Genomic DNA, 64,194 nt, shown 5'->3' with positions numbered 1-64,194 from the left:
CGACATCGTAAACGTTGAAAGAAAATGTTTTGACTGTTTGGACCTTGGTTTGCTATGTGTGTCAGGTTGGCACGCTGTAGCGTTACGTGCTTTGTGAAACTTCAGAATAGGAAAAAGAAGGCATGCACTACTGATACAATACATAGATAGTTGTGCTTATATTGGCTTGACAATCAAATTTTATTGAGGGCTTCATTATGCATTGCTCGTTTATGTGCTCATTGAAATGCGCGTTTTAGGACTTTGAGAACACGAACTTACTTGTGGTAGGAAAGGTTGCTGCTTCCTGCCACGCCGTAACGCTTCGGAAGCGGTACGTCAACATAAAATAAAATGAAGCATACTCGTAGGAGGCCTCAATCGTCCCTGCTAGCAGTGCAGCAGATGTACCTAAAAGTACTTGAAGACGTTCATTAATCGTGACAGCCGACGCAGCCTTTCGAAAGAGCGAGACAGTTAACAATTAGGTGCCTGTCGTTTGCGAGAAAAGCCTCGCGTTCGCAGCGAGCAGGCGTCATGATAGCAGACGACACCTGCAGCATGCCGCTCAAGGGCGCAACACTTTCTCACAATACGTTTTTATTTCCATAAATAGTTGATGGGTATTTTTATATAAGTACATGCACGGTTGTTATTGCTGTTGCAAAAATAAATAATAATTATTCTCTGGCGTTAAATCGGGAACAGAATCGCACAAGAATGCATACCCTGGTGTGTCCTGGCGATAAACCATAGTAAACCGTGCTTCCATATCAAAGTCATACAAAGCTTATGTAGCGTGTTCTACATTATATAACATACTGCGGAAAGAAAATGAGATTTTACGCGATAATATTTGAGTATAGCTTCGTTTATTGCGCCGCAAGCAAACGCCACTAGTCTAAAGATCGAAGTCAATCCGAAGCCTGTACTTCCCATCATTCCCATGTATGAGGCAACGCTCATGAGAGTCCCTGGAGGCACTAGCACCACATTTCCCTCTAGGGTATTTATTTAGAAACTCCATATAGAAACTCTATGAGATACTCTATGCAGAAAACCATAGAGTTTATCACTATAACACCTAGAGGGAGATCTGGCGCCACCGTCTATGGGAGTTTCTTAAGGGGGCACCGTGCCGTCATGGGAATGACGGTATATGTGTCTGGGAGGCTCGTGCTGGCTGGTGTTGTAAGAGGCTTCGTCTAAAACGTGGATATGGCTACACAAATAACTCGTTCTCAAAGTAAAATCTTCATAAAATGTTTTCATTCACGCATATTACATCTTTACTCACCTACAATGCATGACCAAGCGAAGAAAAGCAAGAACAGAAGACAAACTGTTTCAAAGCGAGTGCAAACCTTGCTGTCTGTCCTCCATTTTAGCGACCCGCTGATACTTTCTACGTAACATATAATCGTACACGCAATAACAAGTTCTCGTAGTTAAACAAAACATGTTTTTGCGTAATAATAAAACCAACACAGCTTTTCACGTGCTGCTTTACCAGAAAATGAATCATTGTGACAGACGGAATGGTGCTTGCCATAGAGTTTCTCATTACGTTACCTAGAGGGAAATCTGGCGCTGCTGCGCTGTGGTATGCATGGGAATGCCAGTATAATGTGACTTCGGATTGGCATCATTCTCGGAGAGACAGGACACCTTGAAGACGCGCTTGGCAAGCACCGTTCCGTCTGTCACAATGATTCATTTTCTACTAAAACAGCACGTGAAAAGCTGTTCTGGTTTTATTATTACGCAAAAACATGTTTTGTTTAACTATGAGAACTTTTTATAGCGTGTACGATTATATGTAACGTAAAAAGTATCAGCGGGCCGCTAAAGTTGGAAGACAGACAACAAAGTTCGCGCTCGCTTTGAAACAGTGTGTTGTCTGTTCTTGCTTTCCTTCGCTTGGACATGCACCGTAGGTGAGTAAAGATGTAATATGCGTGAATGGAAACATTTTATGAAGATTTTACTTTGAGAACGCGTTATTTGTGTAGCCATATCCACGTTTTAGACGAATCCTCTTACAACACCAGCCAACACAAGCCTCGCAGACACATATACCGTCATTCCCATGACGGCACGGTGCCCCCTTAAGAAACTCCCATAGACGGTGGCGCCAGATTTTCCTCTAGGTGTTATAGTGAGAAACTCTATGGTGCTCTATGCTCTAAACTCTATGGACCGGAAGTCTGGTTGCTGCGAAGGGCTTACTCTGTGCAGTCTGGTGAGCCTTGTATGTGCGGCCTTCCACTCGGCTAACCAGAGTGCACGTGCCAGAAGATGAAGCTGTCTCGCAGCGTCTTTCTTTGAGGCAGGAGTGGGGACACTGCGGTATCCTTGGTCTTACGTCCGAGCGGCCTTATTTGCGTCACCACTTCAAGTAATACCGAAATGACCTGGGGGCTGTTCTGCAAGTGTCCATCTAGCGGACGAATCTATTTCGTCTGCTGCTAAGGTGCTGATTGGCTGGGGGCGCCTGCCTGCTTATGACACGTAACCCAGCCCAGCGAATCAGAACACCAGCAGCTGACGAAATGGACATGTCCACTAAGTGGACACTTGCAGAATACCCCTCCCCCTGGTATCGACTGAAAAGAAATATGGCCCTTCTTTCTCAAGTGATGGATACATACCACGATTTCTCACGTCAGTTGATCATCGGTTCCATATCGGAGGAACGACTGCATACATTGTAATGCCGGCTTTGAATCGAAATGACTGCCCATTTTCCAGCACCATCTGCATGAATCGCATAAAACGCACCGCGGAGAGCCGCGAGATCTGCATGCAGTAAACGTAGTCATATGGGGAGTCTTGAACCGTTGGGTTATTCCCCTTGTTTGTATACCTACGGCGCCACCGGAATTGTTTGAAGTATACAGTTGAGCAATCAGTATAGACACGTGTGTGTAGTCGCTGTATTTCTCACCTAAAAGGACTAAATGAAGTTGCTTGGGTGAGGATGACGGTAAGTCCGATTTACGGAAGGCAATGTTGCACGAAAACATGGTCAGATAGCACCGCAACTTCAACAAGCACCGGTTCGCGCATGCAAATGTTCTTTTTCTGGTATCCACTAACATGAAGCGCTTTACTACGAGACTCACGTTTACGCATTAGGAATTATTGAAATAATTAGCTAGTATGCAGACTAGTGAGTGGTTTTCATGCTACGTAACAATGTTCGAACCTGAACATTTCGTCCCCAGCTACAACCTAAAGGAGCGAAGAACTCGATTACATCCCTTTTGTATCCTGCTACGAAACTTTAAAAGATGAACCTGCGAAGCTCGGCGTGCGATATAAACAAATTAAAGGCAAATGGCACATTCACAAGCGATTAGGTAGAAAATAAGTAGTGTAATGCGTTCGCACAAAAAAAGAAAGAAAATATGAAAAAAGAAGAAAATTAACAAGACAAATTTTGGGTTTGAAGTCATTGGCAATAAAGAAAAACGATGAGCAAATGACAGTAACTACATTTTATTAAAGCGGCTGAATGTGTGTACTACTGTCATGGAAAACATTTCCTAGCCCTGCTTTTTGTACGCGCATCACTGGACAGGATATAAGGAGCTCGGAAGGATACATATGTGAGATCTACATGTCCTCTAAAGCATTAGCGAAAGGTTCGTGTCGTTCACCCACTCACTGTTGACGACAGCCTCTGAAACAACGGCTTTCTGCGCCGAGGCAATGGAAGCTGGCTGAGGCAAGCAGTAAACGCCTCACCACGTGATCAAAATGGCGGCGCCCACGGGAGCGCGGTGAAAAGAATCTGTATAACAATGATTTCCACACTGCATGGGAAATGCCTTTTTTTTGCATTTGCAGGAACTAAGTAAATACAAACAGTTTCTGAGTATGTAAACATTTTTATTCTTTTACGAGTATAGATTAAGTACAAATCTCAATAATCTCATCGCGACTCTTTTTCACAGTCATGCCATCTCCCACAGCGTGTTATCACACGGAATATAGATGCCACACACGGTCTCATATGTCAGTTTTATGTACACGTTCGGGCGCCCGCCGCACCACCGCGCATGCGCGATATGTCGGCGTGGGGTCCCCTGTTTCAGGACGTCGAAATACGAGACAGCGCGCAGCAACAGCAGCAGCACACATCGAGGAGACATCGACCGACAAGCGTGGTGGCATGGTACGTATTCTCTGTTCTTTCTTTCTTTTGTGGCTCTGTTTCCCGCTTTCCAGGGGCACAGTAGTTTGCGCCAGAAGTAGAGACGCCTCGTGAACACACACGCACAAACAAGCAACCGCGCACGCATCCACTGTCACGCGCGCACACACACACACACACACACACGCACACGTCAACAAGAACTGGATCCAATGGCGCGCCCTTCTCGTCGATCGAGAGACCGCGGCTTTTGGCACCTCTAAGCGACAACATGTTCCACAACCGGGATGCTGATTTCTGCCGCAGCTACGTGCCTTCTCCCCAAGGAGCGTTTGCCTTTCCCTATACGAATAATCACGCTCGAGCTTCCGGAGTAAAGGCGCCCAGAGATTGTTCTCACGACTGTCAGCCGCACTGCAGTGCCGATACGTACACACACATATATATATGGTCTGTCAAACGATGATCACTTTGCTCTCTTAAGACAGTGACCTGGGCCGAGGAGGCTACGCCGCTGAATGCTCCTGCACCGAAAGTCATTTCTCCTTCTCAGCAGTGATGAACTGTCCTCAGTGATTTGCATGTTCCAACAGCCTTGCGAAATTGTTTTTCTTTTATAGATCGAGAGGAGAGCACTTCTGTCGAATGTTTTATTTTTTGTCAGACTGGCACCAATCGTTGGACATTTAGAGCCTGCAGTGAGCTACGGAGAGAAAACTAGGGGAGTAAAGCGCTTTCCATCGCTTGTGGAGACACTGACTGACTGGAAAGAGTGGATCACCGAGTGGACTGTTCATACAAGGCTTCGAGCTCGAACCACGTCGACGTACATAAAGCTCTGTCAACACTTAGAGGCGGATTCGGAGCGATACTACATCGAGACGGTAACAGAGGGCACGCATACGTCGGTAAACACGAACCAGAACTAGGAGCCGGAAAGACAGCTTAGGATACGGAGACCTCCAGGTAAGGGGTGGTGGGGCACAAATTTGGGGAGAATAGGTACAGTGTACAGAGGACAAATCAAGGGACGCTCTCATATAAGGCACTTCATGTCACAAACCAACAAAAAAGCAGCATATTTAGGTACGCACATCGCTCGCTGCACAGTCACACCGCCGCTTGCCGGCTTTGCGGAGCCAGCAGAGGAGCCGCCGGAAGGAAACCCAACCAACACAGGCACACAGAAAACGAGTGAACCCACCGAGATCCCGAAAAGCACCGTCAGAAGTGTCATTCACGCCCGTCCGAAACACTTAACCACTCGAGAAAGGTGGAGAGCTCACGTAGTTTGACATCGACAAAACCACGTAGGAAGGAAATGTACAGCGTGTCCTTGTCTCGTGTTGTCCAGAGGACACACCAAGTCTAGGGCACGGAATACCCTGAAAATGGACCGAGAGTTTGTTTTGCGATTCGCAACAGCGAATCGCAGCGTTCTGACACAGAAAACGAAACGACACCTTGTTCTTTTATGGACTGGGTCGAGGACATATGGCCTTTTTTTTTTCTCTCGTATGTACAAAAAGTCTGATGTGGCTCATTTTTACAAAAAAATGCCCATCGCGTTAAAACGTCGCCACCTTTTTGTTTCTTTGTGAAGCTCGGCAAAATAAAACTGCAATTGAGCATGGAAACAGGTCGAAGAAGGATGGCAGTTGAATGCTATGAGCCTGCTGTGGGATGAAAGTAATAACGTATGTATACATACATGTATAATATATTACAAAGAAAAATTGCACATCGTTGGAAACAAGTGAGAGCTCGTCATGTGGGCTCACATGCGGGCTCTTTACATTTGTTATAGTAAGAGTGCATCATGACAGCTGAGTACGAACACTTCATGAGCGCTTCGACCAAAGTGAATGCACAAAAGCGAACAAAGGGTTAAAAAAAAGAAAAAAACACGCCGAGAAAAATCGGTGGACTAGTAGTGACAACGCCAGATGCTGCCTGCGCACCTGTTCTTTTTTTTTTCGGAACACAAGAAACAATAACAAAATAGTATTTCCTTCAGTCACACTCTCGCGAGTGGTTCACGCAGAAGAGCGGCAAAACTCTTGAACAACATTTCCTTTTCCCGTCTTCCGTCTCTCTCGTGGCGTGCACAAGCTGGCGCTGATTTCGACGGCTTCGCTCACTGCGCACCGGCCGAGAAGAGAATTGAAAATAGAGACCTATGCCTTCGCTAAAGAATAGGAATACGGTTGGCGGCGACCCTAGGCGTCCGCCTTAAGCCGGGCTCGGCGCGTCTTGCCCCTGCGTTTCCTTGAGTTCTCCTTGCGGAAGGCCACGTTGCTCGGGTCGTCGGCCAGTTCGGGGTACTTCTCGATGTCGTGCACGTCCGTGCCGAAGTACCGCGCCACCATTCCCGTGGCCATGAGCTCCTCGCGCTCGCCTTTGGTCCAGTCGTTGGAGCCCTTGTGGCCGTTCCTGACGAGCTCCAACTCCTGGGTCCAGGCGTCGTCCACGGCGCGTCGGCGGGCGTGCCGCATCAGCCGGTGGCGCTCCTCCTGCAGGGACGTGCCGTAGCGGATGTTGAGCACGACGCTGGTGCTGTGCATGCGGATGTCGACCTGGCCTCGGGGGCCTCCGACGCCCTCGCTCTCGACGACGTGCTTCGTGATGTTGAACATGGTCCCCAGGCGGCCCAGCTGGACCCAGTCCTCATCGGCCTTGGACAACTGAGGCTGGACGAAGAAGAATGAGTCTTGGCCGTGCAGCGAGAAGTGGATGTCCACCACCAGGGTGTCGTTGAAGATGGCGACCATGACGTCGCGTAGGATGGGGCTCGATTCGCTCACCACGTGCACGGCGGCGCGGTGCGCGTCGCCTCGCGAGAGCAGGATGCCGTCGCCCAGCACGGAGGGCAGGTTGGATACGCGCGAGTTGATGTGCCGCTGGAAGCTGCTGCTGTCCAGCTTCACTGCCGTCTTGGGAACGGTAGAGAAGCGGTAGAACTCGGCCTGCACGATGTCGGCCATGCAGCTGAGGCCGGAGATGACCGGCACGGCCTCGGGAACGGGCGCTCCGACACGCGTGTCCGGCGGGCACCGGGTCTGCGGCGCTACCAGCACTCGTCGCATGTCGTAGCCCAGGGCCGCCATCCAGGCTGGCAGGTCTGGCAAGGTAATGAAAACGAGGTTACTCACCAGGCACAGTGGATGAGCCAAATTAGTTTCGATAAAAGCGCAGTGCTACAAGGGAAACAAGAAGTAAAGAAACGATGCAATGCCTCGCAAACAAAACTTTGCAGCTCAGGAGGAATTCATCTTTGTCCTGCGGATCAAGCGGGGGTCGCCATCAGACAGCGGTGATGTTCTACCAACTGTGCTAACCGCGAACCGCACCTGGCAGTGCTAAGCAGAATTAATGCAAACACGTGAAACGCTACAAGTGTGAATTAGCGTTCTGACCCATGTGCTTCCTGCATGAAGCTCCCTTTACGATGCGCGTTTGCACACAGTGCATTGGTTGTTGAAATTCTAGTGATTTTAGTAGCCCGTTAATTCAACCTCACGCTACAGTTTGTTAGGCTCCAGATGAGATCAGTATGTATGTATATAGTGTAGCTGTATTCCGGCATGGTAATTTTCCCGGAGTATCTTGCCCAACTAGAAACAGCGTTGATCAATGGTCTTTGCTTCAAGAGTAACCGTTTCAGTTAGCTCTATACCACTATGCAACGAGCAGACACAAGAAAAGCTTTTTGATTTCGTGGAAAGAAATAATTGCTGTTACCGAAACGATGGTAGAATGACAACAAGGTTCAGAATAGCTCGTGGATCACTGCATGCTGACATTGTATGGATCACTGAAGGTAAGAATAACGTTGGGTGGGAATTGATGGAATAGGGTATTTAGTCATGTAACGCCCGTAATTTTTCTTTAGAATTTTTACCGCGTGCGGGCCTTACGCAAAAGAGACTTATGGCTACTCACTGAAACATCGAACTGTGCTCAGACTACTATGCAAATAAATGCAACCACTGGTGGTCGACTGCGAACACATTTTCAGTCGGCGGTCGATTTCGCGGAGACGCACTATAGTGCAATTTTGTAGCGGCTTGCGGGAATTAGTCCGTACACGAGTATGCGCGTGACGCTTAGCGAAGCCTTTTTTCTCAAATTTTTGCGCTACAATAAGGGGGTGCGGGCGTTACACGAGGGCACGAGGGCCTGCCTTACAGGAGTAAATACGGTATTTATACGGCCATGTTTGGAACTTGCAACCGCATTTTTAAGACTATTTCCTTTATGTGCGGCCTAATTTCTTTCAACTTTTGTGATAGATTATTTTCACCGCACTTCAAGGAAGTTACAAGCCACGAAAACCAACACTTGAGCACAATGTACATAGCCGACATCACGCTACGCGACAAACAAGTTCATGACGACAGCGTACAGTCATGGCTCAAAAACTTACCATTCAGATGTCCACCGTCAGCCTGCGCAGTATTGATGGGATCGTTGCCGTGGAATCTATACAGATGGATGTCATATGGCTTTTGAAGAAGGGTCGGCATGCTTTCCCAGTTTGGTGTCAACCACTGCACACCAAGGGCGTCGTAAACCCTTCCACCGAAGTGGATGAGCTGAGTCACAGGGTCTCGCAAACCACCCTGGAAATCGACGGGCAGGAAGAACTCCGGATTGGAGTCGTATGTCACTTTGCCGAACGGATTTCGCTGGATCTCCTTGATGATGGTTCCTTCAGAGCTGAAGACGGCGACGGGAGATCCGAGGTGGTCGCAAGCTACGTAGAATTTGTTGTTGCCTTGCTGCATGTAAATGAGGTGACCCAGTGTGTCGTAAATAAGCACGAACGTGAGCGAGTCTTTCGGGTAATGCATGTGCGTGATTGCGTTCGGACGCTGAAGGTCAGCGTAGATGAACTGGGTGATGTTTCCCCTGTGGTCCTTTCGCGCTGTGAGTCTGTTCTGCGCGTCGTACACGTACTGAACCTCGTACTGGTGCAACTCAAAAGCGTGTATGAGTTGACCCATCGCGTTGAACTTGAATTTCTCCTCTCCTCGCTGAACGATGAACCCGCGAACGTCCACAAGGTAGAGCTCGACGTCTCCGTATCCGATGAGTCTGTCCCCGTCATCGTGTCGCAGAGAAATCTGTCGCGGTCCTTCCCAGAGGCTTTTCATGTTCCCATTGATGTCGTAGATAAATCTCCAAGACTGCGCCCCGGACACTTCTTCTAAGAAGCCATCGACAGTGTAGGTGTAATTGGTGGTGTGGCTGGCATGGTCTTTACCTATTTTGGTGTGGGCGTGTTTGATCCTACTCCTGTTGTCATACTGCAGGCTGAGTGAAAAGATCTCCTTGTTCCAGAGCGTTATGGCGAGCACCACCAACCGTCCGTACGTGTCCGTGCCGATAGTCTTCGAATACTGCCTTGCCTCGTCTTGAATGAATATGCTGTTCAGCTTGGGCCTGTGCACGAGAAACTGCTGAACTTGTTCGAGGGTTCCGGACTCGCTGTTGTACCGGTACTTTGTCGTGATGGTGCTCTTTCCATTGATCTCTACCTCGACTGATGAGAGCCGAGGATCGTACTGGTACCGGAACTTGGCTCCGTCCAATCCACTACGGCTGTTGTAACGGTGACGTTCCTCCTTGAGAAGTGACCCGTGGTGGCGGTAGTCAACCCTGAAGTCCAGCCCTGGGACGTTCTTTGTGATGCTCTTGATGAGAGCCGTGCTGTTGTGGTAGTAGAAATCCGTTCTCTCAGGGCCACACAGGATGCTTTCCAGCCTTCCCTCCTCTGTGTAAGTGTAGACGACGCGGCCTTTGTTCTTGGGAAAGAACTTAGCCAACACCTGCCCGCGGTCATTGTAGTGAAGAACGTACGGATGCCCCACGCCCGGCGCCAGGTACAGGAGCTTGTAAAATCCTATCGATGTCTGCGTGGCTATCTCGTGTTTGTGTCCGTTTGGAGTAATCACAGCTTGGAGACTTCCGGATACATCGTACTGGAGTATGTACCGACTGCCACTGGGAAGGATGATTTCCGTCGGCTGAAAACAAATAGGGAAAGAAACAGAAGCGGTGTAAGCATTACATCATAGTATAGTCGCAAGTACAGTATAAAGATAGTGTTTCGAACAGTGCAATGCTCACAGTAGCTGTGGTCTTCTTGATTTTCACATGCGAGCAGCATTTCCTAGCCTAAGTTACACTACTTGGACACGTTTTCGTTTCAGCACAGCAGATGATTTCAAATACCATCAGCTTAAACAGTTTCTTTTTAATGCGAAGCTCCGTATACAGTGATTTTCTCAGTGAATTCGGCTGCTATTCTAAACAAACTGGTACAAGTACTTCTCGGCCTGATACCGAAAATAACTGTTGCTCTGAACAACATTTTAATAGCTACTTCCGCCGGCACATATAACTAATGAGCTTGCTGCCACTTGTCTTTACTCAAGCTCAGAGTCACCCCCAACATTTGCAAAGTCATCTGGCTGTTCCAAAGAGCGAACTTTCGCTCTTGAATGATTCTATATATGCGGTGGTATTATTCTGCCATATGGACAGTAACAACCACGGTCGCCGACCCTTTCTTTAATATGGTGGTTAGCCTGGCTTATTTCTACGAAGACATACTACTGCAAATTGTGCGACAACATGACTAAGATTGAGGAAATACACGACACAGCACCCGTGTTGTATGCTCCTTAATATTGGTCCCGTTCTCGCGCTGCTTGCAATAGTACGCTCTTTCTGTTTCCGACTGTGCGATTCTTGGTAGCTAGCGAACACTGCGACAGCGGCTTCGGAGTTTACGCCATTGCGTCGACGCTCTGAAGACACTTGCTGCTGGTGTATACTGATATGTTTGTGCAAAGCGTTTCGGCTGGCAGTCAGGCGGCGCCACTCACCACGCTGATGGGTCCATCGTCGTACTTGTACATGATGCCGCTTCCGTCCGCGTATCGGACGTCGGCCAGGCGACCGCGAATGTCGAACGAGTACTTCTCGCTGAGCTGCCCGCGCTCCCAGCGGATCAAGCGGCCGAATCGGTCGTACTCCAGGGTCACCGAGGTCACGTTCTGCGTCGGCTGCCAACTGAGCGGGTGCCCCAGGGAGTCGTAGCGAACCGTGAGCAGAGCCAGCTGATTGCGGTCGTACAGCGTCTCGCTGTACTGCTGCCTGTCGAACTCGATCGCCAACAAGTTGTCGCCGTTCACCTGCGCAGGAAAAGAAGCCGCCGGGCTCTGAGTCGCGAACTCGGACCTCTCGCGCGCGCGGTGAAAAATTTTGACAGCCGGGTGTGGAAATTGTCGTTACTTCCAGAGCGTACGGTATTAACGAGAATTTAAGCATTCCCCATCTTTTTACAATACCAGCCACCCCCCTCCTTAACATTTTAAAGAAACAAAGTTTCGAATTTAGCATGCGACGCCATGACAAAAAGACAAATTTATTGATTTTAAATAGCTTTGGTGAGCCCACAGTTAGGAAGAGTGAGAAGAGAACAAGATATTCTTAGCAGTTACTGAGAAAATTGGCTGCACTTTCACGGAAATGGCGCCGGTATAGTAAAACTCCAGCCTCGCTCATAACCATTGCTTAAAGTCAGGAAATGTAATAGCGTTTGGCTAGTAAGCAACTTTTTATGGTTGCGGAGTACGCGGCATAAGTAGGACCAGTTTAATAGCAAAACCAATGAGTTCTTATAATTCGTAGCATGCATTCGGTGCCTTCCAAGAGCGCCGGAGTAGGGTGTGAACGACGCGAATGGAGAGCCGGCCCAGGAGCAGCTGAGCGAACACGAACCTTCAACTTGCGGCCGACTTGCATGATCTGCTTCTGACGCGCCTTGCCCTCGCGGCGCAGGTAGTAGCGCCACTCGAAGCGTTGGATCACATCGTCGCTCAGGCTGATGCGCAGCTTGGCTGGCACGGGGAACGTCTCTCCCAACACAGGGCTCAGGTCGGTGATGACGGGGTTGGCAACAGTTTCGATGTCCCGTGAGCTCGCGTCCTCGGATAACAGCAGGAGGCTGCCATCGGAGGTCTGAGTGATCCGTTCTTCTGACAGGCCTGGAAAGATTGGATCAGCATTTTAAGTAAGGGCCGACAAGATAGATATAATACAGGGGCTTATCCTTTCTCTGCCGCCCTACGGTCCCCGTTTTCTTCATATTGTGCTTTGCGCTGAACACCACTCACGAATTTATCTTGTGTCAATTTGTACGTTTCTTTCCAAATGTATACGTGTATACTGTAAATGTTTGATTTAATCTCGTCGGCAAGATTGGATACTTGATCAAAAAACATGACAGAAAGAATGACAAGAATAAGGAATACTCTGGTGTGGTTGAGCACTTTAATGTGCGGCAGCTTAACTCCTTTCACCATTCTATGAACTTTTAGGAACGTAACTAACGTATTGGCAACAAAGACGCGCGTTTTCTCCCGTAAATCTATATCTTTCGCAAACAAGCACCTCATGTGGTGAAGCAACATAGAAAAAGAAAACAAGTGCAGTTATACTAATTCAGTAACAATTATCAGACTATAATAACGTCTTCTTCAGAACTATTTGTGATTGCGGTAGCAACACACTCCAGGCGAAATTCGCCGTCGGCGTTTGTCGTCATCATCACTGTGATGTTTCGTATAAAAACCAAGTGCGATAACATCTTATCGCACCCTGCGCGCCGTATGTTTCGGGTGCGAGGGAAACCGCCGGAGGGTGAGGGGAGAAGGATGGTAGCTTGATTCGCCCCATGTTCCCACGCGGCTAGTTTTTGAGGCCACGTAACCAAGCGCGCGCGCGCTAGGGGTGTGGGGGATCAGGTCAACGCGCGGTAACGTGATCAAGTGCGCGCTAGTGTGGGCAGGTGAGCGCACGTCGCCTCATCCAGCCCAGCCATGGCTGCGCATAGCTATCAGCGCGGCTAAGCGCATACGCGACCCACCCGCATATCTTGAAGACAATCTGTTGCGGGTGCAAACGTTCAGGCCGAGCCGATATGGTTGGTGACATCATACGCGTGCACCTAGTGTTGGACGTCGAGTAATCTCAAGTTTCTGAGACGTGGTGAAGGGAGCGGCAGCACAAAGCGTTCGCACCTCGCGGCCGGCAAACTTGTTTGTTTGTGTCACGCGACGCCGTGCTTGTTAATTAGGGAGCAAATGTTTTCTGCATTTTATACACCGGTGATAAAGCTACGAACCATACTTCGCGTAGTTGCCCGATACATGTATACCGCTATCAATGCTTCGCATTTCGGGCGAAGCTGCGACCTGTTGTAGAAATTCGTAAAGGCACACCGTGAAATACATTTTGACTTTGCCTAACATGGTGATCAATGTTCACATGAATATCGTCTAACGCTCAACGCGTTCAGAATCTCCTGACTAGACAGCACGAATTCCCGTCATTTGCAAAAGGTGAACTAATAATATTCAAATAAATAATCGACAAAATCGTATTTTAACTCATGAAATACTTCAGTAAGCGATTACACAAGTTACCACTACATAACCTTAAGATGGTAGATTAGCCTATTTGAAATACCTGAGTGTTTCTCGGTCAAAAAGGTGGCTTACGGGTGAGATAACTCCAAACTGTACTAGGCCAAATTGCAGCTGCGAATTTGCCTGTCATCTGAGATTTTAGGTTATTTTCTTGGATCAAGGTATTGTATCAGAAAGAAAAGCCTACAGAGGTTGCTAAGCTGAATTGTTCTATGAACGTCTACACCTGCCTAACCTGAAACCATCATCATGTTTTTTGTATGAATGTGCACGGTGTCAACCTTGCCTTTCATTGTGTGATTGTCGTGTACTCTTAAGCATAATTGTTTTTTTCCCATGAACAGCTCATTCCGATTGACAACTTGTTTCCACAGTCGGACATTACAGAAAAGTTCTTCCGAATTTTGCGCATTTGCAGGGAAGTGCGCGTCACCAATAGGTCTTTCTCCTTTACACAGTTTTATGGCACACGAACCTCCGATGTCGGTAAATGTTAGCTTTCTCGTAATTCTATAACTATACGAATCATCTGGCTTCAATCAACATGTTCATTCAGTGTCACTTTAAATCACCCGGCGATGAATAGATTTGCGGCCTTACCGATCCGAGTGGTGACGTCAGAGCCCTTGATGAGCAGTGACACCGGGTCCTTGCTGTCGCGTGTGACGGTGACCGAGGCGCCCTTGGTGCTAAGGTTGTACGACAGCCGGATGGTCTGGCCGCTGGGTGTGATGGCCTCCGTGAGGCGGCCGTACTCGTCGTAGGCGTACACCACGGAGCGCCCCGAGCTGTCGATTTTGCTGCGAACCAGGCCCGTGCTTCCGTGGTAGTCGAACACGGTCTTGAAGTTGTCCGGCGTTACGAAGCTCTGGAGCAACTTCATGCGCGACATCTCCACCTGGCATTTGGCCCCCTGCGTGTTCTCGATGGTCTTCACGTGGTTGCTGTAGTCGCGAAGGATGTAGATCTTGTTCCCCTCGGCGTCCGTCACGGTGTTCAGCTTTCCGAAGGAGGTGTTCACGTTGTACGTGAACGTGTAGATCACCTTGCCCGTGAGGATGTTGCGCGTCGAGGTGTGCTGGCCGTGCCGGTTGAACGTGTACACCTGCTGGGTCTCCGGAGAGTATATTTCGTAGAGGTGCTGGTCGTTGGGCTTCGGCAGCGACGCGGTGACCGACCGCACGCGGAGGTTGCCCTGGTCGCATACATGAAGGATTCCGTCCGGGGTCACGGTTATCGATGAAATAGTGCTCAGCTTGGACGTGGATGCAAGGAAGTGGTCTTCGTCGAAGCACTTGCAGTTGAGCTCGAGGCACGAGCACTTGAGTTCGGCGCCAGCGAAGCGGCTGATGCGGCCATCGCTTCCGAGCACGCGCACACGATTGACGAGCTGCGAGTCGGACTCGGCGATGTAGAGGTCCCCGTTGGGTCCGAAGGCGAGGCTCTGAGGGGCTTCGAGGAACACGTCCGTCGCGAAGTCGCTCCTTTCTCGCCCTGCCGTTGATGGACAGTGCAGCGGCCGACCGGCGACGATTTTGATGCGCTTGTCTGGCGTAACTCTCAAGACCATGTGGTCGTCAAGAATGTGAAGGGAGTTGTCAAGTGGGTTGATGCTGAGCTCAGTCGGCCAGCGAAGGTTGACCTGCAAAGAGTAGGAAAAGGACTAAGTCCTACCAAAGAGCAAGTGGATGCAAATAAAGAAGGAGCTAAGAAGTCTACTGCAATGAAGAGGCAAAGGAACTGGAAGTTACACATAGTATATGTAAAACATATCAGACGAAAGGGTTATTCGTACAGAAAATACTTAGAGCCTTTAAAGCGTAACGGCGATGCCATTAAAAAAATTATGTCACATGGATAAGGCAGAAGACTTATTAGAGATTTCCGACAAAATGTACACATGAATTAAAAATCCAATGGTTGGCTCTACGTGAGTGGAACCCATTGGATGCTGCATAAAGATGTCTCTCGACAATAAGCCCCTTCTTTAGACCATGAGAACAATTAATGTATCCGTTGCACGGCATGTCTAAAACTTACTTGTGTGAGGGAGAATGTTCCTGTGCATGGAATTGGTTTCCAGTGGTTCTTGTGATAGTGGTCTCCGATGAGGGTATGAATAATTCCATGCTTATCCACCATGCGAATGTTCGTGCCATCGGCGATGAAAATTTCATTGTGCATTGAGATGGCAATGCCTGTGAAATAAGCAATCATCATGAGAAAATAATGTTGGCTATCATCAAAACAGTGTAAGAACTAAGCGCTTGAATAAAAAAAAACAGGACAGCGATGGAGAAGTGTACTGCTGATTTTAACCTTTTGGATAAGCGAGCTTTGCATCCCTCGCCGGTCTACCATCGCCGCACAGCATCTTGTCCCCGGGCAAGCACTTTGCACCGTTTCCAACAACAACCATCACGTTGTTTTTCACATCTGGAATGTCCTTGTAGGTGACAATTTGGAGAATCTGGTACCGCTCGGGGTCCGAGAGGTACAACCTGCCATCAGCCGGGCCGACAGCCAGGTGATATCGGTAGGCTACTTGCGCGGCACTAAAAAGACAACAGAACAGAGGTAGACTTAATATAAGTTTTTCTTGAACGTGTGAGCTCAATGAAACACCCGCGGGTATTCATCTTTTGTCAAGCAGCGAGCACCTTAGCAGCTATTTCAATATGAACCATTTCTCACCTGAGTTCTACAATGGTGCGAATTTTGCCATCAGTGGTAATTTGTCGAATGAGGTTGAAGTCACCAACGTAAATTGAGCCGTCTGGCGAAGACGCCAACGCAACCGGTGCCAGCAATCTTTGTTCTTTGGCAATCCCGTTGCACTGCGGGCAGTGAAGCGGCCTTTGCTGGCCATCGCCCACTGCAGTAAGCATCACTTTGGGCTTGTTCTTTAAGTAAATGTTTGTTCCATCTCCTTTCTGTAGAATGCCTAATAAGAACGAACAAGAACAGCGCCAAAGTGTTATGTGAAACCGAAAGCATCAATGTCTACTTAGTACCGTGTTCCTCTCTGTAACTCACTCACCTTCGTGAAAATTGTATCTGTGATGTATGTCCAGATTCCACCCTCCTATCTCCGATATGCTCATGTCGTGTCCACTCACTTGTGTGGCTTGCACTTCCCATATTACCGATGGACAGTTGCTGTATTCATAACCGACGTACACTGAAAAATACAGGGAACAGACAATGAATTCGTCATTAATTTAAGAAAGTCTCATAGGGTATAGACTAAGAAAATCGTTAGCCCATTCTAACTTTCTACTCTCTACGCAAATGCTAAAATCAAATAGGGTTGACATTATGCTTAGATTGAGATTTTAAGACAGAAAATAACTTAAAGTTCTATTTCTCCCCCTTTTTTTTGTTGCGCTTGAACATTTACAAAGGAGGACATAGGAATAGGGATATAGAACCCCTGAAAACAGAAAAGTCAGGAATTTCGACTTGGTGCAGATGCAAGTGTTCATGTAGGTGCAGCACTGCATGTAGCAGTGCTGCTCAGCAAAAATGATATTGATCTGTTGTCTGCTAAGGCTAAGTTAACATACCTTGTCGAAGAAAAAAAAAAGCCCCACAAGCACGACGTAAATGTAGCACTTCGTTATCTATAGTAATTGCACTGTACGTGCGAGTAAACACATGCATGCTTACCTGTTGCCACAGCAACTCCGTAAACTTTTTGCCTATAGACGTTCCTGCGGTTCCAGGCGTAAGTAAATTTGATTCCTGGGTCAGCTTCAAACTTCTTCTCAAAAAGGATGCCCTCTATCGATATCTTGAGGTGGATCAGCCTCAGAGTCAACGGAATGGTTTCGGGAGTCAGCTGGAGTTGTATGGTGGATAGATAGCCTCCGGCCCTGCTGCTGTGGTAGACGAGGTGCAGGGCAGTCCCAGGTATGGCAATACTTTCTTGCACGACCTGGGAGAATCAGAGCGGAAAAACGTGCAACAACATTGTCAAAGGGCGATCAACCGCTTTGAGAAAGATGCTACGGAAAAATGGTGCATCAAGTTATACCGGCAATTTGTACATACTTCTTATGTTAAAAAAAAAAGCGGATAATTTTTTTCTTCTTTTGTTTTAACCGAGAGCTGAGGTTTAACTGGTACGCTGGGAACTGGCATAATAGGTAAATTGCCCTGCTGCCCCTCCAGTATTAGTGCCTGTGTATCTCAACGATCTCATTGTCTATGCTCCGTTCCATACATAGCAGTCAACGCTGTGGAGGCTAGAAAGCTTTCTTGCAGTGGCTTCGTTCGCACATGGATATAGTTTGATGTTTTTTTACCACAATTGTGCTAAACTGTTCTTTATATATAGCTCAGTAGTACCGAATGAAACAATTTTTAATGCTTAGAAACAAACTGTAGTATACAGCTGCTAATGCGTTGTTTTAGAACATTTTTAGTTTTCTTGTTCTTTTCGGATTTTTTTTTTTGCAACCCGTCGCGAGGAGCCTCACATGCATGTTGGCGCGCAGCGAGGCATGGGCGAATGCCCAGAAAGCACAGGCGGAACGCGCGGAGTGATAACTTTTCTTGACCGAACTTCTTGCCTAGCGTTCATAGCATTGACTGCTATATATGGAACGGAGTATACATTACGTCACAGCAACAGCCCACCAGTTTCGTGAAGTGGCTGTCCAATGAACGTTTGCGAATTCTTGCGCCAAAGGAGAATTTTGAGCGTACCTGCGATTCGGCTAGGACGGCACTTCTCTCCGGACATCCACCTTGGAAACCATGCTTCCAGGTGGCCAGTACGACGGGCCTCATGGTGTCGTAGTCATGGTCGGTACAGGCGAGGCCTCTGTTCTCAAGCGCCTTGTTCTGGCTGAGGCTCATGATCACCTTGTTCATGACAACTATTTCATTCCAAGGCACCATTACAGTTCGCTCGTGAAGATCGAACGGGTCCCGTCGAAACTGCAACGTCACTGCTCCACCACCATTGACCATCAAATCAAACCTGAAATTAGGAAAGAAGCAATGCCATTAAACACGGGCAGTCGGCAGAGGCCTTCTTCTGGAAGTAATGAAATCTCGCAGTTGCCTCACTGGTAAAGAGCGCAGGTAGACAGATCATAACCTAAATGTCTGTGCCACGTCACTTCTAGAGTTATTCAAGTTATTCTAGACATCAGTGTGCAGGAGTGCAATAAATACCGCTGTTTACGAGGAATTCAAATAAAACAGTCAGATAAATAATCTAACGCATTTTATTGCCCTGCAGAAAGACTTCCACGCGTTCTTGATAACACCGGTGAATTTGATCACACCGGCGAATTCGATTACATCGGTTAATTTGGTCACCCCGGTGAATGACAAATTGCAACAAAGAAACACATACCACCCGGAGTCTCTTGTAACTGTGAAGCCAATTAGGCCATCTCCAGCAGTCCCAACTCTGATTCCTTTGAGTGGACTTCCTGAGGAACTCACAACTTGACCTCTGACAACTGAGGCCCGGCTGAAATTAAAAATGCAACCAATTCAATGACAAGCACGAACAGCTCAAAACTCCAGAACAAATTATTGCGGGTATTACAGTGTCCACAAATGCAAGACGACACAGAATGTATACTAGCATGAAGCAACAAGCACACAAGTTCAGAAATGAATATTTACAGAACAGACTTGCAAGGTAGGTTTACGACAGAAGGATAACAGCAGGTGCATGCAAGAAATTGGACACATAAGCACTCAAGCATATTTAGAGATTATGTACTATCGGCCGTGAAAGTTCAGACACTAGAAGTGCCTTCAAAAAGTTTCATCTTCTCTGGAGGCTTTCTGGTTCAGTTGAAAATTGACTTGAACATCGGAACAGTTGTAATACTATCTAAACTGCCCTTCAATTTGAGTGCATTACTCGAGAATAGGAGCTGCATTTTCCCCCGCGGTACCGGTCTAAAGACTTTTATGGCTGGTAGTACACGTGCAACAAAAGCACTTTGAAGACATGACTTTGCAAATAGATAGAGAAACAGGCAAACATGTTGCGTTCATAAATAGCAGAAGAAAATTATCTATATAAGTTTCGTTAAAGCGGACACGACTGACAACCATTAGTCACAAAGGCACATTTAGCATGCATAGAGCGAAAGAGTGAGAACACGAACCTACCTTGCATTGAAATGATTCCGTATCAGACTGAAGCAGCAGGTAAAGAAAGGAAGTCTTTGGTTAATTGATGCAGAGGAAAAAGGCAAGCATGCACGCTGGCGCACAAGTTAGCGAGAGCAGGCTTGCGAATGTTTGCATGCACTGCGCTTGAATGTAAACCAACACGAGGGCAAAAAGGCATTTGCATAGCGCTGAGGCGTGGCAACATCGCACAGGTTATAAATAGCATTTGCTCACGGTTCTTACAAAAAGCTGGCAGCGAGCTGTTAGCTGGGTAAAGCTGTTGCAGCTAAAAGAAAGCATGCGAGCTGGAGACACACACGTACAAACCTTGCTTACAAAAGACTAGAATTGTGAAAACATGGAACTCGAGACCGGCGCGTGAGGCGAACGTGGTTAGTATACCTGTCATTGAAAGCGTCCTTCTTGGCGTAACTCTGCACCGAGTCTTCTTCAATGAGGAACTGCATCCTTTGAAAGAAAGAAGCCGTCACTGCCGGCGGCTGTTTTCGCAGCAAGATGTCCAGCGGGTCGGACGACGCGAAGCAGAGGGGGTTCTTCGTGCACGCCTTGTGCGAGCAGCACTCGCTGTCGGCGCAGTCGGTAAGCCCGTCTGTGGACAAAGAAGAATCGGAACAGCTTGCAGGCGGTTTGTTCGGGACCTTGACACGAGATAACGAAAGGAAAAGAAAGTTACCCCTTGAAACTTAGCGTGAACTTTACATTGGCACCTTAATCACGGTCGTAAGAACGTATCGATAACTAAATTAGTTTCTACTTGCAAAACATCAGAAACATGAAAGGAAACACGCGAGGGCGTGTCATCCTGCACAGGTAGCCTGCCGGAGCCGTCTGTCTGACTCTTTGTACTATCCGTCACTAATTCTGGTTTTCTCTGCCGACGGCACTTTGACGAACGTAATTGCCGAGGAAATAAACGCAAAAAAGTAATAACATAAATAAATAAATAAAAATGAAACAAGCCGCGTCTACGAAGTTCCGCTATAGGTAAGGCAAATAGGACAGAACTACTGACCATTGTCATTGTCAATGCGGTCGTCGCATGTTTTCTCCATGGGAACATTGCAGTCGGGACCATCCCAACCACTGTGGCACTTGCATCGCCAGTCTCCGTCAGACATGATGCAGTCTCCATGACTGTTGCAGCTATGAGGACAGCCCTCTGCAAGCAGCAGAATAATAATAATAAAAAAAACGCGCAATAGGCGAGCGTCATTGAATTGAGCGTAAAATTTCGTCAGAAAAAAAAAATTTCCCAATATAGTCTGTAGTGGCAGACACGTTCGCAAGAAATGACGTTACATTTTGCGTTTCCGTATATTTACATTTTTATATGTCAAAGATACCAACAGAACATGAACCGCAGGCATGAAGGCTAGGGAACAGACGCGTGGATAACGAACATTGTAGCATTTCAGAATTCAAGAATAAAGAAAAATGCAGCAGATCCACCGAGTTGGAATTTATAAACAGCTAAGCTTTGTGTGAGCACACAAATAGTAGAAACACGGGTACACGTGCGCCCTAATACACACAAACACACGCGCGCGCGCACAATTTATACCGAGCCTTTTGTTAATTGAACGGAGTTACTGACTACTAGCGAGTATGACGAACGCCTTGAACGTATCATGGTTTTAGAGGCCGCATGCGCATAAGACGTAGCGCAATTCGAATTCATCCTATCTACAAGAAGAGTTTACTTCCTAATTACCGTTTAGCCGTGGATACGCGAAAACTAGCTTTCTGGCTCTCCTTTTTTTCATTCCCCCGCATGGCCGGCGCCGCCGCTGACGCGGATGAACACAGGCGAACGCCACTGGTGGTGGTGCAAGGAACCCAGCGCACGCGTACTCTGCAGTGATTGGTTGGCCTATTCGGCAAGAGAACAGCCAGACCGCAGCTTCCACGGTCACGAAACCCGGCGAGGTTCGCATCCACTTTTAAAACGGAACTTCAAACGAAGTGGCATCTCGGCTGTGAGGGACGCCATAATGAGGGGTTCAGACTGAATTCGGATATCTGGAGTTTTTTTACCGTGCGCTTAAAATTGTCCACATGAACGTTCTTGTATTTCACACACATCAGAACCTGGTAACCGTGGCCAAAAGTCATTTCCTACGGTTTGCTACGGTATAAGCCGACCTTATAGCGTCTAAAGGGTGGCCGAGAAGGCAGTTTCAGCTAAGCCAGAAATGCAGTGCCTAATGTTCGATGTTCAGAGAGAGAGCAACTGATGAAACAGATGAGAGTAGGGCATTTATGCAATACCGTGATGCGTTATACCGAACTGCCCGATTGGCAACAAAAACTGCCATGTAATTTCTGCTGACATTATCACAACAGATTATTTATGCAATTTGAAGTAAATCTATAGACTCTTTCTTTACTTTTTTTAAAGCTATAAGTCGTTTTCAGAAGCTTATGAACTTTTGGAGTCACACTTTATCTACTGACGCGTACATATGTGTCATAGAAGCCCTGCTGGACGACGATGACGCACCTTTGAACCAAAAGAAGCAGACCTGCTAACAATTTTTGTTTATGGGCAGTCTACCAACCAACCTCATTGTGTCAAAAGGACAAGCCCATAAAGAGGTGAAAAAGTTTAGAAGCCTATAGACGGCCTACTGACTGTTCAAATTAACTTCTATGAAGGCATTATTTGCCCGTAGATTCTCGCGTTCCAGCCTTGTGGTAGTCATACTTCTGGCGCTGTTCGCAGTTCGCACGTCGTCTGCTCCCTCAGGTAACTGAATAACGAAGAATTCAATAACGAAGAAAACGGTGCTCACCGAGCGTGCAGTGCCGACCGTTCCAGCCTTGTATGCAGAGGCAGGTGCCGTTCTTGCACTGGCCGTGTTCCACGCAGCGGATATCGCAGAGCTTCTCGTTGCACTTCAGTCCGGTCCAGCCGTCGATGCAGATGCACTCGCCCCCCTGGCATCTCCCGTGGGGGCCGCAGTCGAGGTCGCATTTCTCTGAAAGATGGCGCACAGACAGCTCCCATTACAGGTCCTTAACTGGCGCACCCAGTGTCACGAGGTGACACCCTCCCCTCCCCCCCTCACACACACACACGCACACTTCCCGGCACATTCCTTTAAAGCAACTCTGAATACATGTCATGTCACATTGCCGCCCCTTATCTACGATGACTGAGCCACTTCGAGGTATGGTCCACACTGTAATACAAGCCGCCTCTCATGATTCGATTCCCCGGGAAGCTAGTTTTGAATCCTGTGCATATATTAGACAACACGAGTCAGCGGGCTCACCACTAATTTCCCTTTTTCCTTCCCTCCTCTCTCCCTGTTATTTTATGCGAAGCATATTACGAGAGCACAACCCAGCTCCTCAGGCGCGGCGGTGTCGCCTTCAATACCACGTGACACCGTGACGTCACGACAGCGGAGAAACGGGGCTCCAACTCGCGCCGTCGCTCGCGGCGTCGCGGCGGTATATAGGCAGCTGCGCTTGCCTCTGCTAGACACTCACGAGGTGAGATGCCTCCTGGAGACAGAGCTGCTCGTTGGAATGAGAAGCGAAGGTTGCGGCGTGCTACAGAGACTGTTTCTAAGTGGCTTTGCTACGGCGCAGCGACTACGCGCCCCGCATCGGACGCGGTGAGCGTCGAGCAACGCAGCGCTCGGCGCGACAACGAAATGTGCGCCTGAGCAAGCGCCGCACGCCTGAGCCGACGCCGACGACACCGGCTTTTCTGCGACACGAGCTCCTTAACGCTGTCGCGTTAAAATAAAGGCTAGTATGCTTCGCATCCTGGGCTTAACCTTAGCTAAGCCACAGCCAGTTTTTTTGTTTTCCTCTTTCCTATTCCCCCGGTGTAGGGTAGCCAACCGGACGTTGTTCTGTTTAACTTCCCTGCCTTCTGCTTTTCTCTTTCCTTCCTTCCTGTGCACACAGTGGACTATCGCGACCTTGACCTCAGTGTTCGTTGCGGCTTCAGGACGCAGCCTATAGCTCTGCCCCGCCGTCGCAGATACCCCAAGGCAACGGCAGGACTCTGAAAACGACATTCAACTGACCTTGGGAGCAATCTGGCCCAGTCCATTGGTCGTCGCAGGCGCAACGCTGAAGGTCCAAGTCGAACTGGCCGTGCCCTGAGCAGTCGGGCAAGCAGCGCAGGGCGTCGCTGTCTGGCTCGCTGCAGTCATTGCTCTTCCAGCCCTTGCGGCACAGGCACATGCCACTCACGCATACGCCGTGGCCAGAGCACTCGGGGTCCAGGCAGTCAACTGCGGGGGCCACATGGCATGCTGAGCGACGTGCCTCGCCTCGCAAGGGACTAAGATGCAAAGTTTCTGTCTACGCCACGGCTGGGGCCAGCGGAGTGTTGTACACTTCAGCCTTCTAAAGTCGCGATATATGACAAGTAAAGGTGCTGCTGCTGCACGCAACAATTTCTACTGAGCGCACTACAAGTCCGAAGTTTGAGCTGTGCTGAAGTGGGTAACACTGTTAAGCGCAGACAAACCCGCCACAAGCGCTTCTACAGGCTGCTTTGTTGTATCGACAGACGAAGTTCGTCGACGACTCGTCTCCGAAGTGGTGCCCGCGGACACCTCCAGGTGTTTCTCGAGGAGGACCGCCGAGTGTTCGCGGACTACCGTGGGAGAACCGTTAGTCTAGAAAACAGGTTTAGTATGCGCTCCAGTCGTTTGTCGTCGCGTGACCGTTATGCTGGACACTCCTGTCGCATTGCGCATGCAGGGGGTGGCGGGAAAAGCAGTAAAAAAAAAGTGCACCTACCTTCCTCGCAGTGGGCACCCTTGTAGCCGGGAAAGCATCGGCACACGCCGTCCAGGCAGTCCCCGTGACCCGAGCAGTCAGCCACCTCACACTCATCTTCGCGCAGCTGGCACTCCCGGCCTTTCCATCCCGGCTGGCAGACACACTCGCCGTTTGTGTATTGACCTCTCCCGCTGCAGAGCACCGGACACACGCCTGCAGGAGACAATGAAGGTTTCGCTTAAAACGTGGTGGATAGCGCAGGTCTTCATTACGCGTAGCAAACGATATTAGGAAACCTAAAGCTTGATGTCGCTTTGATGGACTACTCATTAAATCGACCATTCTTCCAACGTCTAGTGGTTCTTGGGAAACGGAAACTGATTTTATGTGCCCACCGAAGATTTTTTTCATTAGAGCGCTCTTTTTACATCGCCAAAAAATGTATATACACTTTGCTGCTATCATACTCAACATAACGGCATTGTCACGGTTTTTGTCAGTGTACTTTAAGTTCATGAAAACTGAGAGCTGGGCGAGTTGATGTGTTTCCACCCTTTTTGTTGTTTCTATCTTTCTCGTCTACGTCTTTGTCACGCACTTTTTCGTTAAGATGGTACTTTAAGTTCACTGGAAGATAAAGGCGCCACTCATTTAACATAAACTTGAAAGTGCCCGTCTCCTCCACCAACCCAACCCACCCCACGCCTGCAAGTTTTCTAACCTCACCACTTTCATCTAATCACATTCTTTGCTACTGAACTTTACGATATACGCATGTTTCACCCATAACAGCTGGCGCATAACAGCAAATGCTACTAGAATCCACTTTATGAATAAGAAAGAGAAACTTAAAATTCAGTTTTCGGTCCTTCGCAAAACTTTCACTCAAATCAAAATTCTAGATAAGCCCCTACCAAAGAACGTGTTGGTCTACAGGCAGGGTCGGCAATGTTGTGCATGTGTAGCTCAACAGAGGGCGCTTCCAGACAGCAAGCACTTACGGTAGGCGCAAGATTCGCCTGCATAGTCCTGGTCACAGTCGCATTTCCCCATGTTGCAGGTTCCGTGTCCATGACAGTCGTAAGGGCAAGGGAGGCTCGACACATCTGGAAGGCAGGGCAAACAAACGACAGTCGATGTAGACTTCAGCCAGAAATGCGCGCTGAGGCCGACTATAAAGCGGGGATGAATTCGCTTATTAGTACTTCACACGCAGCTTCAGAAGTGACAGTTCCTCAGTTCCGACCTTTTGTAATGGCCTCCTGTTTTTCTAACATTGCTTTCTTATTCCACATGATCCTTTTATGCAAATTAGCAGACAGCAAAGCGCCTGAGGTTTCACGTTTCAATGTTTAACAGTAAAACGCAAGAGGGCAGATTGCCTCAGGTGTATTGGCCGTGCTACCCGCTTTTGAATAGGCTTAATGATGACTCCTATGAAACGGAAGAAATTAGACAGTTTGAGCAATAATTCACTAAAGTATTGTTTGACAGGTAACATCGGCTCTCGTTTCTTCGAATAACATAATTCGATCCGCCGCTTTTCGTTACACATGATTTACTATTGGGACCACGGAAATATCAAAACGGTAAAGTGAGCGAATCCGTCGCAAGGTTATATAGCCCGAAACTCGCGGGCGTCTTACCAGTGGCCACGCTGACGAACGAAATTTCTTGCTGCTGGTCTCCATCATTGTATACCGAAATGTACCAGCGACCATGATCCAGGAAGTGTATGAATTCCATGCTGAAGCTCTCCTGCTGTTGAGACGGGGGAAGGAAACAAAATAGAAAGAAAGCGTCAAAACGAGTGGATATGGTGCGTTCGTACAAACCACGGCAGCAGATATTAGTTGAGTAGGAGTACACTTTTCGAGGTTACATGACCAATTCCTCGCACACTATTGAGCACAAAAGTGCACGTTTTTTCAATTTCTCTTGCCTAGAGCCATCATTTAGATATATTGTTCACTCTTTGTCAACTTCGCAGTATATCGCCATTAGAGTTCCCTATGCCACAAGATAATTCAAAAACTGCTGGAGTGTATCTGACACGTGTGTTCTGTAAAGCTGCCTGCAAGCAACAAATAAAGCGGAAGCGATCCTTCAATCATACCGAATATCTGAAGCCATTTTCTGAATACGCTGCGCCTATGTCATTCCGTGAGCCATACCATGGGGAACAAGACCACTTTTCAGGAGAAAACATCAATTTAAAATGGCACATGGTCGAAAATGGCCCGTCTGGTTACACATGTGCCACGTAGGAGAAATAAAACCACATTGAACAACATACAGGGCTCGCTCGTAATTTATTCTTGCTTTCGGCGTACTAGTAGATACATCGACACACAGAGAGGACACCGAAAGGTTAGTGTGTGTCAACATTTTTTCGTGTCCCGTGGCACTTATTGGTGTGCCAAAGCAGTACTATATAATCTAGTCACACCTCCCACAAAGCCGCCACACGGCCTGCATTTTGTCAACATTGCGCGTTTCGTGACAAGATTCGCTATGAGACAGACCCGTTAGGTTAGGTTACATTAGGTTATAGCAGCCAGGTTATAGCAGCCAGGTTATAGCAGCCAGGTTCCGTCAAGCTGTCCTCGACAACCTCTTCCCTAGTCTTCCGCAGCACTGCTGGCATTGGAGTCGCTTCGAATAAATTCCGATCTCAATGCAGGCGCCCAGGTTGGAAGGGTACGCACCTTGGCCGCCTTGCGGTGTCGCCTGTCCCGCGCCGAGAGTATCTCCGCGAAGTCGTACCGGGTGTGCGTGGGCACGCTGTTGCGGCGGCCGTAGATGCCCACGCTGGCACCCGTGGGCAGCGTGTAGTTGAACTTGACTAGTCCGGGCTCCTGTTGATGGAACTGCACGTTCCAGTGGCCGTACGAGGCGACCACCTTGCTGTGGCGTCGGCCCACAGACATGTCGGCGAACGACTCGCCGCTGCTCGGCGGCAACGTCTTGGGAGGCAGGACAGACGGGCCTGTCGGGCGAGCGCGAAACCAAGTCAGCAGGCGCCGCATGCGTCGCTTCAAACGCGCATTCGTGCACCTTTTCCTTCTCGGGGCACGATATAACCATCGTTCGCTTTTCGTGCACGGCGTACGTGCATTCTTTGTCAGAAGCTTCGAAGTCACCGTACACGTGTCCGGGCCGATTCGTCCGAGCGCGCACGGGGGTCCCGAATTCCGCACCGCGACACTTGGCGAGCCAGAGAACAATTGATTCCCACTATTTTGAGCTTCCAAGCACAAGGTGTGTTACATGCAGGAGCCCTGCTATCGTTTCCGGTGGCATACCTTGTCATTTCGACACTTTTGACAAAGACCAACTATTTGTGGTGTAGTACGTATGCTTATACCTGCTTAGGCTATGTCCACAGCCCGTTCCTTCTTTATTTTTCTATTCCTACCATTTCATATCGCTGGTCATAGAGTGCTGCCTTTCATGAGCCAAATGCCAGCTCTTGTTGGTTGCTTCCGCACCTTGCAGCAAAAGTTTTGTTACACCAAGACAAGTTAATACCAACGTGGCTAACGGAAGAAATAAAGCTTTATCAATTGAGCGCGCGGAACGAGCATCCTTAGTTATACAGCTTATGGTTACTGGCGAACGGGGATATACGTGTTGTGGTAAGTGACACATAGCTTAACGATGCAAAGCGATAGTTCATGTGCCCACAAGTGCAGATATCGTCACGTCCAACACTAGCGCATTACGTCCTGTTCTCATTATCAGCGTCAGTAAACCACGGGAGTGGTCACGGAATCCGAATTCGGTGTCGATGTAGGTGGCTATTATAATATTAACAGCAAGAAACACGCTGTCACCTTGGAAGCAAAAACCATAACGCCATTGATTAAAATGCCATGAATCTTCATATCTCTCAATGTTTCACACAACTCAAATAAAACATAAGGCTCATTCAGTAAAGCATTTAAATGCTCATGTTGTTGCTAGAGAGATTCTGAACAACGCAGAAGTGCTGCTTTTGCTTAGGAACTGTAGTGTTTTGTTTGTAAGTACTCCTTGCTAAAATGTCAATGCGTCAGCCGTGAAATAGAGATTTCTGTACTGCTCATGGTGTCCCACAACCAAAAAAAAAAGATCGAACAATTATTTGTGGTTCGTTTAGAAGATTCATCCCAATTTCTAGCGTTTCCGTGTCTCGTGAAAGATTTCGCTTCTTACAGTCACTGTAACGACGGATGGGATGCCAGAGAGTTGGAACTCGTGTTTGCGATACGTCTCAAGTTAACCTACATTTTTCGTTCTCTCGGTGAAATTTCCGCATACACTCCCAACTCTCACATGACCAATGGCAGCTCGTGTTACTGCTTGTAAGTTTTAGTAAATCGTTAGACATCCCTTTCTAAAACTTTCACAGATAGCACAGAAATAGTTTACCGAAAGACATTTCCGAATAGTGTAGGCTATATGCTGATCACAACAATGGAGACGTCGGTGAAGTTAAGGATCTTACATATTACAGCACGCTGACTTTGGTTGAACGAATGAGGCGTAAGTGTGAAATATATACTAGCAATAATGAGAGAGCCGACTGCAAGAAGCGAAATCACAAGAAACAGGAATAAAAAGAGATCGCAGGAAACAAACGCTGCGTGTAAGCAAGACGTATAAGTAAAAGCACATTGCACGCTGGTATATCGAAGCGAAAGCTACCAGAATACAGTTGTGAGAGAAGGAGAAGCGGTTAGTACGTACGGTACACACCATGGCGACGCGCAAGCGCTGTACAAAAGCAAGCGCTGCTCCGGAAAAGCGGACGAAGACAAGACGGCGAGACAAACGTATACCCGAGAAGCAGACAAGAAGCACGACGGGGTTAGACCATTGCTGCTGGAGGCGGCAGAGGCGCAGGTTGCCGACAGGGACGGAAGCGGAAATGGCGAAGAACTCGTTGAGCAGAGCCAGGCAGAAAAGGCGAAGCGTTTCTGTTTCTCTCCGATTCGCTCGCATTCGAGCACGACTCCAAACATTGGGCGGCGTCCGACCGCAGAACGTTTTCGCCCTTTCACAGAATGTATAGGCCCGAGCAGCCGAAGAAGCCTTGCTGCGGGCGCTCGCTCCGGCATGCGAAAGCCTCCACTTACCCAGATCGGGAGGCCACTCGGTGGACCAGGCGGCAGTGGTAGGGACAGCTTTCGAATGCCCGGAGCCTCCGGCTTCCTTGTCGGCAAAGAGCCGGGGGTCTACGTCCGTCTCGGTGCTGGCATCATGCTCAATCGAGTTCAGGTTAGTAGTAGTGTCCACGTAACCGTCAGTGCGACCGAACGGCATCGGAGTTGGGCCGTCCGGTCCACTTTTACCAACGGTTAAAAACTCGGAAGCGTCCGCACCAGAGAGTCCCTGTTCGTTCGAAGCCTCTTCGCCACTCTCCGACGATACCGACGACGGAAGGGGAGGAGGTGGGGGAGGAGGAAGAGGAGGCAGAGACACACCGCCGCGGCCACCGCTGTCCGCGTCCTGTTCAGGCGCCGGAAACCCGTCGCGCTCGTGTTCGACCACGTTCTTTTCGAGGCCTGTGAGTTCGTCCATGCTAGAGTCGTCGGGTTCGGGACCACCGTCGTCCACATTGCTATCGGGCAACGACATGGGGATCTCATTGCTGGTCGCGTTGTGATCGGGAGAACCAAACAAGGCCATGGGCCGCGGCAGAGGAGGCGGAAGCTCAGTGCTAGCCTCTACGGCTCCCGACCGCTTGACCGGGGGAGATCTGGACGCCTGCGAATCGTCCTGCCACGAAAGCGGGGTGGAATGAGGCGGCTCCGAGTGCTCGCCGAACGAGCGCTTACAGACGCAGCGCATTCGGCTCACGCGAGTAGCCGGAGGATTGTCGGGGATCACGATGACCGTGTCGGCGTGGAACTCGGACTCGTACGCGGGACTGCGACTGCCGCGGTTTCGCTGCTGCGCGCTAGACTCGGATTCGTGAGGGGACCAAAAATGCTGCGGCTCTTCGCCGCTTCCTTCGACAATGTTAGTGGGCATGTCAGTCGGCGCAGGAGGAGGGGAGGCAGGATGCTCTAAAGCCGCCCTTCGGCGGCGCTGTCTGGCCCTGTTGGGATCGAAGTCGGCGTTCGGACCGCGGTGGTACGTACTTTTGTAGCTTTCTCCGCCAGCGGACGCTTCCGCGTCGTCGATGACGACGGGACACCGGTGCTGACCGCCTTGCCAGCTCAGAAAAGGGACTGCTGGAAAATAGAGGACAGAGGAATGCGTGCTTAAGCGACGACAGAAAAATGTAAGCTGCAGCATTGAGCACTTGAAAGTCTAACGTTATCATATCATAAGGTGGTGGTGATATCACCATGTAAAGGTGGTGCTCACCATGGCTAATGTTCTTAAATCCGACCTTGAGCACGTGACTTCCTATAAATATCTTGGAATCCAGCTAAACAGTAATCTTTCGTGGCATGCGCACATCGAATATATCACGATCAATACATAACAGATCTCTTGGCTACATTCGCAGGAATTTTTCAAAAGCCCCACCCCATTTGAAGTTACTGCTCTACAAAACACTAATTAGACCGAAGCTAGAGTACGCGTCATCTGTCTGGGACTCTGGTCAAAAAACACTAGCAGATACCACTGAGGCAGTTCAGAACAGGTCAGCACGTTTCATCCTTTCTAATTATTCCCACACATCTAGCGTTTCCTTAATGAAGTCAAACCTTGGCCTTATTAACTAGCACATTCGAAGAAAAATTTCCCGTCTCTGCCTTTTTCAAAAAATCTTTTACCAAAACAGCTCGCTTAAACAAGACCTCATTTCAGAGCCTTCGTACATGTCGTCGCGTCTTGATCATCGGTTTAAAGTGTTCATTCCTTTCTGTCGCACAAATGTTTTCTCTGACTCATTTCTGCCGAAAACCAGTGCCGATTGGAACCGCCTTCCCACTCCATCGCCTGCATCGAGGAGGCATCATCTTTCAAGACTGCAATAACTGATTATGTTTTGTGTTTATCACCTTAATACTTATAACTGTTTGAACATGTATTTTTTTATTTTTGTACCCACCCCCTTTGTAACGCCCTTCTGGGCCCTTAGGATACTGTAAATAAATAAATAAATAAATAAGAAACCAGCAAACACTGACACCAAGGACAACATGGGGGAAATTGTGCTTAGCAAGTGAAATAAAGAAACGATAAATTACTGGAAATTAAAGTGGTTGAAAAAACAACTTGCCATCATGGACATCTTCAAGCATAACGCTATCTATCTATCTATCTATCTATCTATCTATCTATCTATCTATCTATCTATCTATCTATCTATCTATCTATCTATCTATCTATCTATCTATCTATCTATCTATCTATCTATCTATCTATCTATCTATCTATCTATCTATCTATCTATCTATCTATCTATCTATCTATCTATCTATCTATCTATCTATCTATCTATCTATCTATCTATCTATCTATCTATCTATCTATCTATCTATCTATCTATCTATCTATCTATCTATCTATCTATCTATCTATCTATCTATCTATCTATCTATCTATCTATCTATCTATCTATCTATCTATCTATCTATCTATCTATCTATCTATCTATCTATCTATCTATCTATCTATCTATCTATCTATCTATCTATCTATCTATCTATCTATCTATCTATCTATCTATCTATCTATCTATCTATCTATCTATCTATCTATCTATCTATCTATCTATCTATCTATCTATCTATCTATCTATCTATCTATCTATCTATCTATCTATCTATCTATCTATCTATCTATCTATCTATCTATCTATCTATCTATCTATCTATCTATCTATCTATCTATCTATCTATCTATCTATCTATCTATCTATCTATCTATCTATCTATCTATCTATCGTTCGACCTACCTATGAAGTAGACGAGAGCGATGACCAGAGCCAGAGAGAGGACGAATGCCGTGATGGCGGCACACTTCCAGGAACATCGCGACGAGAGCGTCTTGCGCAGGTGCATCCGAGAATGCGGGAAGTGGTGACCCGGGCCCAGCGGGTGGCGCACGTGGTTGCGGAGTGGTATGCCGCCACCCACTGCCGCACCTCCGGTAGCCGCGCCGCCGTAGCCTAGCCTGCGTAGTGGCGACACACACCACATTCGCAGGCGGCAACAGACACCGCCGACTGCAATGGACATGCACAAGTCTAGCTACGCGTGCTTTAAGTTTCTGGTACGGTTAAGTCTGGATGTAACTAATTAAACGAAACAACGAAACAGACGGAGCTTGATTCACCAAAAATGATGCCGACGGTGTTCATTCCCGTCAAAAGTTGCGTTTCTTTGGGAAAAACGTAAACGCCATCTTCTGAAGCGATTTCGGCCACAATCAAAACGAGGTTGGTACTATCTCGGTGCGCCAGATTTCATGCTTTTGATTCTATTAAAGCCCTCGTAACGTTTCACCATAGCACAGCGATGCGATGACGCAAAGCGTTTCGAAATCTACATGAAGTTTTCAACCAGAGTAAACCAATTTTCCATCCGAGCGGAAAGTCAGTCATGGTTGATTCTGCAAGTTTAATCAGAAATCAAGCAAATATTTACTATAATACAAAAGGCCCGCGCCCGACGGGTATGTTAAAGTACGAACCAATGCTCGCCGATGAAAAAAAGAGTTAAATCGCGTCTGGGAGCACGCACATGTCTAGCTAACGTAATGCGTATATAAGAAGACTGATAGTTTAAAGGTCCAGCGGACGTTATGCTCATGATTATATTCATGGGAGTGTCAGTCAGCCTTATGTGCGCTAAAAATTCTTGCACCGACGCTGCCAGGCGCAGCTGGACTATCGGCAAGCATAGCTAAACCTCTTGTTTACGCTGCAGCACTGAACTTCTTGAACAAACAACCGACACTTCTTGAAAAACAAGAAGTATGCATTGAGGGGAAGAAAAAAAAAAGTTTTTTTTTTTATTTCGGAGCTCGGCCGCCCGTGCCGCATATTGAATTCAAAGGCACGCGGAAAATGGATTTATTTGCGTAGGGAGGCCCAAGCGCTCGCTCAACTTCCTGAGATTTCTTTGTTCTTTATCAAACTAGCAGAGCGTGTATTGACGTATTGATTTACAGATGGTGCTTGGAATGCAGATAACCAGAGATATTAAACGGATAAAAGAAAAAAAAAAGCCAGGCAACCAAGAAAATGCTCGTAAACGCACCTGTCCGGATTCGTCTTTGTCTCGTCTTGGATGATGTTTGACGTCCGAAAGTCTGTTTTGCCTTGCGGGGAGCTGGGGCCCTTGGTCAAGTCTGCAAGAATGAATGCAACGAGAGTAAGACACGGCTAAGGCTATCTTGCAAAAAAAAAAAAAAAAAACGCTCCTAACCGCAACAACTTTCGCATTCAAGGGTGTGATGCTGCGTCTGAACCAGTAAAGAGAACACGCACACCGGAATAATCGTCATGACAGTAATGATAGTAGGGAATTTTACTCCCCTCATTCCCACATATATAGACTTGCAGGGCTCTCGCTCTCTTTGCACTCCCGTCTTCCTTCTCCAATGCTGAGTAGCAGGCCAGAACTTTCATTCAGGCAGGCCTCTCAGCTTTTCTATCCCAATATCCCAATTCTACACGTAACAATACGTATCTCCTTGGGGCAATGGTAAAGACACTAACTTGTTCACCATTGACGTCATCTTTTTATCCCCCGTACCCCTTCCCCCTTGCAGGGTAGCCAACCGGAACTACCTCTCGTTAACCTCCCTGCCTTTCTATGCATCATTCTCTCTCTCTCTGCCTGTCTCTCTGCCTGTCTCTCTCTCTCTCTCTTTCTCTACACATCAGGGACCCGCGAGTCGTAGTTCGTTAGGACAGTCGCACATGGTACGCCTGTTCAATAAGGGGTGCAGTTCAAACGCTCTAAATTGTTGTACGACATGTCTGAAGACGTCATTGTTCAATTTACCATGGCTACACGACTGCGCAGTGAATTGAGCCTAAAGCTCAATACGGTTTATTCTACGGACGGCTGTATTTGCGCGCCGCTGCCTTCTCGTGCATGCGTGTCTGCTGCGTATGTACGTTTTCCAGAAGGAGGGGGGGCGAGTAGGAGAGAAGGGAAATGAGCAATGGTGCAATGACACTGGAGCGACCTGGGGCTCTTCTCTGCTAAGCTCGGCCGTTGTGCAGCTAAGACAGCCAACGTCGTCGCCAACCAACAGAAAGGGAAGCGAAAGGCTTGGGCGGCTCCTCTTCAAAGATTCATGGAGAGCCCGGCAGTGCTGCCTTATCCAAATTCAGAAGCGCGGCAGCGTACCACGCGCGTCTCGCTCCTTTTTTGTTTTGTTTTTTGCTCTCTTTCGTTTCGTCTTTTAACCGTTCCATTCGACCCTTATCCGCGCTGGAAATTTTGACGGGCAGAAGCCCTGCCAGCTGGGGAGAGCGCATCTTCCGCCCAGGATTCTTTACATAAACCCTCCTTTCGACGCGAAGTAAACGAAAATGATACAAAAAAAAATGAATGCGGAGGAGATGGCGTCACGCTAAAGCTGAGGGACAGAAAAGAAAGAGAGGCAGCTTATATGTGCGGGGGAGCGTCACCGCCAAGGCACGTATTTCAGAACGTCTCCCTTAAACGTGTTGTCGCTGGTCCTTACGGTAGTTTTGAATGTTTAATGTTCGGGACACAGCGTACGCCTCGGTGGGACGGGACCGAGAGAGGACGGCGTAAACCCAACGCTGCGGATACCAAACTGAGCAGCGACTGACAAAGCCGAAAAAAGAAATGGTGGTCGTGGTGGTGGGGGGGGGGGGAGGGGGGAGGGGGAGAGAGGGAGCGTTATGCGACAGCAGCAGCAGCGACGGTGGGAGTGTAAAGTACGTCCGGACGAAAAAAGGTAAGCCTATACGGTGCAATAAGGGAGGATCGCTGCTTCAGCGTTAGGCGGCTGTTCGGAGGAGAGCTCGGATGTTAAATGACACTTTGCGGGCTGGCCGCAGACAATGAGAGACACCGCACCGGGCACCGCTTTTTTTTTTGATTACTTCTTTTCTTGCTCTCTCCACACTTCACCTTTACTTTTTAAAACCCGTACTTTATCTGGAAGCCATCTCGCTGTCGTCAGGTTCATGATCGCATTCCGAAAGTGGCTACACATCGGTGAGCTACGGAAGAGAAGCCGTAATAGAGAGCGAAGCAGCCTATGCCGAAAAATTGCGCTCTAAAAAACAACACCGTCATGATCGCTACAAGCAAGAAAGGAAGAAATGTCGAAGGGGGACGAGGGGTACAAAAAGAACTGTATGGTACTCCACGTCTACAGAGCTGAACAACGTGACGGAACGAGAGAGAGAGAGAGACACACACGGAAGCGGGCTACAAAACATTTAAAACAACGTTAAAGGACAGCGTGGGGACACCATTAGTGCGCGGGCCTGGGTTATTCCGCCGGGCGAGCCTGTGGCGTTCTTGTTCTCTTGTCTTTTGTCTTCTCTCATCGTGGGCACCCTGCTGCTGCTGCTCGCATAACGTCGCGTGTTCAGCGAACGCTCTCTCGCTCGCCCACTCACTCACTCTCGAGTTCAGGAGGTCCGGAGCAAAAGTCGAGGCGCGGAGCCATTATCCGCGTGGTTGATGCTGTCTGCTCGGCGGGTTTTCAGCCCCGCGGAGCTAAACTGTGTGTGCGTCCCGGGCAGCAGCAGCAGCAGCACGACCGCTGTAAATTTGCTCCGTCCCTACTCCTTCGCATGCGAGAGCTTTTTTAAATTTTCTTTTAACGGTGCTCGTATTCCTTCGGGGTCGCCCGGAAGCGAAGCGACTGTGGGCGAATGTGCATGCCACTGTAGAATGGCCCGCCGGGACAGCGGCTGCCGCCATTGTTTAGTGCTAGCGTTTTGGACGCTCGAGCATCGGATGAGTGGAGCCATTGGATGTGTTACAGCCTCCACCCGTGTACGTACAATGAAAAACCCCGACGTGGAAAAAAAAATATCAAACGCGTTCTTTGTACGCCATTGTTCGCACTGTATACAAGAAAAAGCCAATTTGTTTTATAAGCTGCATTCATTACGATAGATGTACGGCCTCGGTATGACGCTTACGGCCTCGGTAAAACGCTTGCGGTCTATCGTGCAGGAGGAGAAGTTTCACGGTATTCCTAGCAACAACAGTATACTCGTATGTGTATCCTCTTCTTGGTTCTCTTCGTGCTTGATTTTTTGAACCTGTCACCTCTCCTCCGATATTATTTATTCTATTTTCTATATGGAATTATACTTAATGTTTACACTAATTCGTAAAGCTGCTTGTCTGAAGCCTCGTGTGTGTCATATGTGCGTCCGAGATGTACTCTCAAACAAACTCGTATTTCAGACAGAAAGGCTTTTTTTTTTAAACTAGTTTGTGCAACTTTGTTTTAACTCTTGTACACCATATGTCTAAGCATCCCAAAAATAAAGTGGAAAAAGACGTAACGGTGCGCACCAAAATCTCTGAGGCCACAGCCTTCATTAGCCGCGTGCACGCTAGATGGCGCTATAATGGCACACCTCAACCTCAGCAAACACAGACTCTTCACCAAGGCGCTTCCGCCTTGCTTCCGTCTTGCTTACGGAAGTTCGTCAACCTGCGCCTGAAGCGGTGTATAATAAAGAGCGCGTAAACCATTTGTAAAAAGTATACAGGTAACTCTAGGCCCACGCCATACATGTTGTTCGACTGTGTGGTGCACTTTTCGTGGCTCTCCTGACACCCCAAACCTCTGGATGACTACAAGGCTTCTTTTTACTCCACAGGGCGTCGTAACGTTTGGAATACGACATGAACACTCTTAAAGTAACTGTATAGTCAGCTTGCATGTCGCAGACAACGCAGCCCCTATACTTTAGACAAAGACTGTACATCAGAAGCGTCATCTGCAAATAAGACCTGAACTTGCTGTCGCGAATCTTTTCAGTCGGAACGTCACGCCAACTCAAGAACATTTAGTTTTCTTTATTGCCGAGGTCATTAAGAAGCGTATTCTCCTCCACTCAGCACTCCACCTCGACTAAAGAAAGTTGATGGCAGCACCGCCCCTCGACAGAAGCGGTCACTGCCCTTCATTGACAGTTCGCGTCAGCTATTGCAAAGCGTATTGAGTTAAAGGGCGGACACAGTGTCCCCTTTTTCTTTTCTCTTCGCGCCGTCCGCCATTGGATGGGGAGGGAGAGAGAGAGAGAGAGATCGACTAACCGCTCGGAATGAAGAGCGACCCCGATGGTGTCCGTGCCAGGCAGGAGGTGGGCTCGTACTCCGCAGGGTCCTGGTCCTGTGCGAGCATGGACTGCGGCGCAGTAGCCGCGGGGGGCCGGCCGCCACCGCCGCCTGTCCGGCCCATGGACAGGTTGCGGGGCGGGATGGCCGGAATGCCTGCATCGTCATCGACATCACGATCATCATCATCGTAACGGCCACGATAACCTAGAATAGCCGACAACGGTTTCGACTGCAGCGTACGGCATACATTTACGAATAGGACGTGAAGGATCCAACACAACCCACGACGGTACTTTAAAACGAAGCTTTTAGGCTAACCGATTCTCCCCGACTTTCCTGACCATGGCCGCTGCTGCCTTGCCGAATAGCTTATCATGCAGGGGACAGTTTTCCTACAACGGATCGGCTTATCTGTACCAGCCCTACAGATGTGGTGGTTGCCGGCTCTGTTCTCAACGCAATTATGCAGTGGAATAGCAAGCGGTACCTAAATATCCTCAGTGACACGAATTTTATACGCCTCAAAGCGCATAATTACATTATTAAAGCCAATATTTATCTCTCTGTCTAGCTGTCTGTTTGTACATTCAAAACTGACGTTTCACCCGAGGGACAGCCCTTCTTCGCAGTGGTAATGACCTTTGCTTACTCTGAAGGCCGGCGCCTCGGCTCTGAAACGTCAGTAAAGCACTTCATAGCGTTTGTCGCTTTCTTTTTTTGGATCAGTGCTTTTGGGTTCTGCGCGAAAAATAACTTTTCTTTCAATTCGTTTACACACACACACACACGCACAAACACAAACACACACACACACACACACACACACACACACACATATCTTGGGGCATGATAGCTGGGACACCCGGTACATATATTAGTATTATTAAAGGGAAACCGAGACATCCGCCCAATCGTAGCAGCTGCTATAAAGAAAACCCATGTACGGGTTCCTCGAAAGGCAAGCCTCGCAGTTGAAGAAAAATTCATCCTGGTCCGGGACTCGAACCCGGAACCACCGCCTTTGCGGGGCAGCCGCTCTACCACCTGAGCTAACCAGGCCGCTAGCAGATGGCAGGGCGAAGTCGAACTTAACTCGAAGCAAAGGCAAAAGTTTGACGTAATAGTTCTGCAGAAACGCGTAAGGTGGAGAGACGTGATTAAAAAAGGGAAAATGAGGCATCCACCCAATCATAGCAATTGCTACAACGGAAACCGATATATATATATATATATATATATATATATATATATATATATATATATATATATATATATATATATATATATATATATATATATATATATATATATATATATATATATATATATATATATATATATATATATATATATATATATATATATATATATGTATATATGTATGTATGTATATATATATATATTTCGGGCTGATCCTAGGGATGGCGCGATGAAAAGGAGGAAAAGTGGGTCGATACCGGAGACAGCGTCATCTGCGGTCGCGTGGATCACATCAGGTGGGGATTCTCGCACCTTGTTGATTTCCAGTACGGGACCACAATCACTATGCTGCAAAACGCCGTCGCAGAAGGTCAACAGTTCCATAGCATTTCGTTACCCGCTTCACCTAGATTCCAAAATGTACGTTGGATTTGAATACTCTAAAGAAGGTGAACAGGAATAGTTCACGCTCAGGGGCCGGAAATGCAGGTGAACAACGGTTTCGTCTTAATTCACGATTACTGTATCGTACAGCGCAAATTAAAACAAACGCATGAGTCAAGGAGGGAAACGACATATGGCAACACGACAGTCGTGTGTGTCAGATTGTATATCCTTCGTGTGCAATTTGTAACTTAAGGCTCTATGTTACAGAAATCTAAATTAGGCCTCAATAAGACCTCTTGCAATATATATATATATATATATATATATATATATATATATATATGTTACCACTGACCCACACCAGCAACAATCAATTAACTTGTTCTGGTCCGAGTAAAATATTAAAGAAAGTAGCATGTTAACCCTTACGTCGCTGCCACCACTACACCGGCACATGAGTAGAATACCTCATTACGAGTATTAACTCAGTGGCTTCTATAGCTAAACTCGCCGTCGCCAGGTGGCGCCACGAACCCGGCCGCTCGCGTTTACGTCTGCAGCAATCCCGTATTCCATAAAGAGCAATACGTTTACGGGCGAGCTAAAGCTCCGTAATGACTCTTAAAATGGCTTGACCATCAGGAGCGTTCCATCAGGAGTGCGGGCCGACTGTAACAGGGTTGCGTGCACAGAAGGTGTGGCGCGTAAGGGCTTTAGTAGCGCGCCAAGCACACTGCTGCCAAATGACAAGGAGCGTGACACACATCATTTGTCAGACAGGTGAAGGCAAAAGGAAAGCTTTAATCGCTCACTGACGTCGTCGTGCGTTTCTTCTTCTACCATGAGATCGACAGCTAGAGCCTGGTCAAATAGATGGAAGCGGTAATTGATAATAAAAATAATAAAACGTTAAGCGGGCGATGGTCGTTCTCTCGGCAAATCGCCTTCTGGCTCCCTCTGTCTGTCTCTTTCAAACATACACACACACACAAACACTTTTCTCATTTAATCTTTGAGCGTAGCCTCCGAAAGCCCCCCAACTCAATCGCGAACAACGCCGGATTACCATCTCCGCGCGCCGCCACACCAGCACTCTTACATTCGCAGGAAGGAGGCGGCGGCAGCAACAGCAGCAGCAGCAGCAGCAGCAGCAGCAATCAAGCTTAAAACAGCCCAGCACTTCGAGGGGTCGCGCGCCCGCGTTCCAAGAGCGCGAATCGAGCGCCCAAAAAAACGCCGTTCGTACTCCGACGCCGCAGCTCCGACGGCGGAGGACCTCTGCTTCACTGCGTTTCTTTCTTTACGGTTTCCTTTCATTTTTCCGCGCAAAAGCCGTTGCTTCTTCATCTTTGGGCTTTCCGAGCGATCCAGAGCCTCTCCGCTCCGCGTGAGATCCACTCCTGACCCCCCCCCCCCCACCCTTCTATCTCTCTCTCCCTCTCTTTCTCTCTCTCTCTCTCTTTCTCTCTCTCTCTCTCGAGACTGGGGCCGAAGTTTCTATCATCGCTGCGCTTCGTCTTCTCGATTAATTTCGCCCGGCCCTCATCGCGAGCTCTCGAAAGAGATTTTCTGCGACAGCGCGCGCTGCGGACTCTTTTCTCTCCTGCTTCCACACACCGGCCGGCGCGGAGGCTTTCTTCCGTGAGCCTGCCGCCGCGGCCGGGCCTTCCGGGCACTTCATCGCAGTAACGCAGCGAGACTCACACGCTGCGCGAAATTCCGGTTCTCGAACTTTGCTCTATGGAGCACGCCTTAGCGCTGGCTGCACTCTCCCTCGGCTTCGCGTAGCGCTGTGCCAATGTACTGCGAGGAAAAAAAAAAAAAAAGAACAGCATAGATGCCGTCGAAATCACGAAGAGCAGAGAAGGAGGGACAACCGCGACGAAGAAGAGCCTCGGGAGTTTTAGGGAAAATCGGCGGGCGAGGCTGCAGGACTGTTGTACGCGATGATTTAGTTCTTTCGGGGAGAGCAATCCGTCTAAACGTCTTCTTCTTGTTTATTCGTTTTGCTTAGTTCTCTGTCTCTTGTTCGGTACATACGGCCTCTGGAGAAAGAATGGAAAATCGTGGTTGAGAAAAAACTGAGGCATGGCGGTGGCGGGGGAGGCGACAGGGTAAGCCGCACAGAAAAGAACGAAGGGCGCGTGTTTCCGTGCCGAGTGCAAGAAAGCGTACGGGCGGCGGAAATTACAACGTGAACACGGACGGTTCAGAGCTCGGACGTCTTCAGATATAGGCTTGCTCGATCGTTACTCTCTTCGAGCGACGAAAGAGGCATGTCCAAAGGCTCTATGCAATGCGCAGGACGGTAACCGGAAATTCTCGCCCGTCATTTACACTTACGACGTTGTTTTCTTTTCAGTACATGCACTTTGTGAAAATACAACTTACGACGGGCACATTGCGATAAAGCGCTCCGCGACGGCCGTGACGAATTGGCTTATTACGCCAGCGCGACTGTTGAATGGAATTATTGAAACAGCGAAAAATTGTCGCCTAGCCGTCTGTCTTTACGCTTCTGCGTCACCTGTGTTGTGTAGCAGTTCTTCAAAGGCTCAACGGCTGTCTCGGTAGTTTTCTGTATGTTTCTACTTTGTTTTGAGCCGTAACTTTGTGGGTAGACGGCTGTCGTCGAGTTCAAACTCGTCGACGCCTGCCCACGACTGGGTGTGCGTCTTTAAATCTATGTGGCCTGATTGGTTCTGGTCAACCAGGAGTTGTGATTGGTCTCATTGATTTCTGGCGGGGTGTTGGGACGCTTCCCGAGGCGCCTGGGAGAGTTCGCGCCGGAGGCACCGAGAGACCACGTTGCCGCGAGTACGGCTCGTGAATCCTTAATTCAGCAATGTGCAAGCAATTAAATGTATAATTCGTGTAATTGAACGTGAAATAAACAGAATCGGGAAGATGCCTACGGATATCCTGTGTGCTCACACCATCCCTCTGGCGCGGAAGAAGTAGCGACCACATTCCATGCTACAATATGTACCACACGCATCTATACCTTGTCGCGATCACGTCGACCTCGCTGAATTAACTTCAGTTGTGGGTGGCGCTTGAGCCCCCATGAAATCTAAAAGATAGACAGATAAATGAGATGCGAAAGGCGGGGGAGACTAACCGGAAGATAAATATTCGGGTTGATATCTTGCACTGGGGAAAGGTTACATAACGGGAGACAGAAAGATAAAGAAGAATAAGAGCACACGCAAGAGAAAGCGAGGGAGATAAAAGAAATAAGACAACAACACATCAAAGAACCCGGTAGTTTCGCAAACGTGACCACTGGGCAAGCCAGACGACAGCTGCCACTTCAAACCGCCTGTCGTGCATAAACAAATCTTTCTAAAAAATATGCTTACTGCTTTGTTGGTGTGGATCCATTGTGCGATACTCTTGACAACTTGTTAAGAAATTCTATAACGGCTTCAATGTTTGCCGTCACACTCTCTTCATGGTCCTCCAGGCAGGAGCGTAGTCAGGGAATCTTCTTAACTACATTTCTTTTTAAGGGGGGGGAGGGTGGCAAAGGTTACATTGCGCCCGTTCCCCCCTCTCCTTCATCCTCTTCCCCGTCCTTGGTAAAGTACGTTCTCCCAGTATTCCTAACGAAGTTTTCCTTGGGAGCATTGACGCTCGCCTCGTTCAGCATTGCCGTTCTCGGCACTTCGAGCCTTAGCGAGCGCCCTATTGCTTCACACATGTACGCAACACTGTGCCCCCAGAAGCTTTCCGATGTCCCTTAGCCACCTGCTGCCGAGGCACCGCGTCGGCGACGTCTCGGCACTTGCAGCGCGGTAGCCAGCCGGCACCTGCTGGCACGGCTTCGCTTTGCCGCGCAGGAAGCACCGACAGACGTCGTTGTAATCGGCTCAGACACGCGCCTCCAACCCAGCGCGCGGCCCCCATTCCTAGAGCGGCGACGGTCGAGCCGGGTGGGCTGCAGGCCGGGCAGGCCGCCGAGCAGTTTCGTCACCACCACGCGAGCGAGGCAGCGTGGCGCTGACACGCCGCTCTCCGCACGCGCGCGCGCACCGGCTGAGCCGGACAAGCCCGTAATCTCCACGGCGCATTTACCTAACAGCGTAATTAAGAAAAGACGCCCGGCCCGCGAGCTTCACGGCACGCCACGTCCAAAACAGGGATAGACCGACCGGCCCTGGCAACAGCGCCGCCGCCGCGGCAGCTGCCTGCCCGCCCGCCCGCACACCCTTCCGACGACCAGCACGCTTTTCCATCAGGAGCGGCCGTGCACGCGTACTTGCGCTTGACGGGCAAGAAACAAAAGACGCGAGCAGAAAACGAGGGCGCGGTGCGTGAGGGCGCTCCGCGAACGAAAGTGGCAGCTGCGGCTTTGGTGCACTGCTGCCTGCGCGCCATCGCTGCAGGAGAACTCTTTTTTTTTTCTTGCTCGGCTCGGCACGCGAGCGAGGACAGCCGCTGCAGCTCAAGAGCGGCGTTGCAGGCGGCCTGCTCTCTCGGTTTCGGGATGAGTGTCCGGGCCATGTGTCACGTCCAGGTTCGCTCGGCGAGTTGGTTGCCGCCATGTATAGCCGCCGCCGCCGCCGCCGTCGTGAGGAGGTCGCGACCTCTCTCGCCTGTGCGGGAGGCCTCCTGGGAAGGTGGCGTCGGCGCCTATACACCTTCGTAGTCCCTCTTCGTAATCGTGAAATTGAACAATACTTCGCTGTAGAAAGGAAATACGCGATCCCCAAATAGCCATATCCTAAGCGAAAACGACGTTCTTCAGACTTCGTACATGGTGGCACCTTGGACGCTTTTGTAGAACATGTCCACGGCGAATGTCCCCAATTTGATCAGCACCTGGGGACACTTCAATATCTCTTCGATAGGCGTTCCTAGCCTGTAAAGAAATTGCACGGGTACTCATACTGTTCACGTGCACAAAGGGAAGCTGTGAAAGCCCAGCGTGATTTTCTTCTGGACAGTGACCTCATTCGTTCCTTGTCGATAGTGACAAATTCACTGACGACATTGTCGCGTCACTGACATATTTTTGCGCTTTGGTGTGTTCATCGCAATTTATTATCGTAACTCTTCCGCATTAGTGACCTTTTATGCACTTTGCTTTCAACTGAACTATTTCAGCATAAACAGAGACTACTCGATCATGCTTGTCACAAGTCATGCGCCGACTCTGCATTTATACGCATGATTTGCAGAAATTTGCTACTTTAGGTCAATAAAGTTCTTCATGTGTTTGTAAAGTGTATGCGATTATTCTTTTACTTGAAGCGATAGTGAAATCTTTTGATTATTTCTATTTTTGCTGTTTTTTTTGTTCTTTCGTTTGGGGTTCCTATGGGTATTTAGCCAGGATCTTTCGATAGCACTCTCTTCACTGGCCAAATTTCTCATACTCAAAGCATATAAAATAGCCACATTGTTTGTTGCCGACAAGAATAAGATCGGACGGAAATGAAATAACGCTGCAGAAAGAGAGAGAGCGCGCGAGAGCGAGCGAGAGAGAGAGAGAGCAGTGCAGAGGAGTAGAGTAAGCACTGTGTCGCCTCTGTATTCTGCTCTTCTCTACTCTGATCTCTTGTTTGTAGCAATGTTTCGCCTTCTTGACGTGCTATGTCAGCCTGGTGCAAAGCTTCAAGCCTACGAATTTTCGCCCCCTGCAACTCTCCGTAACTTAAAAACATGACTTCGCTTAACTTACGCTGCTATACCAAATCATTTAAATTTCTGTAACTCACACCGATTCTTTCTTTCTTAATCTTTTTTTTTTTTGAAACCGACCTAAACTCTGCTAGTATGCTATTTTCTGCTATTTGTTACTCGTTGACAGATTTTCAACGATGAGTCGTTATTGTGAGCTTAACTATATTTTTAGGTAACGCATTCATTGTCATAAACGAACGCTTGCGGGAACTCACTGTCGGATGTTCCACGTTCCCTACCGTTAGGCAGTACTGGGAAACGACTTCTAATTAAAAAATGTGCTTTTTTTGTACAGGTTACTTTTTCTGATAATACGTGTGGCTATGAAGTCGCTTTAAGCTTTGTTATTTGTGTATTTGCTTTCACCCCGCTCTAGGTTTATCCGTGAACAAACAAACAAACAAACAAACAAACAAACAAACAAACAAACAAACAAACAATCAAACAAACAATTATAGCGCCATTCGTTCGTCACCGCCAGTGTTTCACGTCACTACATCTATGGTTAGATAACTAAAGCGATGACAGCACGACCGGTGCAATTTAACGCACCGAGTGCTTCCCCGACTTTTCCCCTGTCGTTTTTAAACGTAACGAACGACCTGGGTTTAAGCGCTATTCTGCTAAACCGGCAGATTATCTCTATGAGTGCCGTGAAGCGTATGTTCGGCGAAAGCGATTAATTATTAGTGGACTTAATTGTGATTCAAAGCCCAAATCCTATTGGTCAATCTCTCTCACCCGCAGACAGCGCAACGAACAGTGCACACTTTTGCGCGGTCTGTTTCTACTTAAGTAACGTAAAATAGCAGTCAATTCCACAATCACTAAGCGAACGTTCTCTAGTGTCTCTTTAACCAGGGAATCAGGATTTTATTTCGATTATATTAATCACGTTCGACGGCACTAGGCACTACAGCGACGAAGGTTCAGCACGCCCCAGCGATTTGTGCCATAATTTGTCTGCGTACGTTCCATTTTTGCAACACGCACCAGAAATTCTCCCGCTACAAAATTTCGGTGTTGCTTTCTCTTTGACGTTTTGCTTTAAGTTATTCAAGCGCTCTATTATGCATAATTACGATGTCGCAGAATCTGAGTGGCGCGTGCCGCCTTTATAGCCATCATCGTCAGCTTAAATACATCTAAAATCTATTTTAAAAAAGCGAGAAGGCTACGATGCGAGCGGCACTTTACAAGAAGTGCGGCGCTCAGGCGTTTCGTAACAGCGACCACGGCAGTTCTTGAACAAAGGATACAGCGCTCGGAAGGACCCTTACTCGAATATTTATTATTTCATAAGAGACCGGAAACTCGTGGCAGTGAAGCATTAAGGAGAGACGCGAGATCGGATTTCACTATTCTCGAACCGCGAAGAAAGAGGAAACCAAGAAACTCGAAGCCACCTGCCACATTATGGTCGCTTACACGCAGCTGCATCTTGAGAACCGCAAAGAAAGAAAAAAAAAACGTAAAAGGAGGAAGTCACCGCACTAACCGTATACCGATCGCGACCACCACCAGAGAATGCCGGCGCTCCGAGAGAGATGGCGGGGGCGGGTTTATATGCGTGTTGCTTCTTAACCCTATTCGAGCGAAAGCTGACGCCACACCCGCCGCGCTCTTTGCATGTGGGTGTGTTCGGATAATTACACCCCCGGCACCGGAGGCTAATGATGGCATGGGTGCCTGCCCCCTCCCCCTCTCACCTTCTTCCCCATGTTCTCGCCAAGCATACGGTGCGCAATTAGGTGGATTACGGGCCTAAGGGGTCGCGTATACCGCAGCCCTCCGGAGGGCTACAGCTCGGCGCCGGTTATGCGATAGTACGAAGACGTCGTAATTGTCCGTCCCGCAAGTCTCTTATACGACCCGAGCGCCGACAACTCCAGCGGCCCCAGCCGCCGACCTCATCGTGTTCGTTCTTACTTTGCTGAACTATCGTGCACCCGCTGGCCTGTCGCGCGCTCGCTTTTCCTCTCTCCCTCTCAGTGATACGACTCCTCCTGGCCGTCGGCAAGTATAATAAGCCAAGGCCCGCTGGGGCGCGTTGAGGTCTCGTTACGAAACGCAACACTGTACGCTCACGGCGCGACGGAGAAAACTTCCAACGCGAGCCCCTTGAAGAGGAAAGTGTTCTCTCCAGAGAGAACGACGTTACTGCTGCAAGTATAGCGTATATATTTGCTTCCGTTTTCTTGGGGACGCGCCGTTAGCTCGAAAAGCGTAAAAGTCTGCGGCGGACTTCTCATGTTGCAAGTCCTCGCGTTTCAACGCCGAGAGGATGGGGACACGCTGTCGTTTCCGGTGGAAAACTCTGATTACGGAGATGAGCCCGGCGTCGTACACGGGGCCAACGACACGGACAAGTAAGCAGAGTACGAAACACAAGAGTGAAATAGAATAAAAGGGGTCCAAAAAGCCGCGCTACTGCGAGAAAGACAAGCTTGAGAAGTCTTTTTGCTCTCAGCTTTCTGGATGTCAAAATCACGTTATTATTTTCCTTACTAAAGGGCGCTCAGTTTAGAGGGAGAGTCCGGGCGGCGGTTCCCGAAAGGCTGCCCAATATAAAGTAGAAATAATGGCTCCCTGAAGTTGATGCGTTTGCCATAGGAACAGAAAAACAAGTGAGAGCGATTAAACAAGAAGTCCCAATTTCGCCCGAAAGGCGCAGATTCAATTCCGATAGTCATTAGTAGACGGCTACACCAAGTAAGGATATTAGTTTTATCGGCCGTGTAAAGTTCCAAACATATGCGTACTAATTAAGTTACCAAGCGTGGAGTCATGCGCGCACAAGCAAACACGAACACCTCTCACTCGATGACCGCGGAAACTCGCTGTCGAAACGCCGGAGTGACTAAGCGCGGCAGCAGCGGCGAGCGAATTGACCTTCGTGCTGCCCGCTCGTATCAACGCGACCCAAGGGAAAACACATCGCGCGTCGGACTTTGTATACACGTCGCAGATGCCTTTCAAGACAGAGCGGCTCTCAGACATAGGGAACGTAGCGGCCGCCTCGAGTGAAACGCGCCCCCTCTCATCCCATCCCTGTCCCCGGCGGACCTTGTCCTTGTGGGCGATGGCATTCGAGATACAACGGCGGAGGAGTACGTACGACCCTCCTCCTCCCCCCCCCTCCCCCTCGCCCCGTGTCTTGCGCGAAGCTGAAGACGGCACGTTTCCTCCCTTTCGTGTGCGAGATTGAACCGCGATCTCCGGCTCACTCTCGCATGCTTTCACACGCACATACAACACACGGCGCGCGGCGACGATTTTTTTTCGCCTTTGGATTTTATAGGGAACATCACGGCGACACCGACGGCTTATGTGCGCTTAGAGTGTGAATATAGTTACTATGGCAATAAAAAGAAAAACTACCTGAGTTTGGAAGAAACGAAGTAATCGTAACTTCTTCAACTAGAATGTGAACTCGTGGTGACTACGTTTACGATGCCAAAGAGAATATGAAAGCGAGCTTGAGACATCGTGTGTCACTGCGTTACGCAGTTTCGTGACGGTCAAATGTAAGGAAAATTTTGTGATTCACTGGAGCGCGTTAGGTTTTCTTCTTGTTTTAGTCTCACAATGGGTTCTTCGTCTCGCAAACCTTGTACTAACGGTCAATTAACACCCTTTGAAAAGAGTTGTGAAAGCCTAAAGAAATCTGCACACACACGAACATACGCTAATACAAGGCACTCTCGGTATGGTGCCGCCGCATAGACCGGCGTGAGTTCTCGCGAATACACTCAGTCTTGGGAGTTCTGCCAAATCTCTCCGTAAATACACCGAACACTCATCGGCACACAGAAAGACAGCATCACGTTGAAGACAGTACAAAATACATGGACCAGTGAGCAGCCGACGCAAGCACCGCACACTCATCCCTTTTTTTGTTTTTGTTTTTGCGCTGTTTTCAGTATGGAGCCTAACCAACTAGTCCAAGCGCCTTAACTGAAGACAGACAGACAACTTGTGGGGTGTATACGCACGTCTGCTTTGGAGCACCAGCGTGGTGTCTCGTGCGAGCGCGAGCTCGGATCCAGTGAATGTGGCGTCGGAGCGGTTCTCCTCTTCGTCTTCTTCGTCGTCGTCGACCTCTTCCTCTTCGTCCGGGGACTCGGATCCGGACGAGGACAGGCCAGCAGCCGGCGGCGGCGCAACCGGCCGCCCGGCTGCCCTACGCTCCGTCGTACACTGCGGTCCAAGAGGAGGAGGTATTTTAATGATTGGAAAATGTAGAGAGGTCGGCCGGATAATGGAGAATCTGGCCTGCTACTCTACGTAACGGAAGGGGAAGAGGGGATGAAAAAGGGTCACAATGGGGGATGACAATGGGAGGAACGAAGTGAAGGACACATTACACAACTGGTATAACAGGCGTGAGTCCAGGCCCGTGTCACCTAGGAAACGTGAAAGTGCACGCATTGTCTCTGTCGTCTGCCAACTCTGTGGCCATGCGCCTAGCAAGAGGTAGATACGCGCAATACGGGTGAGGCTCAAAGAGAGAACACGCTCGGTCACGAGAGGAGAAAGTAAACCCATTTCATCCATGCAACAAGCCTCGTTTGCACGAACTCATATTCAAGCGACTACGGCGCAGAGACCGACGAAGGCCGAATAACGGGGCACAGCCACAAATGCTGAGTTGCAACTGAAGATTCATTTTTGATTTCAAGCCACGGTGAGGCTGACTCAGAGGTCGGACCGACCCAGACCGACTCGAGTGGGTCAGTCCACTCCCTCGTAATCGGGGCGGGTTTGACACTATCCTGGCCTGACACGCTAACGTTTACATGAACCCTACGACTAATTTTGTGCAAAGTATACTCTGGCACTGGAGCTGGCCGTCTTTTGTGCGTGAGCTTTCTCTGCTCTTCTTTCCATCTTTCTGTTTCTCCTTACCCCTCAATGTCGGGTAGCGAACCGGTCGCTCTCTTCCGGTTCAATGGCTCTGCTTTCTCGTGTCAATTATACCAGGTGTTTCCTTTTATGCGCAACACTTTCTTTTAAAAGAAACTGCATCATAACTAGACCTTTGCAGTCCTTGAATATTGGCTGCGTCACTAGGCGGACATTACCATCAAGAAAAGTTTTAATTATGATTTATCTAATGACGAGTAATGAAGTCATTTCTGCTTAGCAGAAATCTTAAGACTAGCATCACTTTCGAGATACGTGACCTCAAAATGAGCAACGAAATACATTGGCGTTCTAGTTAACAGCGTCCCAAAAGCGCCTCTAGCAGTTCGGGACGATCTTAACTTGAACGCCAAGCCATATTTCTTAGCATATTATGGAGAAGAATTTTCGGAGACTATGTAACGTTGATTTTTATTCTATGTTTACACTGGTGCTTTTGTATTATCATGTGCCATTGCTGCCTTGTAGTCACTGCGTTATCCTATTGAAATTGGTTGCATGATATTCGCAAGTTCTTGTTCTGTTTCATGACACTTATACGCCCTGGTTGCATTTTTTTAAACACTTCACATAGTTACGTACTATAATTCGTTCCGCGCACTTGTCACTAGCCCACGGTTTGCATTTATTTTCCTTTTTTGGCTGATATTGATTGTATCATTGATGCTAGCATTTTTGCATTTGTATATCTATCTGACTGTGCATCCCCTTTGACGCAATGTCTTTCGGAGCCTCTATGGCACTTCTAAATAAAAAATGAAAATAAAGAAACGGCAGGGGCAAGGAAATAGCAGCTCTTTTCTTAAACAACCGTTCCGCTTAAAAGGAACACTTGGTATATCTCCCTCTTTCAGCCAGAGAGTAATTATTTCTAGGAAAGAAAACAACCTTATTGTATATCCCACCCAGCCCGCCTGTCATTCTGATCCAGATGACTTGGGCGAAGGTGGAGGAGCTGCGCACACCATTGAGAAGTAAGTTAACGACTTGAGCTCGCAGTGCGAGTGTGCTTTAAAGGTCGTACTTCTTCAAACGATATTGAAGCTGCGATCATTGACTTCTTTGCAAGCATAATTGCTGACTCGAGAAGGCCCGTCGCTGTCTTCGGAAGCGGTTCACTGCAGTTTCGAGCAGACCGCTTCAAGCTCAAAGGGAACACACACTACGGTCGTCAGCGTATTTCCGGAGTTCCTGAGTGAAGTTTATTCTCTCTCTTTGCGAATTAGCGACAGAATGAGCCCTATGCTACAAACGGGTTAGGGGAGTATATGGCGCGACGGTAGCGCACGCGTTAATCCATTCGTAACGGCGGGAGAGTTTCGGTAACACATGTCGCCATCACCTCGGGGAAGTACGCGAGCGGCTAAGTGAATAATTAAAAAAAGGTTCGTGGCGGCGTACTGGTGTAGATGAGCGGGCAAGGGCGCGGAAATGTTCGCAGGGCGAAGACCGGCGTTACCTGGCGCGCGGCGTGGGGGCGCTGCTGCTGCCTAGCCTGGTGTCCGCCGGCAGAGGGCGGTGGCGGCGGCAGTGACGAGTACTGCTGTCTCAGAGCCGGGGGCGCCAAGATCCAGGGCCGGAAGCCCCGCGGCGGGTCCGGCGGGGAGTCGATGGTGGCGCCGCACGGCCCCGACTCTGGGGCGAGCGCTGCTGCTCTCCTCTGGGGTGTCGCTGGCGCTGCTGCACGGGAAAGACAGGAGACGGGGGGCAGATTAGGCGATAGCTCGCGCCACACCGTCTCTAACGCCGAACTCTGCATCGCTCACTCCAACATTGCAGTGACCGCAACGGCAGGAAAACGGAGAAGAAAAGATAGATTTTAAGGCGAAAGCATTGTACAGTGAACTCTCACTTGAGTGAACTTGCAGGGACCCAAGGAAATAGTTCCCTTAACTGAAAGTTCGCTAAACTGAATATTCACTAGAATACGGAACAGCATAGGGCACAGCAGATATCGAGTCAAAAGTGTGAAATGCAATTCATGGAAATATGTACATCCATATATGCGAAGTTCACAACGGTTACGTTGCTGCCCACCTCATCTTGAAGAAAAAATCTAATTTTCATTTGCACTGGTGCTCTCAAAGCACAAGTAACAAAGCTGTCCAGAGAGTCAATGTTGTTGTGCACTTTTTCTGGCGCAACTTGTTGCCGACACGAAGTCTCGCAACTTCTTAAGGCATCCTGCAGCCTCGGCTAGAGTCTAAGGATTTGAATCTGCCCCTGCCATTCCATCTTCCTTGTCGCACTCTTCTTCTTCGGGACGAACACTGGAAACAATTTCCAGATCTGATAGTTCAGCAATGGCAACGAGCTCACTGTCACACTGAACATAGTCTTCTAACTGATCAAGTAAGTTCGTTCAACTGAAATATTCGCTATTTAGAAATTCGTTTAACTGAAAGATTTCTGCATAGAATACATAGGAAAAGCGCCGGGAATTTTCCATAAGTTCGTTATTCTGAAATATTCATTAAGCCGACGTTCGTACAACTGAGAGCTTACTGTACGCCCCGTGAAGCGGAAGATCCGGCGAGCGTCCGGCGTTAACATCGGATGGCTAGAAAATCCACGTGACCTAGTGATGACGTCATATTTCCGCCGCTGGACCTACTGCGGCTCGCACTGCGAAATCCCACGGTGAACAGCCACGGCGGACGCCATGGCCCACTCCCAAAATTGGATTAAGTTGGATTAAAGTGTATTAAGGTGGATTAAAGTGGATTAAGGTTGGTAAAAATTAGAGCAAGGTCGATTATGATGGGTACAAATTAGTGCAAGGTGGATTAAAAGGGATTAAGGTGGATATTTAATTTCAGGTGATAACTTAGACACGTCCTAATGCTTTCTCATACAAATCACTCAAGGATACTTCAATGAATGTCAATTTTTCAATGAATGCTGCAGATATTTGCATGGCGACACGATCGGCTCGGTGCACGAGCGTGTTTGTTTTTCGCCCCCGTTGAAATGCGACCGCCGCGACTGGGTATCGAAACCGTGACCTCGTGATCGGCAGCACAACGCTATAGCCGCTTGGGCGGGTTTCGCGCATTTCAGAGCATCCCAAGTTTATCAAAATATTCCGCAAGCTATAACTAACTGCAACACACGACTAATAGGAACTCGTTGCTAGAACGCTAATTCCTGGTTTCCTACTTGGTTAACTTATCGACCTCTGCCCCGAGATAAAAAAAATATGTACATATTGCTCATCGAAGTACATGCAGCGTCCACAGGCCGTTGCCGTCGTCACCGAACAACGGGAGCGCAATTAGGGACACTCTCTCGGGGTCTCATTAGAGGCGGCGAAAAATGGCTCGTCTCCCACTTCTGGGGCCACGAGACGCACTTTTCAGGCGGTCCGCATAATCCTCGCCTCAGCTCCCGCCGAGGAAGAAGAGGAAGTAGCCCCCCCCCCCCCAAAAAAAAAAAAAAAATGAAGTAGAAGAAGGAAGTGCCGCATGACGAATGCGCTTTCAAATAAAGCTGGCGGCCTTGCAGAGGCGGCAGGGAAACAATCACAATTTGCGTTGAACGTTTGCTGCTGGCTCCCGTCGCCGCCTGGCGCCACCTTCCTTCGCGACTTCGCTCCATATAAGCTACTCCGGGCCTCTTCTACTTCCCCTCCTTCAATTAAAGAGAGAAAGAAGGAAATTATTTTCGCACCCAGAACAGGCGTGAGGCACGCGTGCGCCAGCGGTCGCGCCAAACGCTCACAATCGAACCGGTCCTCGCGATTATGTACGGTTATTTTTGTCTCTCTCATTCCGCCGCTTATAGTGAACGCGAAAACAATGGCGAAAGCGAAAGAAAGAAGAAAGAAAGGGCAAAGTCACAGCGGCCGCTGCGCGTTCCGAGGGTTCAATCAAATTACATGCGTGGGAGTTTATTCATCTCGCAACTGGAAAGTTGATTTCTTTGTTCCAAATTCCGCCCCAGCTCGCGGCCAGCCTCTTTTCATTTGTGCAGCGCGGCAGGCTTCGCGCTTACGCAGCGGAGACCTCCGCCACCCTCTCGCCTCCTTCGTTATCCAAATGGCCTTTCGCTAAATCCGCGGAACAAAGGCCACACACGGCGCTTCGCTCTCGTCGCTTCTGCTTCCTCCTCTGTCCTTGCCTTTCATGTTTTCTTTTTTCTTTTTTGCTCCTTCTTTCTTTTCGTCGTGCTCTTTGGATCTCGCAGTCACTTTCTCTCATGGTTTGCCGCCGCCAGCTTCGCGAAAACCTGCAATGAAATAATGACGCGCCTTCCTGCAGGCCTCCGCGAGCAGCAAAATCAAGTCGTTTTAGACCACGTAGACTTAGAGAATGAGCGAAGCAATGAGAAAAAAAATAAACATCGATGTTTTTTTTGTTAGGACATGAAAAGAGAAACACGGAACGGAAGCAAGTGCGAGGAAATACAATTTCCAAACGCTCGGCAAAACGAATCAATCGACCGGTTCTTTTGTTACAGCGCGGGCGAGCTGTGGAAACTCGAGCGATCACCGACGAACTGCGCGCACCAAGTGTATGGCGCATATAATAATGAACGCTTATTGAAACGACTATTCAGATGATCACGGGTCATGCCAAAAATCATAATGAACTGATCTGCATGCACACATGCATATTCGAGACAATATGATTCTTTTTTTCTTCTTGGCGTGTCTTACTTACGTGAGTGACAACGGGCTCGCAAAAAAAAAAAAAAAAAGTTGCTGCGGATTGTGTGGGTTCCGCTACGTCGACAATACACTCTGCGCGTTGTAATCCTTGCTTATGACTTCACCGCTGGATAGCGACCAACGACTAGACGAGAGAAATATTGAAAGTTGAGCGAGTATAGTACTGATTGGTATACATACTTAGCGCAGCCAGGAGGAACAGGACGTATGTCGAGGATACGCAAGAAGACAGGACGGTCGGGCTGAACCGGCTCATTCCGACATCGTTAACTTCATAACCACCGAAATGGCCACGACTTAGTTAAAATCACCATTTACGTTCTGTTCTCGTCAATAAAAATTTCACTTGATAATCAGCGCCGTTCTGCATCGCCTTACTGTCTTTCCCGTTCCTTAGCGCTATGCCGGGGAGTCGTTCTTAGTTTTCGCACACATTTTTTTGTTTCTTCTTCAAACTCGGCACAACCCAAGCTTGTGGCGGCGCTGGTCTGCGTGGTCAGCTCGCCCTCAACCCGCAGGACGTAAAAGCCCAACATGGCGTTCAAATACACGACTCCAGCGAAATCCACTCCTTGCTCCCCCTCCTCCTCTCCCATTCCGCTCTCCCATTCGATCCAGCGAGGAAGGCACTTGTCCATGCGAGTATTTGCACGAGGACAAATGACGTGCCTGACTGGAGCCAGTGCTCGGACCACGCGCGCGCACACACACACACACGCGAGCAGGGCACAGACACCGAGGCGCGCTTCGAGGCGGCCCACAATCTACATTCATTTCGTCCGCCCTCGCGGACAGGGCCGCTGCAGGAGAAAGCAGCGCGCTCGCCGAAGTGCGACGCGCCCGCGAAGCCACTGCCGAACGGACGGTAATACGCCGGCCGTATTAATGACGAGGCCAATAACAAATGGTTTGGCCACGATGTATTATAGCTCGCGGCGAAAGAAAACAGCGAAAACGAGGCCCGAGCGGGAAGAAGAATCAATAGTGCCGGTACGGGGCGGCGCTCTGGACAGCTCTATAGCAGCGCAGCAGCGGCCTGTCAGAGGATGCGTGCGTGTGCGAGCAGAGGGACGGCACGGGACGGGCAGAAATGCACGGGCAGCGCGGGGCGTCCTGCACACCGAAACGAGATGTAGCCCCGTGGACGTTGACAATGAAAAACGCAGTGCGCGGGGAGGAAATACGCGCAGCGGTTGCGCACGTGCGAGGGCGAAAAGATGGAAGAACAGATATAGATAGATAAGATACATACATTTGATAGATACATATGATAGTTAAGATAGATAAACAAGATATATGAGAGATGAGTAAGATAAGATAGATAGGTACGCAAAGAAAAGAAATGCCTCACCAATTGCGACATCTTGTGCAGAGTTTTGATTGATTGATTGATTGATTGATTGATTGATTGATTGATTGATTGATTGATTGATTGATTGATTGATTGATTGATTGATTGATTGATTGTACGTGCCAACGCACCATATCGGCTGTCAGGCCAGCTGTGGTGGAAGGTTCCGGATACATTTTGACCATCTTGGATTCGATAACGCGGGCCTATATCTTAATAAACAAGTGTTTTTACATTTGTCACCTATCAAAACGCGGCTGTCGCGGCCTGGAGTCGAGCCGCATATGACTAACAATGATTAGGTCTTGCCGCGAAACCTGGGTACAGCAGCTTTGAACCTATCACACGCGCTTTTCCCTCGTTTTCTTTTTTTCTGTAATCCTTTTAGCCTATGTTCTTGATTAGCGCTTATGACTGCTTTGTCAACGTGGTTCCTTCTTAAAGGATGGCTGATTTCAAAGGTTTGGTAGCTCTTCATTTAGTACTGCACAAGTTCTGAAATTTTCGAATAAAATTGAAACACGAAAGTGAAAACAGACAAGGGAATACAACGCTAAATACCGAATATTCATTTTTCTATCCAAAGAAATATGTCAATAAAGGTAAAATGGAAAAACGAAGAAAGAAGTGGAGAAACACGAGAAAGTGGTTGAACCGACCAGTTTGCAAACGATATATACTCTGTATATTACATGTCGTAGTAACTTGGTATGCAGTAATAAAACTTGATTCTGATTATGAGCTGAGCAATAGATGAGAGCTCATCGCAATGCCTGCGATCATGACAACGAGAACAAAAATAAAAGAGGCACTGCAAGGCTGCGTGCACTTAAACCGTTAAGCTAAGACTAACAAGGCCTGTTCGTTTCCTTCAGAAAAGAAGCGAGATATGATTAACATACCACGAATCACGTTAGAGGACCAAACACGGCGAGCTCCACCCCATACGTTTCGCATAAATGAAGATAGATATCTCTAGGGAACTTAAGGAGCCTTTGGTGGTTAGGTTAAATGCTTCAAGCCGACGCAAGAAGTGCTCTCTTTCTTGCTACGGCATCTCACGCAGACAATATTTTGCACAGTCGCTAAATAGCGGCCCACTTGAAGCGACCGCAAATAACCACCGCACGCATGTTCAAATCATGGTACGTAATATTCAGTCACCACCGAGCTAGAGTAGGAGTCGAATGTTGAATTCTGGACTCGAATACGTCGGCTCGTGATAAGTTTCACGAATAAATTCGTGCACCTCTACAGTGTTGTTCGTTCAAAAATGCAGCCAGTGGTGAACCACACCGTTCCTAAACGCTTTCTAACGCTTAGCAAGAAAACTTCACTTTCGGAGACTGATTGATGATGGTAGCCTATTCTCTCCATTGACTTGCATGTAGTCTTCGGTGATTAATAAAGACCGACGGTAATAATGAACCACCAAGCGCAAACGTTGAATTGATTGGATTACAACGATCTGATTACAAGGCACGCCGTATTGGGGGACTCCATATTAATTTTGACCAGATAGGGTTCCTTAACGTTCCGTGTTCCTTAACACGGGCGTTCTTGCACTTCGCCCCCATCGAAATGCGGCCGCTGTAGCAGGGATTCGATCCCGCGACCTCGTGCTTAGCAGCGAAGCACCATAACCGCTAAGCCACCACGACGGGTACCACGCGCAAATAACCAATGCATTTATCGAACATATTACTCAAGAGCGCTGGATACACAATCACTCGAGCGTTGCTCTTGATTAGTTACTAATTACTAATAATAATAAGGTGGCGGAGTTGGTGCGCTCGCGTTCGGATGTCGACATCCCGGGCTCCATAGTGACGTACTGATGAGATGTCTTTAAAATTTTCACATGCATCTCATTGATCGATGGAATGACAACGTTGGAATGAAAACGTTGGAATGAAAACTTTGGTAGGACGACTTTGGAATGACGACGTTGGTAGGACGACTTTGGTAGGACGACTTTGGTAGGACGACTTTGGTAGGACGACTTTGGAAGGACGACTATGGAAGGACGACTATGGAAGGACGACTATGGAAGGACGACCTTGGAAGGTCGCCGTGAAATGCCGTTGGAAGGTCCTTATAATGGCAAACGCTAAAAGATGTTTCAGAAAAATTCAACTGGTCTGAGCTTTCTCGAAAGACAAATTAATATCTGGAAGCAAGTTTACTAACGTTGCTCGGCGAAGGTTAGTGCTCATACTGGCGAAGAAGAAAGAAAACTTCGACGCATTCGACGTGCTATTAGGACCAAAATACGATAATGATGATTATAATGATGATGTTGATGTGCTGCAAAGCCCCTTTATCTAGAGAGAAAGAGAGAGAGGGAAGGAAATGCGGCGAGAAATATGCATTTTGCCTATTGGGCTCGCATAATTTACTGTAGCGACGCGAAAGAAGCGCGAAAATCCTTCCACATGTCGTCAACTTCATGACTCGCAAAGCAGTGATATGTGCAATAAGATGCCGCCATCGTCTACCATTTCCGAAAGCCTGGTGTCCAGACGTCGCAACGCCATTTTGAGAGTCTAAATTTCAGAAAACGAAAGCGCTGTGGCGAAAAAAAAAACATAGTTCAGACAAGAAAGAAAAAGATAACTGGAATGGCATTCATGAAAGCGAAGGGGCTCGACACTAGTCATGAATTCCGCACGCGTGGGGCGGCAAGCATACAACAATAATTTTACAGTGTAGAAACGCAGCGGCGCAAAAGTTTTCCTGTAAATGCAAACGCATAATTTTCGCCACGAAAAGTTCGCATGCACAAACTGAAATGTAGCCCAGCACTACAGTGCATAGCACTGTACCCAATTTCACGTTAAGCAGGCGAGACTCTAATGCCGATAAAAAAAAAAGAGCTCGGGAAAACAGGTAGCGAGGCGAGAATTAGCGGCTGTCCCGTTAGTTTATTCGCGAAGCAAACTGCGTGTCAGACGGCGCACGCACAAGTAATGTGGGCCGCATATATGTGGTACGGGCGGAAGAGCCCATAAATCTCGCATTTATGGATCCGCTATGCAATCTGCGACGGGCGCTAATTCGGCTGCCCGCTGAGGCGTCAGAAGTGAAATTCCCCGTGCCGCCTGGCGCATAGGTACAGTGCCGAGTTCTGATAACGCGCCGAAATGGACACTTTTCTCGCCGGCCGTGGAATTTGTGTTCGCTGACCGTATTCTACTGAAATAACGAAAAAAAGAACGAATATAAGTTTCTTTACCCAGTAAGCCCACGTTATATTTCTTTTTCTCCCTCCCTTTTTCTGTTTTATAATGCTGAAGCGTGTCGCGTCATTACCTCGGGATTATATCTGTTTATGCAGAAATATTTTTTTATAAACTTAACGGAGAAAAATTGGAGCGGAAAAACGATGTGTAAACGAAAATGGCGTATTGAAAGCTCGAATGTGATTTCATGTTTATTGAAACTCCACCAGCGACCAGTTCGGTATATTGATTGCTATCTATTTGAGTGGGGTTTTATATATATATATATATATATATAAACACACATCAGTTTTCAGTGTTTCTTTCACGAAATAATATATAGGACCTATAGATACCCAATCTGCATCGCTTTTGTCGAATTGGTACTGATACCGTACAGGAAGCGGATTAAACTGCCAACGAAAACATTTGCCTAGAGACAGATCGATGACCTGGCAATCTGAAAAGCAGGCTTAGGGAAACCGAAATTAACTTAGCCGGAGTGAGAGTATCTGTGCACTCTTACGCTCTCGGTTTAGCGAACGCCTCAAGTGACTCGGGCGCATACCCACCGTGGTGATATGCAGGCAGAAACCGTCTCACGTGGTCTGCGGCCCCACTAGCGTCTCAATATTTGCAATGAGGAGTTTCGTTCGTACTGTCAGCGTTCGTTATCAGTCGGGCAACGTGTATTCTTTTGCTCAGCAACTGTTCCTCCTTACTTTGTGCGGGCTAGAACATTATCTCAGGCCGACTTCTTCCCTTTTTCCTACAATAAGTTATCTCTCTCTCTCCCTCTCTCGTTCTACGAACCCCTCGCTCTCCTCCAAGCTCACTCCCGGGTGCTGCTCTTATGATACCTGTTAGCGTGCAGAATATTTTCTCTGATTGGTTACTTGATTGATGAAGTGATTGATCTACCGATCTATCTGTGCTAAAAATTTGCTTCGGTACTTTTGCAAATCATGCGGCATTGTTGCAGAAGTTGCACGTCCGGGAATATATACTTGCACAAATACATGAACGACAAGCTATTGTTGAACACAGGGCACAACCCTATCTTTTGCGTTGCTCCCACTCTATGGAATGAAATGATCTTCATAGTTAATGTAATGTGATCAAAGTGTGAGCCATGAATGAAGATTATAATGGGAGGAACAAAAAAAGGGGGGGGGGAAGGAAACCATGGTTTATTCAGCGGACGATAACAAGATGGCGTCAAGTGCCGGTCTGAAACAAAGCGACGAAGCGCCCCATAGTTTTCCCGGTGCATTCTTAGCAGCCTTCGATTCCTGGGCGCACCTCGCTAAAAGCATTCAGCGCCGCTGGAGTAAAACGTCCCAGGTGTGCACGCGTGTATATTAACAGCCAAAAGAAGAAGGAGTGAGCCGATGAGGAAACTGCAATTCGGTGAAACATAAGAAAAAAAGAGGGTGATGGCGGCACGAAGCAAAGCGTCTCGAGCCAAGACAAGCGACGTGCCGTGCGGCACACAAAGCGAGGGGCAATCTTTGGCGCTCTTAATTACTCAGCCAATCGGAACGGAGTGGTAGCGCCTGCGAGCCGGCAGCAGCACTGCCTTTACCCATCAAACCTGGGGGAAGAAACAGAAAGAAAAGGAAGAAGGAAAGCGGGCCTGCAACGGGGAAGAAAGGAAGCCAAGCCAATCTGAGCCACTCCCGATCCACTCAGTAGAGACGAGCCATAAGGAGAACGCGGATGAAAAGAAAAGACGCTAATGGGAGGGCGCCTTTGTTTCTTCGCCGACGCTAACGAAGCGAAATAAAGCGGCGCACAGGCGCTGAAGGAGGCGGCTGCAGCAGCGCATCTTGGATGGAACGCGCTGTCGCTCCGGCGCAGATTGGAAGCAGCGGCCGGGGAGCACGGCAAGGCGTGCGCGCTTTGCGCGAATCATTTTTGCGAATGCTTGGTCGCCATCGCACATTGCGAATCGTGGAGTGATGAGGCGAGAGGCACTTGCTTCCACGAGCTGTGATGCCTGTGCCTTTCCTACAATAAATCTTCCCTCTCTCTTTCTACGATGTCTGCGTGCGGAGCAAGGCGCGCGAAACTCGTTTAGCGCAGAGGCATTTTGTAGCGCTCAGTGTGCGAATGTTAGCACTGCGCGGGAACGATGCGAGATAGTAGTCGGCCTTGCGAAAAAAAAAAAAAAGACGACGAATCCGTGCGAAGGCCGTCTGAGAGACCGTATGGGGAACTAGCATCTTTCATCGCGCCGGTGAATGTGTGCGATTCGTCGAATTGGCCGCCACTACGGCGTAGAAAGTATATAGCACATGCTGGTTTCCTAATTTGAAGTGTTCTGCGCCTGTTGAGCCACAACTAACGCACGCGCACCACGCACATACACACATGTGCACGTAATGACAGAGGGAGAGAGAGAGAGAGAACCAACTCCAAATTCGCTTGAAGCTTACAGACTTCTAAGTATCATACTGGGCCAGATTAATCATTCGCTCTGCAGTGCTGCTCATTTTCGCTGAACTCTCGCTATTCGCTCCAACCTGCGTCATCCATTATCTTCAGTTTCGCAGTTTCATCCAAGTTAAAAAAGCAAAGCGAACCCGGCCCACGTGAACTTGACAAGTTGCGCTCTGCCGACGGCTATGACGGCCCATGCTAGGAAAAAGAACTCTCATTTCGCACGGAAAGTTCTATGCGCTCAGAGAGCCCAGTCTTCCTTGACGACGACGAAGACGTGCGCATGGAAAGAGGGTGGGCGATCAGGGGACGCAAACGTCGCAACACGAGCGCCGCTTGGCGGTGGGGAGGGGGTGCGGGTATCGTCCGCTCGCCGATCTCTCGTGGCAGCGGCGGCGGCGCGCAATGACCCGTCCCGCGGCAGCGAGACGGCATCTTCCCTCCCGCTGGGAAGGAGGACAAGAGAGGAAGGAAGTGTCAACCAAACTTTCCGCCAGGCGGGGGCTCCGTCAAAGTCTCGGCTCCTCTCGTTTCGTTACTAGGGAAACGCGCGTTCGAACGCGTAATGAGGAATGATGCGGATACCCCCTCCCCCGCCCCCGCCCCCACTCTGACCTTCTGCCCATTCCCCCCATCCCTCCCCCTACACGCGCCTCATCCATGACACCTCTCGGCGCTTCCTTCAGCATCAACGATGATGCATCGCATTGTCGTCCGGGGCCAGAGCGGTCGCCGCTATAAGCTCAGTCCGGAGGCGGGGATCCCGCCGTTTATTGCGAGGGCCTAAACAAAGCCAGCGCGACGGGAGAGTGACTGGGGATGCACAGAGAGAGAGAGAGAGAGAGAGAGAGAGAGAGAGATTGGGGAAGGGAGGGAGAAGGCAATACTCCAGGAAGGACCCGAAAATACGCTCCGCAATTACTTGGTCGCGTGGAACCGGCGTGTTTGGAGGCGCATCACCCCTGCAGTGAGCGCTGTCCGCAGTGCTGACTTGCCGGTCGCTAGATCCCACACCATCTCATGCAGGCGTTGAGTAAACAAAGCCCCGGTCGCGCGACGGAAGAGACGGACCAGTCACACTTTTCTTTTTTCGCCTGTTTGTTTGTTTGTCTGACTATATGAGTGAAATGCGCTAAAAAAATCTCGGAAATCGCGTAAAAGTACAACAAACTGGTTGAATGGCCACGAAAAAGCCTTCGCCCTTAATGGTCGAACAGTCTGTGGCGCAATCCCACTATGGGTGATTAACCAGGAATTCAGTTGCAAGGTTGACTGATACGTTCAACTATATAGGGAAACAAAATACAATTAATTATTGCGTCGAGAAGGTGCCAGTAATGATGCGGTGAGCTCTAGTGTTGTTGATATGGCTTTCTATGTAGCCAATGGCGCGTACCCAGTATAGGGGAATCTGTACGAAAGGCGTGTTGCGTTAAAAAATGACAAAATGCGGCAATTTCAAAGAAAATAATTGGGAAAAGAGAAATTGGAAACACAAAATAGACTTCAGTAACGTATCCATTCATTTTGATTCAATCGAACAGTGCCTACGCGTGTAAAAGCTACCCCGGCTTAAATGACATGAATGATCAAATCTCAATCGAGTCGGCTATGCGGCATCTCCAAATGTTCTCTAAATTAGAAAAAAAAACAACGTTTAAACGACATGAACAATACTCAATAGTGCCTGCTTCATCCCACGGTAGGTGAAGAGGGCGCCAGACAAGCCCGTCAAAGTGATAACATGCTCATAGTATTTTTTTTCGCAATTCAAACATGAATCAATAAATTTAATTAGCAGGATTGGCAACAGGGCTAGTTAAGTACGGATGCACTGATACAAACTACGCGACGAAACTGGATACAATGAATTAAGGGCACCGAAGATCGCTTTGTATCTATGAAACCTAAAAAATTAAATAGTCGGCGTAATGGCAAAATTTCCAGCCGCTGCAACATCTCAGAAGCCGTTGCAGCGGAGTTTGAAAGGCTTTCTTTCTTTCATTCTAAGTTCATTAAACAGATAACAGGAGGAAAATACGATTACAGCTTCTCAAGGAAACAGGCAATCAAAAATCAGTTTTTCTTTTTTTCTGAAACGTTCGCCGCTTGGACAACAAGACGCGCTCTTTTTTCGGTCGAAAGAGTGGTACACAGATAAGGATGGTGCTACCTTTACTGTGGTTAAAACATTCTTGCTAGCCATTCACTCGAACACACAGATCAATGAGAACGACGGTGATCGCTTAATCTCCTATTCAAGTCTATAAGAGACGATTTGCGACACGGAACGTTTCGTACTTTTGAGGAACAAAGTTCGATCGCGGCCTCATCGATAGGGCCGAGTGAGTGAATCGTTGTTTCAGATTTGGCTGTTAAAGCAGCAGAAACATCTCATTTTAACTAGCATGCCCGTACTTCTACGTTCAGTGTATCGGCGATGACCTTTAGATAAATCGCTGGTGCATAACATGGTTGCGTTGTTATTACCATTTTTTTCGATTGGCG

At 48.4% G+C, this 64,194-nt stretch overlaps 1 protein-coding gene and 1 non-coding gene across 7 annotated transcripts; both read right to left on the bottom strand.

Moving 5' to 3' along the window:
• Positions 1-3,852: 3,852 nt before the first annotated feature.
• On the bottom strand, positions 3,853-49,206 carry Ten-m (teneurin transmembrane protein Ten-m). Of its 6 annotated transcripts, none has more exons than XM_065433431.2 (25): positions 49,073-49,206; positions 37,779-37,955; positions 33,762-33,852; positions 32,456-32,673; positions 29,676-30,776; positions 27,264-27,544; positions 26,202-26,316; positions 25,557-25,661; positions 24,574-24,768; positions 23,850-24,059; positions 22,599-22,784; positions 20,819-20,965; positions 20,188-20,395; positions 19,007-19,126; positions 18,349-18,625; positions 17,308-17,575; positions 16,679-16,819; positions 16,333-16,582; positions 15,958-16,193; positions 15,679-15,836; positions 14,239-15,280; positions 11,930-12,195; positions 11,032-11,340; positions 8,565-10,167; positions 3,853-7,259 (listed from the first exon to the last, which is right to left on the bottom strand). In XM_065433431.2, the coding sequence occupies exons 2-25, from the start codon at positions 37,921-37,923 to the stop codon at positions 6,358-6,360; spliced, it is 8,574 nt and encodes a 2,857-aa protein (XP_065289503.1). In that variant the 5' UTR covers positions 37,924-37,955; positions 49,073-49,206; the 3' UTR covers positions 3,853-6,357. The 6 variants fall into 6 exon arrangements, with proteins under 6 accessions (XP_065289503.1, XP_065289509.1, XP_065289531.1 ...); XM_065433437.2 differs by having other exon boundaries at positions 26,202-26,313; XM_065433459.2 differs by having other exon boundaries at positions 30,684-30,776.
• On the bottom strand, positions 38,788-38,861 carry TRNAC-GCA (transfer RNA cysteine (anticodon GCA)). The gene has a single exon. It is a non-coding gene; the product is annotated as a tRNA-Cys (tRNA).
• Positions 49,207-64,194: the final 14,988 nt, after the last annotated feature.

Source organism: Dermacentor albipictus, chromosome 3 (genome assembly GCF_038994185.2).
Source record: "Dermacentor albipictus isolate Rhodes 1998 colony chromosome 3, USDA_Dalb.pri_finalv2, whole genome shotgun sequence".
Classification (NCBI taxonomy): Eukaryota; Metazoa; Arthropoda; class Arachnida; order Ixodida; family Ixodidae; genus Dermacentor; species Dermacentor albipictus.
The sequence above is the reverse complement of the archived record's forward strand: the minus strand, read 5'-3'. Positions and strand labels throughout refer to the sequence as shown.

Bases quoted from the DNA above. Each gene is read 5' to 3' on its own strand.
- Ten-m (XM_065433431.2), bottom strand. From the start codon at position 37,923: ATGGGCCGGACAGGCGGCGGTGGCGGCCGGCCCCCCGCGGCTACTGCG. The intron at 15,281-15,678 runs GTAAGTTTTAGA...TACTCTTTGCAG, and splicing joins GAACATTCTCCCTCACACAA to GTCAACCTTCGCTGGCCGAC. The intron at 11,341-11,929 runs GTTCGTGTTCGC...TTTCCTGCGCAG, and splicing joins AAGTCGGCCGCAAGTTGAAG to GTGAACGGCGACAACTTGTT.